The following is a 71,834-nucleotide window of genomic DNA, read 5'->3' on the forward strand; positions in this document are numbered from 1 at the left end:
TTGATCACATCATCTTGCCCTGAAAAGCAAGGTTGATCTCGAGCTTAGTCATATCGGTGGTTCATGATTTTCCGAATATCTTCTCGGAAGTATTACCCGGTTGTCACCTGACCGCTATGTTGAGTTCGTGATCAAGTTGATTTTCTTATAAATCACTCCTTCTCCAGGAATCTGTGTTAGATATCCCTGAGCTAGTTGGTTGAGCTAGACAACAACTTGGAGAGTTGGAAGATAAAAGCTTGTCTGACTTAGTTCATGTCAAGGGATATCTTTTTGTGTGTGTGTGTGTGTTGAAGAAAGATGATATCTCCATCGATTGGTCCTCGTGATCAGTTGTTGGATCTATTGCCTTGTCAAAACTTTGACTTGAGTATGGGCTATCGTCAAGTCAAATCAGAGCCAACGATGTTCGTAATGGTGTCTTACCCATGGTTGATCCCTCGGGCATACACCATTATATCCTTTGGTCTGACCAATGCTATCACCGTGTTCACATGATGGTGGAAGTCCAGTGATATGGAAATTCCGATGAATTGTTGTTGAGCCCATCGACAACATCCTTATCTCCTCCTTGATTCATGTTGAACATCAAGCTAGTGTTGGAAACTTTTGTAAGCATTATCTTCATGTCCCGTTTATGAAATACCTGTTTGGTGTAAGAAGTGACTTTCTCCAAGTTCACGTGCATTAGGTGTAAGTTGTCGCCATGAATTTGAGAAAGGTTTGTTTTTTTCCTCTGGAATCATCCCAAGTTAGTCATGCACGTGCGAAGTGCTCTATGGTTTGATAGGTTGGCCGCCTCCACTCCATATGTGTTCCTAGCACACCAAGCCACTGATTAATTTGTTTGAGAAAAAGGAGTTGATGTGCGAATACTAGTTCATGTACAAGATTCCAATATCCTCGATGATGGTTCCCAACTAGAACCCGGTAGTGTTTTGTTGTAAGACTACCATGTGGTCATGCTTGTCTGGGACAGCGTGTTCACATGTTTGTAGCAGAACCGGCTCATGTTTTGGAGCTTGCTATCGTAGTTCATTTCCCGAGAATCTCGCAACGTCATCTCGACAGTTTGTTTTGCAAACTTTCTTCTCCAGACATGCTGTCTGAAATATCCCGTTACCAACCAGATCTGAATCTCAGGCAGATATGATGGTCGGGTCATTCCCAGTATTTGCATTTTGTCCCCAGCTTGCTCCCGTCATTGTGACAGTCTGCCATGGGTCCCTTCCATTTCCGGTGATAAGCAAAGTCATCCATTGCGTTGTCTTCAACAAGATAGTACACATCATCCATTCTAGTCCGAGTATGTCATTCTTTTGAACTCTTTCAAATGATCGATTGTGATTGCCTTAGGCTGGTATAAAGAGTCTCAATGATCTCAATGTCAAAAGTAATTCTTTCTGCCACCTAGGGGAATGATCCTACGAGTCACCTCCTCTAGGAGGCCCCGTTATGGAATGGTGGTAATTATCTCCTCGCTGCTTTGAACCCATCCGCCATCTTCTTAAGCGTGGAATAGTTCCCTACCAAATCGAACTTCACCATCCGTTACTATCCATCTGTCTTGATGTATGTTTTGTGTCCCAACTCAAGGGATGTTTCAACGTCTCACTCCATGAGTTGATCTTGAGTGCTCGTTCTTCGAGGAAATCGTTTTATGTAGAGTTTCCTTCTATCTTCATTGTGTTGGATGAAGATCTCAAAAGCAAAGACGCCAAGGTCAATATGAAGCAATGAATCAACATCCTCGAGAAGGACATATGGATCATGAAGATTGTGTTAGCTTGTGTCGCTCTGTCTTCCAACCTCACGACTTGAATCTCGAGACGAGATTCTTGTTTAGTGGGGGTCAGTTGTCACAGCCCTAGAATTGTTTGCAATAGTTGCATAAGAGAGCATCCATGCATCATGTCTAAATTCTGAAAGTTGAATTGAGGTTACTTGAAACCCCCAGAAATCACTTCAGAAATAATAAACATTAAAAATCTTTTCAAATGAGTCCAAGGAAATGTTCCTGTTATTCTGTAAAAATATTGGCAAGAGGTAAAATTCAAACCAATATTTTTGGAGTTTCAAAAATATTTATTTTTGGCATTTGAAATTAATTCAATAAATATTTGAATTGGATCTATATTTATTATATAATAAATATATGTTCAATAATTCTGAAAATTGTTGTGTAGCTTTGGAGAAGTCCATTTAGTTCACACAATTATTTTCATGAATTTTGGAAATGGTTTGGTCTTTGAACTAAATCAAAACATAATAGCAAAAATAGAAAAGAGAACAAATTAAATAAAAGGAGAGAGAGAGGTTACCTGTGGCTTACCTGGCGCCCACTTGGCCCAGCGCTGTGCGGCCCAGCCCACTGGCCTGTGCCAGTCGTCATCGTCCTCCCGCCAGTCGGACAGGGCGCGTGCCCGACGCGCGCGCGTGCTCCGCGTGCCACGCGAGCTGCCTGCCTGCTCTCCCCTGCCAGCGCGACGCCTCGAACGATCCCGCCACCGCCGTATTAATCGAGCCGGCCTCTCCAGTCCTCCCCCTCGCCTCTCCCTCACTCCCCTCCACCATGGCCGAAGCCGCCATGGACGTGCCGCCATAGTTCTTGCGGCCACAGCCGTCCCCGCGCCTCCACGTGCTATCCCCACTGTCCGCCTCGATGCCGTGAAGCTGCCCCCTCAACAAGCGCAAGCTAGGACGCTCTGCCGTGCTGTCCCCAACCTCATCTTCAACCTCGGGCGCCGCCGATCGCCCTCGTCGATTCGTCGTCCACAGCACGCCCCCGAGCTCGCCAGAGGCACCAACAGAACCGCTGTGAGCTCCACCGTCTTCTCCCCTGCTTCCCGTGCTCGTCTGCATCCTCTAACTCCCCGAGCCACCAGAGCCGAGAGCTCCTCGCCACCGTTCATGAAGCGGTCGTGGCTAGTGCAAGCTCAGCTCGCCCCTGAGCATGTCATCGTGCTCGGGCTGCTCCCAGGAGACGAACGCACCTGCTAGCTCGCATTCCCGTGCGTCGTAGTGAGTAGCCGGACCTGCCCGAGCTCCATCCGCTGCTGATTTGGTCATCGTCGTCGTCTCCGGCGACCATTTGGTCCCGTTCTGCCGCCAATCGACGCGGACGAGGTGCAGAGCTCCAACGGTGCCACCGGAGAAACGAACCATGGCCTATGGTGCGATTCCGCGCATCGCCACCGTCTCGGCACCTCGCCAGCGACTAAACGCCGGGCTAACCCCGATCAGGTTAGTGCTAACAGCCCACCCGTGCCACTGACATGCAGGACCAGCCCGCCTAATTAACCTAGGTTAGCTTAGGTTAAATACTAATTAACCAAGTTAGTTAGTTTAGTCACTGAAGCGCGGGACCCACTGGTCAGTTTGACCCTGGCCGCCCTGTTGACCCGCTGACATCACTGTCACATAATGCTGATGCAATAAAACATTTTCTGGATTTATTCTTTTACAGGAAATTCCAGAAAATTGCCTAAACTTCTAAAAATCATAGAAAATCAACCGTAACTCCAAATGAAATAATTTATATATGAAAAATTATCAGAAAAATATGAAGAATCTGTTTATGGCATTCTCATGCATGTTTGAACAACTTACAGCCACTGTATATGACAATTTGAATCGATGGTATTTGAAATGCCTCGTGTGGAGTTCAAATTTGAATCTAGTGTTCAAACCAACTCCATTTAACTTGTTGCTAGTTGCATTAGGCCAATCAACAGCATATTGCCATGCCACATTCATGCATCATATTGTTGCATTGCATTGATTGTGTCCTTCTCTGTTTGCCGGTAACCGTCCCCTCTCAGTCGACGATGGTTTCGACGATGTGATCGATGACGCCGATGAAGAGCTAAAACATCTTCAGAAGTGCCAGGCAAGCAAAACCCCCTTGGTCATTCTGATACAATCCCACTCTCTCGCTCCTGCTCTCTTTTACTGCATTAGGACAACAACGTTTCAACTGTTACCTGCTGCGGTAGCTGAACCCCTTTCCCTGCATGACCTGTCATTGCCACAGTAAATAGATGAAACCCACTAGCATGGGTAGGAGTTGTTTGAGCCCTGGTGTGCCTACTCATTCATGCTTGTTTGTCATGCCTGCTATTGCTTAGAGTTGAGTCAGGTCTGATTCATCGGGAATGAATTGGAATGGTGATGAACATGTCCTACTGTGTGTGAGCTAAGTGTGTGAACCCGATTTGGTAAAGGTAGCGGTGAGAGGCCATGTAGGAGTACATGGTGGGTTGTCTCATTGCAGCCCTCCTTAGGAACTGAGTTCTGTGTTTGTGATCCATGAACAGTTACTACCACACATTGGGTTCCGGTAACTCGGCCCCTCTCGGCTTATTAATCAACTTGATCTCTGTCTAGGAGTTGCAATTAGTTTCTGGTGTTTGTAGGTAGTGTTAGTAGTCTACCAAGTGGCACCCGGTACAGGTGGGCTTAGGACAGACTAGGCACGGTGGCATGGTGTACCAAGTGGCACCCGGATGGTGGGCTTGGGAACCCTGCTCACATCGTTTGGGGCCATGAGCGACACCCCGGCCGGATGTCCTTGCAGATGGAACCCGAATAGGCGATAAACCTGGACTACAGACTTGTCGGTTAGTCAGGTCGTGGCCGACACCCTCGCCCGGCTTCCGCTTGAAGGTTGCCGAGGTACATGACGTGTACAGGGCGATAAGTGGCGAGAGCGTATGTGAAGAAGTACACCCCTGCAGGGTTATCATTATCTATTCGAATAGCCGGATTCCTCGGATATGGAAACTTGGACCCCTTGCATAGTTCATAGACAAGTGAAAGTGGATGCTCTAAAACTCGCAAGATAAGCGTGAGTGCTATGGATGGCGTTCTCGCAGGGAGACGGGAGCGGGTCCATAGTGGTGTATTGGTATGGTGAATTTGTGGACTCGTGTGCGCCACCTCAAAAGAGTTATTTGCAGTCGTAGTTCAGGATAGCCACCGAGTCAAAGCTGGCTTGCTGCAGTTAAACTCCACCACCCCCTTTGTTGATACCGATGCATATGTAGATAGTTCTGATGTAAGTCTTGCTGGGTACATTTGTACTCACGTTTGCTTAATTTATGTTTTTGCAGAGAGACTTCAGTCTCGCTAGTAGTTCCGTGTGGACTTCGATGTTTAGCTTGATACCTCAGCTACGATCTTGTGCCCTCGGCAGGGTCTGGTAGTTAGTCAGGCTTCTCAGCCTTCTTCATTTGTAGTTGTCTGTACTCAGACAAGTTAAGCTTCCGCATGTGCTTGTTGCTTGTATGCTCTGTATGTTGGGTCATGAGACCCATGTTTGTAATATCTCGCTCCTCGGAGCCTAATGAATAAATACTTGAGTCGTAGAGTTATGTTGTGATGCCATGTTGTATTTACACATGTCGAGCATATTGTGTGTATGATTGAAATGCTTGGTATGTGTGGGATCCGACAATCTAGTTGTTTATCCTTGGCAGCCTCTCTTATGGGGAAATGTAGTCTAGTGCTTCCATGAGCCATAATAGTCCGCTACAGCCCGGTTCACCGGAGTCCTGCTAGCCCAGCACTACTGCTCAGGACACTTGACTGGCCGGCATGTGTTTCACTTCGTTCCTGTGTCTGTCCCTTCGGGGAAATGTCACACGGTGACATCCGGAGTCCTGCCTAGCCTGCTACAGCCCGGGTTACCGGAGTCCTGTTAGCCCAGTGCTACAGCCCGGATTCACACGCTGTTGACTGACATGCTCGAAGTTGATTCATGTATGCCTGTCCCCATGGGTTAGTGCCGCTTTGGGTTCACGACTAGCCATGTCGGCCCGGGTTCTCTGTCATATGGATGCTAGCGACACTATCATATACGTGAGCCAAAAGGCGCAAATGGTCCCGGGCCAGGTAAGGTGGCACCCGTGGGAATACCGTGCGTGAGGCCGCAAAGTGATATGATGTGTTACATGCTAGATCGGTGTGACTTAGGATCGGGGTCCTGACACTGCCGTTCTCAGGAACGAAGAAGACACCATTGATCTATCAAGTGACGAAGATCTTGGTGATGACGCCCTTGAGAAACTCATCAAGAGCAAACAAGAGGCTGAGATCTTCAACGATCTGCCCCTCTTTGACGTGGATATTCTGAACAACTTCATTGATGAGTGGTTCAACGACCAGAGCATAAGCATCGATGATCTTCAGCTTCATGTGGACATCATCATCACCTTCCATGGAGCCATTGCTAGTGAGCTGGCCGTGGCTCAGAAGATAGTTGAGCTGAAGAACAAAATTGACTATGAAAAGGCTTACTTCAAGAAGAACATGGCCAAGCTCAGTGTGGCAGACGTTCATATCTTCAAGAAGACGGTGCATGAGCTCAAAGAACAGTTTCACAAGAAGCGTGAAGAAGCTAAAGGTTCAAGAGAGCGCATGAAGTACTTTGCGCAGAAATGTGTTCAAGCTCACAATGAGGCTGAGAAGCGCAAAGCTATTGGCCGTCCTGGCATCGACCCAAGAATGGCTACCAAGCCTACAAAGAAGTCAGTTGCGGTCCAAACTGAAGCACCAAGGCAGGAAGAACCTCATATTGTCTTCCCTACCAGCATGACAGGATCGAAGCCTAAGGTTCCCTCAGCAGCTTCAGAACTGAAGAAGACCAGGGCAGCAGAAGCTGATGCTAGGAAGCGCAAGCACAAGAACACCTCTGGGGAAGCCCCATCCAAGAAGAAGCTGAAGCCAAAGTCTTCAAAGAAAGAGCGTGCTGCGGCCTTTGAGCACCTTGTGGTTGAGCCCATTTCTGTTGCTCGACCAGCCTCCACCAACCAAGAGCATCGCCTAGTGATTCACAAGCCTTCTTTCACATAGGATCCTGAAGATGAAGAAGTTCCAGCTGTTGACCCCACCACAGCTGAAGACATTGATCATGAAGACAATGTTGAAGATTGTGAAGTCCTTCCTCAACTCGAGCATCAAGTGGTATCATCGCTTGTTCTTACGAACAGCGAACTCATCAGCATTGGTCGTCCATTGACGCCAATTGCTTAGGATGATCCATGAGCCGATCGCCCTCAACAAGACACCCCCATTCATGAAGACACACCCCGAACTCCAATACCTCAAGTCACCACTCCGGTGGTTGACGATTATACTTACATGGTACAAACCTCTCCATCACCACAGGCGTCGCCTGCTTTCCGCAGGCTTCGCAAAGGCCCCAGGCCCCAGGTCATCATGTCGAGCATTCCAGAAGGGGAAGTGCAACACAGCTCAGTAGCATGTCAAGTGTTTCCTGAAGCCACCCCAACTGTGACTGTCTCCGAGTCTGAAGCCAAAGCTGCTAAAGACACTCCGGCTGCATCAGTCGATGAAGAAAAAGAAGAACCAAGAGAAGAAGAAAGAGTTGCTACACCCCCTCCAACTGACCAAGTCATTCTCGAGGAGAATGAGTCTGTGCCCGACCCTCCTCTTGCTGAACAGACGGAGGTTGAAACTACTAAGGCTGCCACAAACAATAATGTTGAAGCCAATGACACTGTCATGGCTGAAGACAATATGGCGCTTGAAGCCAATGTGGAATCTGAAGCTAATGTGATGCCTGAAGCTCAAGTACAACTTGAAGCCACTGTGTATGCCGAAGCCACTGTTCCAACTCCAAGGCCTCACACAATTGAACAAGCCTTTGATCATGGACAATTGGTCACTGTGAAATGGCCCGTCATGGTGCCTCCCACTGCTCTCGGACCTCAATATGACTATCATGTGGAGCAGAGGCCACAAGTTCAGAAGCCAAAGCCCAGACTGCCAAGGCTTCCAGGTGCTACCACATCCCCAGGATCGTTCAACGTGAACAGCTTCAGGGCACACAATACCTTCTTTGATAGCACCAAGAATCCATACTTGAAGCCAAAGATCTCATCTGATCGATTCTAGAGCTATCAGCAACGCAGCTACTACTCCTGCATTCTATATAATCAGGGGCGAATCTTTCAACACCTGCGCCTTGATTGTGAAGCCATTGCAGGGCTGCCCTATCTTGAAGAAGCCCTTGACTGGTTCAGGGAAGTTAGTCTTCTGCCATTCGTTACGGACAAGGAGCACTGGAATGAAGAACTGCTGCTACAATTCTATGCCATTCTTCACATCCGTGGCTACAACAGGGATCCGAAGACATGGGCCCTTGAGTGGATGTCAGGAGATGTGCATCATGAAGCCAAATCTCAAGACATCATCGAGCTTATATCCCTGCCCACTCCAGGCGAATTCTATGAGCCTGGTTGTTAGCGTCATCACGATGAACTGCAGAGTGTCTTCCAGAGGCCTCAACCCAATACGAGTCAGATGCTCAGTATGATGAAGCCATTGCCTCAAGATGCTGAATATCCCAAGGAATTCTTTGTCAAGGACCTCGAGTACTTGCCCCGCACAATTTATCATATTTTGAGGCCTACCTATGGCCAATCAAAGGATATACTGCTCAAGCTAAACTTGAAGGAGCCATGAAGACCTTGATGTTTTACATCATCAATGGCATCAGATTCAACAACCAGGATTTCTTCATCACACAACTTGCTGCATCCAGGATTGATTTGTTTGGCCTGAAGTTTTATGCTCCATGGGTGATGCGCCTGATCAAGCTCCACTCTTCTGTTGACAATCAGCCCTCAGCGTGCAACCATCTTGTCTTTCTGCCTGGTTGATCTGTCTGTCAAAGTGATAACCCACAAGTATAGGGGATCGAAACAGTTTTCGAGGATAGAGTATTCAACCCAAATTTATTGATTCGACATAAGGGGAGCCAAAGAATATTCTCAAGTATTAGCAGCTGAGTTGTCAATTCAACCACACCTGGAAACTTAATATCTGCAGCAAGGTATTTAGTAGCAAAGTAATATGATAGTAGTGGTAACGGTGGTAAAAGGTAACGGTAGCAAAAGTAATATTTTTGGGTTTTGTAGTGATTGTAACAGTAGCAACGGAAAAGTAAATAAGCGAAGAACAATATATGAAAAGCTCCTAGGCATTGGATCGGTGATGGAGAATTATGCCGGATGCGATCGATCATGTAACAGTCATAACCTAGGGTGACACAGAACTAGCTCCAGTTCATCAATGTAATGTAGGCATGTATTCCGAATATAGTCATAAGTGCTTATGGAAAAGAACTTGTATGACATCTTTTGTCCTACCCTCCCGTAGCAGCGGGGTCCTGTTGGAAACTAAGGGATATTAAGGCCTCCTTTTAATAGAGTACCGGACCAAAGCATTAACACATAGTGAATACATGAACTCCTCAAACTACGGTCATCACCGGTAAGTATCCCGATTATTGTCACTTCAGGGTTAACGGATCATACACATAATAGGTGACTATAGACTTGCAAGATAGGATCAAGAACTCTCATATATTGATGAAAACATAATAGGTTCAGATCTGAAATCATGGCACTCGGGCCCTAGTGACAAGCATTAAGCATAGCAAAGTCATAGCAACATCAATCTCAGAACATAGTGGATACTAGGGATCAAACCCTAACAAAACTAACTCGATTACATGATAAATCTCATCCAACCCAGCACCATCGAACAAGCCTACGATGGAATTACTCACGCACAGAGGTGAGCATCATGAAATTGGTGATGGAGGAAGGTTGATGATGATGGTGGCGATGGATTCCCCTCTCCGGAGCCCCAAACGGACTCCAGATCAGCCCTCCCGAGAGACTTTAGGGCTTGGCGGCGGCTCCGTATCGTAAACGCGATGAATCCTTCTCTCTAACTTTTTTCTTCCCGAAAGTGAATATATGGAGTCAAGGTTGAGGTCGGTGGAGCGTTAGGGGGCCCACGAGGCAGGGGGCGCGCCTAGGGGGGTAGGGCATGCCCCCCACCCACGTGGACAGGGTGTGGGCCCCCTGACGTGGATCTTCCTTCCAGTATTTTTTATATATATTCCAAAATAATTCTTCGTTGATTTTCAGGTCATTCCGAGAACTTTTATTTCTGCACAAAAATAACATCATGGCAATTCTACTGAAAACAGCGTCAGTCCGGGTTAGTTCCATTCAAATCATGCAAGTTAGAAGACAAAACAAGGGCAAAAGTGTTTGGAAAAGCATATACGACAGAGACATATCAACTCCCCCAAGCTTAAACCTTTGCTTGTCCTCAAGCAATTCAGTTGATAAACTGAAAGTGATAAAGAAAAACTTTTACAAACTCGGTTTGCTCTTGTTGTCGTAAATATGTAAAGCCAGCATTCAAGTTTTCAGCAAAGATTATGAACTAACCACAATCGCAATAACATTTAGGTCTCATGTTTACTCATATCAATGGCATAATCAACTAGCGAGCAATAATAATAAATCTCGGATGACAACACTTTCTCAAAACAATCATGATATGATATAACAAGATGGTATCGCGCTAGCCCTTTCTGAGACCGTAAAACATAAATGCAGAGCACCTTTGAAGATCAAGGACTGACTAGACATTGTAATTCATAGTAAAAGAGATCTAGTCAAGTCATACTCAATGTAAACTAACAGTAATGGATGCAAATGACAGCGGTGCTCTTCAACTGGTGCTTTTTAATAAGAGGATGATGACTCAACATAAAAGTAAATAGGTAGGCCCTTCGCAGAGGGAAGCAGGGATTTGTAGAGGTCCCAGAGCTCGGTTTTTAAATAGATATGAATAATATTTTGAGAGGTATACTTTCATTATCAACATAACAACCGAGAGATCTCAATATCTTCCATGCTACACACATTACAAGCGGTTCCCAAACAGAATGGTGAAGTTTATACTCCCCATCCACCAACAAGCATCAATCCATGGCTTGCTCGAAACAATGAGTGCCTCCAACTAACAAGAGTCCCGGGGGAGTTTTGTTTGCAGTTATTTTGATTTGATTTGCATAAAGCATGGGACTGGGCATCCCGGTGACCAGCCATTTTCTCGTGAGTGAGGAGCCGAGTCCACCTCCTCTTGAGAATAACCCGCCTAGCATGGAAGGTACAGGCAACCCTAGTTGATACATGAGCTATTCGAGCATACAAAACAGAATGTTTATTTGAAGGTTTAGAGTTTGGCACATACAAATTTACTTGGAACAACAGATAGATACCGTATATAGGTAGGTATGGTGGACTCATACGGAACAACTTTGGGGTTTATGGAATTGGATGCACAAGCAGTATTCCCGCTTAGTACAAGTGAAGGCTAGAAAAAGACTGGGAAGCGACCAGATAGAGAGCGACAACAGTCATGAACATGCATTAAAATTAATCGACACCGAATGCAAGCATGAGTAGGATATAATGCACCATGAACATAAATATCGTAGAGGCTATGTTGATTTTGTTTCAACTACATGCGTGAACATGTGCCAAGTCAAGCCACTCGAATTGTTCAAAAGAGGATACCACCCTATCATACGACATCACAACCATTTTAATAGCATGTTGGCACGCAAGGTAAACCATTATAAGCTCCTAGATAATTAAGCACGTCATAAGCAACTACAATCTCTAATTGTCATTGCAAATATGTTTCTTTCATAATAGGCTGACCAGGAACGGCGAACTAATCATATTTACAAAAACAAGAGAGGGAGAGTTCATACCAGCTTTTCTCATCTCAATAAGTTCATCATATAATCATCATTATTGCCTTTCACTTGCATGAACGAATAGTGTGGATAATAATAATAGTGCATGTGCATTGGACTAAGCTAGAATCTGCAAGCATTCAAGTCTAGAGAGAAGACAAGATAATATGGGCTCTTTGTTAGATCAACACTAATGCATATGAGAGCCACTCAACATTTTCATTATGGTCTTCTCCTCTCGACCCCCAAAGAACAAGAAAATAAATAAAACTATATACACGGGAAAGCTCCCAACAAGCAAAAGAAGAACGAGAAATCTTTTTGGGTTTTCTTTTTAACTACTACTACATCATGAAAAGTAAACTAGCTAAAAGCTACAACTAATTTTTTGTTTTTTCTTAAGGTTTATCAAACACACAAGAAGAAAGAAATAAAAAGGAAAATAAACTAGCATGGATATTACAATGAAAAAGTATGAGCACCGACAACTAGCATGAGTGTGTGAGCAGGAATGTAATGTCGGTGAGAAATACGTACTCCCCCAAGCTTAGGCTTTTGGCCTAAGTTGCTCTATGGCCACGACTGGCCTGGCGGATATCCAAAGTTATAGCTGGGGTCATACTGAGAAGGATCCCCCTGGTGCCACTGGTTGGCGATCTCTTCCGGATTCCACTGATAAACAGACTGCCGGTGAGGATCAAATTGTGGTTTCGGCTCTAGCTCTGTAGCTGGTGTGGGGTTTCGGTAGGCGTGAATGGCCTCCGGCGGAACAAGGTACTTGCCTGCAAATAAGTCAAACAAGGAAGGAGTAGGCAAAGTAATAGTCTCAGGGTGATTTTTTATCAAATATCAGCTTGTACTTAAGCATCTTTTCCTTGTTCTTAACGATAAAATCATGTGCTACCATACTCTTATAGTCTAGAAAAACAGGAGGCAGCAACTTCTCTTAGTTCTCATAATGCCTAATAGGTATATTAAAATGTGCAACGAGGCGCGAGGAAAAGATACCTCCCAAGATGGGGCCCTTAGTATGGTTAAGATTTAACCGCTTTGCAACAATAGCGCCCATACTAAATGTGTCATCACGGAACAAGGCATGGCACAAAATAACAATGTCAGGGGCACTAAGGTTGCCACAGTTTCCGCGACCAATTAAGCATCTACTAGCAAATATTGCAAAGTATCATAAAACAGGAAAATGTATGCTAGTAATTCTTGCATCGGAAACCTTCCTCGTTTCCCCTACAGCAATTGTATCAATAAACCCTTCCACATTGTCACGATGTGGTTCCTCTACACTGCCCTCAAAAGGGATCAAACAAATCCGACAGAAATCACGAAGTGACATTTCCTTATGCTCATCATATAAATAAAATTCCACCAAAGGTGGTGAGCTCCTAGCATGGAAATGAAAGTTTTGCACAAAGATATTGGTGATTAAGAGATAATTTTCGTGTTGGTCGTGGAGGAAGGCTGTGAGGCCTGCATTCTCAGCCAATTCATAGAAATCGTCATAAATCTCGGCTGCTCTCAAGAAATCATCACAAGGCCATTCACACGGCCGGACCTCCGCGGTGCGAGGGAGATTATACTTAGGCTTCTTGTTCTCTTCACTTTGTTTATCCTTCGAGCTTCGTCTCGATGAGCCCCTCAAAAATCTCTTCATCTTTTTCTGAAATTTTCTGAAATTTTTAGTAACTCAAAATAAAAGTGAACCAAACTCAACAAAATTGACAGCAACTACTCCTACAAGTGCCTAGAGGCAATATCATGCATTAAAACTACTTTTGGCCACATAAATTTGACATGCAAGCTCAAGAACAGGGTCACCTAAGAAGCAAAAAAATTGCAATAGATAAAGCACTAGAACAAAAACTAATTGGACCATTGGAGGAGTCACATACCAAAGAACAATCCCCCAAAGCAGTTTTGTGAATGGAGCTTTGAGCTAGGAGATCGAAAATGGCAGCAAGATGAGCTTAAACTCAGGTTTGAGCTGGCTAGTGATTTTTTTGGGAGGAAGGAGTGTGTGGTAGCTGGAATAAGCAGAGGGGAGCCACCATGGGCCCACGAGGCAGGGGGCGCACCCTGGACCCTTGTGGCCAGGTGCTTGCTCCCCCTGCTGTGTTCTCAGTGCCAGATATTCTCAAATATTCTAGGAAAATCATATTTAAATTTCAGGGCATTTGGAGAACTTTTATTTTTGGGGTATTTTTTATTGCATGGATAATTCAGAAAACAGATAGAAAAATAATATTTTTTTTCTTTATTTAATATAAATAACAGAAAGTAAAAAGAGGGTACAGAGAGTCGTGTTTTCTAAATACATCCATCTCATGCTCATCGAAAGGAATCCACTAACAAGGTTGATCAGGTCTTGTTAACAAACTCATCTCGAATAACATGAAACCAGAGAATTTTCGAATAACACTAGGTTACCTCAACGGGGATATGCACATCCCCAACTATAAGAATATCATATTTCTTCTTGACAGCAGGAAGAGGAAATTCAAAACCTCCAATAGTAATTGTTGAAATTTTTCCAATAAAATTGATACTGTGGACTTGAGGTTGTTTCCTTGGAAAGTGTACCGTATGCTCATTAGCATTAACATGAAAAGTGACATTGCCTTTGGTGCAATCAATAACAGCCCCTGCAGTATTCACGAAGGGTCTTCCAAGAATAATAGACATACTATCGTCCTCGGGAATATCAAGAGTAACAAAGTCCGTTAAAATAGTAACGTTTGCAACCACAATAGGCACACCCTCACAAATATCGACAGGTATAGCAGTTGATTTGTCAGCCATTTGCAAAGATATTTCAGTAGGTGTCAACTTATTCAAATCAAGTCTACGATATAAAGAGAGAGGAATAACATTAACACCGGCTCCAAGATCACATAAAGCAGTTTTAACATAGTTTCTTTTAATGGAGCACGGTATAGTTGGTACTCCTGGGTCTCCAAGTTTCTTTGGTATTCCACCCTTAAAAGTATAATTAGCAAGCATGTTGGAAATTTCAGCTTCCGGAATCTTTCTTTTATTAGTAACTATTTCCTTCATATATTTAGCATAAGGATTCATTTTAAGCATATCAGTCAAACGCATACGCAAAAAGATAGGTCTAATCATTTCAGCAAAGCGCTCAAAATCCTCATCATCCTTTTTCTTGGATGGTTTAGGAGGAAAAGGCATGGGTTTCTGAACCCATGGTTCTCTTTCTTTACCGTGCTTCCTAGCAACAAAGTCTCTCTTATCATAACGTTGATTCTTTGATTGTGGGTTATCAAGATCAATAGCAGGTTCAATCTCTACATCATTGTCGTTGCTAGGTTGAGCATCAACATGAACATCATTATTAACATTATCACTAGGTTCATGTTCATTACCAGATTGTGTTTCAGCATTAGAAATAGAAATATTATTGGGATTCTCAGGTGTGTCTACAACAGGTTCACTAGAAGCAGGCAAAGTCCTATCATTTTTCTTTTTCTTCCTTTTAGAAGGACTAGGTGCATCAACATTAGCTCTCTGAGAATCTTGCTCAATTCTCTTAGGGTGGCCCTCAGGATACAAAGGTTCCTGAGTCACTTTACCTCCTCTAGTTGCAACTCTAACAACAAAGTTATTATTTTTACTATTCAATTCATTGATCAAATCATTCTGAGCTTTAAGTACTTGTTCTACTTGAGTGGTAACCATAGAAGCATGTTTACCAATAAGTTTAAGTTCAACTTTAACACTAGCCATATATTCACTCAAGTGTTCAATCATATAAGCATTATGTTTCAATTGTCTACCAACATAAGCATTAAAATCTTCTTGCTTAACCATAAAGTTATCAAATTCATCCAAACATTGGCTAGCAAACTTAGCGGGAGGGATTTCAGCTTTATCATATCTATAGAGAGAATTTACCTTTACTACCTATGTCGGGTTATCGAGACCGTGTGTTTCTTCAATAGTTGATGAATTAAGACCATGTATTTCTTCAATAGGTGGTAAATTCTTAACATCTTCAGCTTTAATACCTTTTTCTTTCATAGATTTCTTTGTCTCTTGCATATCTTCAGGACTGAGAAATAGAATACCCCTTTTCTCCGGAGTTGGCTTTGGAGTTGGTTCAGGAAGTGTCCAATTATTTTCATTAGTCAACATATTATTCAATAGAATTTCAGCTTGATCAACTGTTCTTTCCCTGAAAACACAACCAACACAACTATCCAGGTAATCTCTGGAAGCATCGGTTAGTCTATTATAAAAGATATCAAGTATTTCATTTTTCTTGAGAGGATGATCAGGCAAAGCATTAAGTAATTGGAGAAGCCTCCCCCAAGCTTGTGGGAGACTCTCTTCTTCAATTTGCACAAAATTATATATTTCCCTTAAATCATCTTGTTTCTTATGAGCGGGGAAATATTTAGCAGAGAAGTAGTAAACCATATCCTGGGGACTACGCACACCACCAGGATCAAGAGAATTAAACCATATCTTAGCATCACCCTTTAATGAGAACGGAAATAATTTAAGGATATAACAGTAGCGAGTTTTCTCATCATTAGTGAACAGGGTAGCTTTATCATTTAATTTAGTAAGATGTGCCACAACAGTTTCAGATTCATAGCCATAGAAAGGATCAGATTCAATCAAAGTAATTAACTCGGGATCGACAGAGAAATCATAATACTTATCGATAGAGATTTTTCTTTCGGCTTAGCTAATAGTTTCTTAAGAACACTTCTATCATTGCAGGCAAGAAAGTCTCTAGCAGTTTCTTCATCCATAACATAACCCTCAGGAACAATAGGCAATTCATATCTAGGGGGAATCTTCATCATCACTTTCATCAATATTACCAGTTTCAATAATTTCATTCTCTCTAGCCCTAGCAAGTTGTTCATTAATAAATTCACCAAGTGGCACAGTAGTATCAAGCATAGAAGTAGTTTCATCATAAGTATCATGCATAGCATAAGTGGCATCATCGATAACATGCGACATATCAGAATTAATAGCATGTGTAGGTGTCACAAGTTTACTCAAAACAGAAGGTGAATCAAGTGTAGAGCTAGATGGCAGTTCCTTACCTCCCCTCGTAGTTGAGGGAAAAATCTTGGTTCTTTGATCTTTCAAGTTCTTCATAATGATAAGCAGATATAAATCCCAAGTGACTCAAAGAATAGAGCTATGCTCCCCGGCAACAGCGCCAGAAAATGTTCTTGATAACCCAGGGGATCGCAACAGTTTTCAAGGGTAGAGTATTCAACCCAAATTTATTGATTCGACACAAGAGGAGCCAAAGAATATTCTCAAGTATTAGCAGCTGATTTGTCAATTCAACCACACCTGGAAACTTAATCGCTGCAGCAAGGTATTTAGTAGCAAAGTAGTATGATAGTAGTGGTAACGGTGGTAAAAGGTAACGGTAGCAAAAGTAATATTTTGGGGTTTTGTAGTGATTGTAACAGTAGCAGCAGAAAAGTAAATAAGCGAAAAACAATATATGAAAAGCTCGTAGGCATTGGATCGATGATGGAGAATTATGCCGGATGCGATCGATCATGTAACAGTCATAACCTAGGGTGACACAGAACTAGCTCCAGTTCATCAATGTAATGTAGGCATGTATTCCGAATATAGTCATACGTGCTTATGGAAAATAACTTGTATGACATCTTTTGTCCTACCCTCCCGTGGCAGCGGGGTCCTGTTGGAAACTAAGGGATATTAAGGCCACCTTTTAATAGAGTACCGAACCAAAGCATTAACACATAGTGAATACATGAACTCCTCAAACTACGGTCATCACCGGTAAGTATCCCGATTATTGTCACTTCGGGGTTAACGGATCATAACACATAATAGGTGACTATAGACTTGCAAGATAGGATCAAGAACTCTCATATATTGATGAAAACATAATAGGTTCAGATCTGAAATCATGGCACTCGGGCCCTAGTGACAAGCATTAAGCATAGCAAAGTCATAGCAACATCAATCTCAGAACATAGTGGATACTAGGGATCAAACCCTAACAAAACTAACTCGATTACATGATAAATCTCATCCAACCCATCACGGTCCAGCAAGCCTACGCTGGAATTACTCACGCACGGCGGTGAGCATCATGAAATTGGTGATGGAGGAAGGTTGATGATGATGATGATGATGATGATGGCGATGGATTCCCCTCTCCGGAGCCCCGAACGGACTCCAAATCAGCCCTCCCGAGAGAGTTTGGGGCTTGGCGGTGGCTCCGTATCGTAAACGCAATGAATCCTTCTCTCTGATTTTTTTTCTCCCCGAAAGTGAATATATGGAGTCAAGGTTGAGGTCGGTAGAGCGTCAGGGGGCCCACGAGGCAGGGGCGCGCGCCCAGGGGGGTAGGGCGCGCCCCCACCCTCGTGGACAGGGTGTGGGCCTCCTGACGTGGATCTTCCTTCCAGTATTTTTTATATATTCCAAAATAATTCTCCGTTGATTTTCAGGTCATTCTGAGAACTTTTATTTCTGCACAAAAATAACACCATGGCAATTCTGCTGAAAACAGCATCAGTCCGGGTTAGTTCCATTCAAATCATGCAAGTTAGAGTCCAAAACAAGGGCAAAAGTGTTTGGAAAAGTAGATACGACGGAGACGTATCACGAAGCCATCTACCCAGAGCCTTCCAAGGAACCTCTATATCTTCATAATGTTGATCATCAAAGCTTCACGCATCCGATAGAAGGCACTCATGTCCCCAATGCTGCAACTCCTGCTTATCCTCTAGCTGGCAATATACGTGTGCCTCACCGTGAAAACACCGAAGCCACTGGCGGTACAATTGCTGAAAGGCCTCGGAAGCGTACTCGTGTTCTCAATGACCGAGAGCTTCTTGTGGCCTTACATCAGAAGCAGGATAAGCATCATGACTGGCTAAAGTGGCAGATGCAGAGTATATTGGTGGACGTCAGTCACATCAGAAACTTGGCCACCAAGAACTCATTCGTAGCCCATGAAGCCTGTCGGCGGTCTTGGAAGAGTCTCACACTACTCTTTCCTGAAGAAGATCTTTGCGAAGATGGCTTCACTGAGGGCTTCAAATTTGATTCCAGACCTCCACGCAATGCAAGTTGGCGCCACACTCCATCAATAGAAGATTATGAGTACTCGTCTTCGGCTGCAACTGTTGTTGCGAGAGTCGTTGATGAATAAGACGACGCCACTTCACCAACCATGGCTTCACTGCATCTCGACACTGCACCAGGCCCTTCTGCACCACCGAACTCCAACATCGACCCTGCACCTACATCTACTAATGGGAACAAGTAGATACTCTATGTCTTCAAACATTTTTGGTCATTACTGACAAAAGAGGGAGAAGCATATGAGTTGATAGTCTTCAAGCAGGTCCTTATGGGTGGTTGCACTATTTTTGCCAAGTGTTTACAACTCTCATTTCTTTATACATTTGGTTCTTTGGGTTGTAACACTTAAACTCGATGGTCGTCTGCTACTTTTTCTGCTATTCTTTTCGTGATGCTATGATAAATTCTGCATAAAGTCATTCCGCAGACGTCCATTTTTCATTATGCATGTCATTATCTTTGTTATATCTTTATATGCATGATGAATTGTCTTCATAAGTTGAAGAGGATCTCCACAAAGTAAAACCTGCCATGTGCATTTGCATTCAAAAGCAAACTACTTATATGCACATCTTTAGGGGGAGCCTTTTTGCTACTTATGAAGACAATGATGTAATTACCAACTTTCACATACTTTTGTCCCCGTTGAAAACTTCAACCAGTTTGTCATCAATCACCAAAAAGGGGGAGATTGTAAGTGCATCTAGTGCCACCCCTAGTTGGTTTTGGAGTACTGACGACAAACTTGGTTGAGGGACTAATATGTTCGTGAGAATTGCCGGATAACACAGGTAGTAGTCCCTCATTGATTCGGTTTACCTACCAGAGATGACCCCTAAAAATGTGTGAAGACATTGAAGACAATGGTGGTCTGTGAAAAGATTCACATTGAAGACTATGACATGAGAAGACATCGTATGAAGACTATGGAGTATGAAGACATAGTAGTTTCGTAGTTTCCTTTTCTTCTTTGTTGAGTCATAGGAACCACCACACTGTTAAGTGGGGTCCAAGTGAACAAAGTCAGAGTGACTGAGGTGATGCTCAACCAAATCTTATGTCTTCGAGCGAAGACAATGAGAGCAAATCTTATCCAGAGCTGGATGAGTCAGCTTTACTTGTAGCCCAAGTCAAGCTTCCACGTGTGTTTGAAATCTGACCGTTGGACATGTGTCAGTTCCTTAGTGACCCAGGGTCATTTTGGACAAATCAGGCCGGGTTGCCTCCTGGCTATAAATAGCCCACACCCTACACCATAAATTGGTGGCTGCTCAGAGTTAGTGCACGGCTTTTGTCGTTTGAGAGCAACCCACCTCCGAAGCTTTTGAAAGAGAGAGATCCTTGCAAGGAGAAAGCCCAAAACACCCAGAGCCAAAGAGTGTTCGGCATCACTGAAGTCTTTCTGTCTACATGACCTGAAGACTTGTTACACTTGAGGACTGTGAATCCTCCAGTCGGTTAGGCGTCGCGTTCTGAGCGTCCAAGAGTCATTGTGGATCGCCGGTGAACGAAGTCTGTGAAGGTTTGGAAGTCTACCTTTAAGACTTACCAGAGTGATTGGGTGAGGATTGTGTGTCCTTAGCTCAAGGGGAATAAGGTGAAGACGCGGTCTTCTGAGTTGAATCTTAGCCTCCCTAACCAGACGTACAGTTGTCACAACAACTGGAACTGGTCTTCCAAATCCTTGTCTTCAACAAGCTACTGTTCTATCCTTCACTTCCCTTTACTTTATAGTTTGTCTTCGTGAAGTCATTGCATGCCTGTATGATCTGATTGACTTCACTAAGTGAAGACTCTTTACTGTTTGGCTTCATACTATCTTCCATCCTGATCCATACTACCTAGCTGCTGATAGTCTTCGTGTTTTCACTTCATTGCTTACTTGACTATGGCTTGTCTAGTGTAGTCTACCTTCCGCTGCATACCAATAGGTTCATTTCTATCGTTTGTCTTCAAAGCCCCCGTGTATTGAAGACTTCCATAAAAATCGCCTATTCACACCCCTATAGTCGATAACTAGCACTTTCACAGGTCCCTTGTCCCGTTTCTGATGATGCTTGCATCGATTCCTTTTCTGCTCTTGCTGGCGTCCCACTTGGCCACTTGGCCAAGGTCGCAGCCGATTCGGCTATAGTTTTCCGTGGCGAGAAGGGCCCAGTTTTGGAGCAGCTTGCGTCCCTCTAGGCTAAGGTGATTCTGGAGGGCCACCTCGCGGCGACTCGGGCTTGCGCAGTGGCAGCAACTACGGAGGTCCCACCCCCTATGCCCCGCCGGGCTGGGGGTCGGGGCCGCCTTGCGGATGACCCGGGTGAGATCCGTGGTCGGACGCGTTCACATATTGCCCAGTTACGCTGTGCCCTTAGTGCTATGACTACAGTAGGGTCCCAGGAGGACCCGTTATGGGAGTGATCATGCGTGCTTTATTCTGGAACCTGCGGGGCTTCGGTCACGATGGCCGCCGCAGGCAGCTCATTGAATACATGCGCGATGAGTCCATAGATGTGGTAGCAATCCAAGAAACTATGTGCATCGAGTTCTCTCTCGTAGAACTTGAGCGCCTTAGCAGACATCTTTTCGCATGGCACTCGTTGCCATCTAGTGGAGTGACGAGTCACTCTGGCGGCATCCTTCTAGGTGTGAAGGATGCCACCTTTGAGGTGGGCTCCATGGATCGTGGATCCCACTTTGTTAGCATCGAGGTTTGGGAGCGTGATATGAACTTCAAGTGGGAGATCATCGTGGTTTACGGCCCTGCCGACCATAGTCGCTCGGCTGCTTTCTTGGCCGAACTCCACGCCAAGATCACCTCTGCGACCCTTCCTGTAGTGGTAGGGGGAGACTTCAACCTCCTCCACTCTGTCGAGGAAAAGAGCAACTCGCGTGTTGATCTTGCGGAGATTCGTTGCTTCAACGACTGGGTAGCGGACCTAGGACCCCTAGAGCTGGACAGGGTCGGGGTAATATTTACCTGGACCAATAGACAGGTTTCCCCAACCCTTAGTGTGCTGGACTGTGTGTTTGTCTCCCCTGACTGGGAGCTTCAGTTCCCTTTAGCCTCTCTCCAGGCTATTACGTGCATCGGGTCCGATCACGTTCCCCTTCTCCTATCATCTAGGGATGAGAGACCACGCCCCCCCTCTGCCGTTCCGTTTCAAAGCTTTCTAGCTCCGGCAGCCAGGCTTTGTGGCAGCCATCCAGGCTCACTGGGTCTCGGCGTCAACCGAGCCCCATAGGCAGATGTCGATCCTGGACGAATGGCATCACCTATCCAAGCGATCTAGGCAGTTCATGAAGGGATGGGGTGCTGACATTGGGAGGGATCTTCGGATCCAGAAGGCCTCCCTCCTCGAGGAGATCCGGGCCCTTGATCTCTGTGCAGATATTGCTAGGATCTCCGCAGAGGAATGGGCTCCTAGATACAATTTGGAAGACTCTCTCATGGAGATCTACTCCAAGGAGGAGGAATTTTGGTGCCAGCGTGGCTCTATGAATTGGGTGCTGTTTGGGGACACCAACACTGCTTACTTCCAAGCCATCGCTAATGGTCGTAGGCGACACTGCTCCATTCCCCTTTTATGGGAAGGAGGTCAGCTGTTTCAGGAACCTCAGGCTATCCGCTTGCTGGTCGACGACTTTTACAAGTCGCTATTTCAGGGGCGCCCTCGGAGTGGTATCGCCCTTGCCGACCACATTTGGTCTCCCGACCAACAGATCTCCCCGGAGGAAAATGCGGCCCTGCTCGCTCCTTTTGATGCCGCGAAAGTGGAGGCCTTTGTCAAAGCCATGAACCCGGCCTCGGCCCCAGGCCCTGATGGACTGTCGGTCTACATTTTTCAGGCTTTCTGACCGATGGTCAAGGAGATCATCCTTGATCTATTCCGTGAGTTCTCTAGGGGAACATTAGACATGTCCCGGCTTAACTACGGGATCATCTCTCTGATTCCCAAGGTGCCGGGTGCGGCAGACATTAGGCAATTCCGCTCTATCACAGTCCTCAATGTGATATTTCGGATTTTGGCGAAGGGGTACGCCACTAGGGCGGCCCTAATCGCCCCCCAGATCCACCACCCGAACCAATCGGCCTTCATGAAAGGCAGGTTTATTCTGGATGGGATCCTCGTTCTTCACGAGGTGATCCATGAGGTCAAGAGCAAACATCTCCGCGTTGTGTTCTTCAAGATTGACTTCCACAAAGCTTATGACACCGTTCATTGGTCCTTCCTTTGGGAGGTGTTGCTCAAGTGTGGATTCGACCCTCAGTGGGTTACCCGGGTGATGCAGTTAGTGATGAGCAGTCGGACGACTGTGAACATAAATGGGGAGGTCGGACCATACTTCATGACTAGCCAAGGGGTACAACAAGGAGACCCGATATCCCCATTTCTCTTCAACCTTGTGGTTGATGCCCTCGCCTCGATCCTTGACTTGGCCAAGCGCGCCGGCCACATTAGGGGGATTTGCCCCCATCTTGTGGCCAATGGAGGTCTGACCCACCTCCAATATGCAGACGACACCATTATGATGGTGGAAGGATCGGATGAGGATATTCAGAACCTCAAGTTCCTCCTCTTCTTTCAGGAAATGTCGGGACTCACAATTAACTTCGCCAAAAGTGAGGTGATGATCCCGGGATGTTCTCAGACAGAATCACAGTGAATTGCCAATCGCTTGAACTGCCGCCTGGGGGCATTCCCGACCACTTACCTTGGCGTGCCACTTAGTGACACACGTCTACTGGAGAAGGACTTCCGTCCAATAATCGCCAAGATCCAAACTAGGATGGAACCTTGGCAGGGAGATGGCTTTCCAAAGCCGCTCGAGTGATTCTGATGAACTCCTCCCTTATTAGCCTATTGATGTATATCATGGGATTCTATAGTCTACATGAATCCCTTCATCATGAGGTCACCAAACTTCTCTCCAGATTCTTCTAGGCTGGAGAGAACAATAAACAGAAGTATCACATGGTGAAATGGTCTGAGATCTGTAAGCCTAAAGACCAAGGAGGCCTTGGGGTCATTTCTTCCAAACGGATGAATACTGCCCTCCTCTCCAAATGGCTTTGGCAGATTCAAACCGAGGAGGGCGGCCTGTGGCTCGAGATTATCCGTGCGAAGTACCTTGGCGGGCAACCGCTGGCACTCGCCCCTAGATCTGGAGGGTCCCAATTCTGGCAATCGGTGATCTGTCTGATGCCGATCTTGCACATTGGGACCTCCATTAAAGTGGGCACCAGATCCAGCACCCTATTCTGGCTGGATAGATGGGCCGGGACCTGTCCTTTTGCGGAACGCTTTTACGCGTTATTCTCGATCTGTGTCCGCCCACAACTCTCTGTGGCTGTGGCCTTAGCTGACTTGGGCGCTATTGCCTTCCGCCGTACCTTCGGGGCGATGGAGCTCGAGCAATGGGATGAATTGCTCGAGTGTAGTGCCCCCCCCACTCCCCTCCCTTGAGCCCAATTCGCTGTCTTGGCATCTCGAGCCAAGCGGTAGATTCTTGACCAGGTGGAACTATCTGTGTTTTGGGAGATCAAACTCCCCTTAAAAATCCACATATTCCTCTGGCAATGGGTCCGAGGCCACCTCCCTTCGGGCACGGAGGTCCGAAAAGATAATGGCCCTGGGGACGGCCTCTGCCCCATTTGTTTGGTACCGGAATACTGCAACCACATCTTCTTTCGGTGCCCTGTGGTGCAGTTCCTATGGAGCTGCTTTCGGGAGGTGGTTGGCGGCAATTGGTGCCACGACAACCTCCCGGATTTGTTTCGGGAGGTCCTTAGGCTCCCCGGCGCTAGTCGCGCCCCCACTTGGGTAGTTTTGGGTACCCTAGCTTGGACCCTTTGGTGTACCCGCAATAAACTAGTCATCGAACACGTGATTCTGTGCCGTGTGACTGATGCGATCTATAAAATGTGTGGCTTCTTACAGCTCTGGAGACCGCTTAGCAAGCGGCGCGACCGAGATGTCATCGACAACATCATTGCGGGTCTTTGTTCCTCGGCGTCGGCTTTCGCTCCACCACCGCCACCACCTCCCGAGCCGGATTAGCTCTTTGTAGCTTTGTTTGGGGCTTGTCCTACTGTGCCCCCAGTGTGACTTTATGACTTGATTGTACTTTGTACTGATGTGTTGGATGCTTAGTTCGTTACTTTATAAGAGCAACTCCAACGGGCGACCCAAACGAACGGCGATTTTGTCCGCCTTTTGTCTGTTTGGGCCGGCTAGATGGACACGGATGTCCGCTTCTGCATTTGGGTCGGCGCGTGCGCCCAACGCTGGCCTGAACCCATTTTGACGGCGCTAGAAAAAAAATGAACGCATGCATATTAAAAAAGAGAAACATCATTAATTAAACATTAAAGCCGGCCACGAAGGCCGGCGAGAGTCCACGCGTCCACATTTGCATTTGAAAAAATAAAAACAGCCTAAACTACGAGGCGGCGTGCTGCCCTAGGTGCCTTCGTCGTCGTCCTCGGGGTCCGTGAGATCGATGAGCGTCGGCGCCATCCCGGCCCAGGCGAACGCCGTGTTCCAGAGCATCGTCATGTCGGGTTGTGCCGGCGCGGGGGGGGGGGGGGGGGGGGGTGCGGCCGCCTGTGCAGCCGCGGCCTGGCGCGCCTCCTCCTCGGCCTCGCGCTGCTCCTCCTCGAGGTCACGCTCGAGCATCTCGAGGTACTCGCCGTCGCAGCGCTCCTCGGCCACCCTGATCTGGCGCCAGTGCTCGAGGTACGCCGCCTCCTGCGCCGGCGTCGCTCCCATCCAGACCGGTGGCGCGCGTACCCACTCGCGCACTACTCCCATCCAGGAGTAGCGCTCGATGGGGGACGGCTCCGGCTCCGGCTTGATAGGGGACGGCAGGGCCACCGGCGACACCACGCTGTCGCCCGCCGCGGAGAGGGCAAGTGCATGCGCCATTGCCGCCTCGTACCGAGCCTCCTCTTCTGCCTCCGCCGCCTCCGCCATGCACCGCTCGTCCTCCTCGCTCTTCCGGTAGACGGCCGCAAGGGCCGCCTGGTAGGCGTCCTCCGCCGTCTGGTCCTCCTCGCTGACGACGAGCGCCGGTGGCGGCGAGCTCCGGTCGACCTCGTGCACGCCCCGTCGCGTCGCCTCCTCGTGCTTGAAGGCGAACCACCTCACCCAGTTGGGCGAGTCGGATGCGTAGGCGGCCTCGCGGCGCTGCTCCGGCGTCAGCAGTGCCCGCCGGCGCCGCACCTCCTCAGCGTGAGCCCGAGCCGTCCGCGGCGCCGCCGGCACTGGGATCCTATCTGGATCCAGATGCCAGTCGTACGGCAGCATCACGTCGAGATACGGCAGAGGCTGGCGGTGCTGCCAGTGCCACTCCGCCTGGTGCACTGGCACGTTCACGCGCTGCCTCTGCCGGCGAGGCGCCGGTGCCGATGGAGGCGGGAGGAACTCTGAGGGGAAAGGGGTGGCGTGGGCCTTGCCCTTGGCCTTGCTGCCGCTGGCGCCGGAGAAGAGGCCCATCTCGTTGTGGTTGTGGTGACTAGGGTTTGCCGGCGACGAGGGAGCAAAGTTTGGCAGATGTGGATGGCGAGTTTGGATGAGGACGGCCCCGCCGCACGGTCGGCTTAAAAAAGGACGAGCGCCGTCGCTGATGCGTGGGCCCGTGGTCATAAATTAAGCTGACCGCGTGGGCAGTGGGTAGTTGGACAGCCGCCATGTGGGGACGCGGCGGACAGCGAGAAGGCGCGTGAAGCGTCCGTTCGGCATCCGCGCCGACGCATTTAGGACGCAAATTTGGGCCATAAATGCGTCGGCGTGGACGCGACGCGGACATGATTTGGGTTTGGGTCGGCGCGTTGGACCGCCACTTTTGTCCGCGCCGACCCAAACGGACGCGTGCAGATGAAATGGGTCGGCCCTTTGATGTTGCTCTAATATAAAGCGGGAGGAAACCCTTTTCCTCAAGCGAGAGATGTAAAAAGGAGGGTAAAAGTACTATATGCGTTTGTGATTGTGTGTTATTTTAATCAGTTGTCACCTCTCATCTTTATATGAGGTGGTTGGACTTATCATACAAGAAAGGACTCAAATCTCGTTCAAAAGATAAATTTCTAACCTAATTCGGCTAAGTAGGCCTGAAGGCCCCATACCGGGTACGTGAGGCTTCATGCTATAATATATAGGTAAATAATAGCCCTCTTTTATCTATCGTGGATGTTGCATATGACTTTGGATCGCGATGACACCAACAACAGACTTGTCCTTCTTGACGAGCTGATCGATTTCTATGCTCAACACTTTTCAATCTGATATTGTTTTGGGGATGAATTTGTGTGAAGAAAACACTAAACAATACCACAAATCCATTTTCTGGGCGCAACTGTACAAACTTTTTGTTGCATCCGGAGGTTCTGGAGCACTTTTTCCACAACCCATTGTTTTGAATACAAAAGGTGCATACGACCTTGGATTGATATGTGCGCTTTAGACATTTAGGGGTGATTTGATGATTCGTGTTGGAGTTGCCCTAGTGGTTGTGTATTTGTGCAATTCCTTCCAACCTTTTCTTTTTCTACAGGACTGCAGTCCTCCATTTTTCCAAAAGAAAAAACATTTTATCCAAGGAGGGCCCAACAAGTTACACCCACACAGTTAACCTTGCACGTGAGATGGGATGTGGTTCGATGATATATCGCCTCCGATTGCCTCTCTTTGGTGCAGAGAATCAATTCTCATGTTCGCGATCGTTCACTTGTTGGTGCTGTGGTCTCGGAGATCAAAGATGGCATGTCGAATATTCTTTTTTCTTGGGTCAAGTTTATTTGTCGGCAGTCTAATGTTTTAACTCATAATTTAGCTAAATCATGTTTGAGTTGTAATGGTCTTTGTGTTTTCACTTCTACTTTGGAATGTATCCGAAAGACTCTTTGTAATTATGTTGCTTGATTAATAAAGTGCCGACGTTTTCTAAAAAAACAAGTTACACCCACACGTGCTAATGGATGATAGGTACACTGCCAATTAAGTCAAAGCATCGCGTGGAAAAAGTGACGGTTATGTGGCTGCGGCGCACAAACAAACAAATCCGGCATGGCATGGAGCGAAATTTCAAACCAAATTGCACATCAAGCTATGACTGAACGACGATGAGAACTGAGCATCGCTCCAGTCAACAGTCAACACCAGTACAGTGCACAGTACAGAGCCCATCCGAGAAGGCAGCCTCGCCAAGTTAGTTGTCAATCATATATTGTGCCAGCGTTGAGTCAGATACCAAGCCCTACTCTAGCTTCGCGACGTACCATGGCCGTGGGTTTCGCTGGCGGCGGCGAGGACCAGAGGCAGTACGGCGGGAGGGTCACCGCGTTCGCGGCGCTCTCATGCATCACGGCGGCCATGGGCGGCGCCATCTTCGGCTACGACATCGGCACCGCGGGCGGGGTGTCGTCCATGGAACCGTTCCTGAGGGACTTCTTCCCGGACGTGCACCGGCGGATGCAGGCCGGCGCCGGCGTCGGCAACTACTGCAAGTTCGACAGCCAGCTCCTCACGCTCTTCACCTCCTCGCTCTACGTCTCGGGGCTCCTCACGGCCGTGCTCGTCGCGTCGTGGTTCACGGAGAGGCACGGGCGCCGGCCGTCCATGATCCTCGGCGGCGTCGCGTACCTAGGCGGCGCGGCGGTCAGCGGGGGCGCCGTCAACGTCTACATGGCCATCCTCGGCAGGGCGCTGCTCGGCGTCGGCCTCGGGTTCGCCAATCAGGTCACAAGAAGAAATTTCCTACATATTTGATCGTAAATCGTAATCTACGTGGAAAAATATACTGACGGTTTGATGGCAGGCAGTGCCACTGTACCTGTCGGAGATGGCGCCGGCGCGATACAGGGGAGCCTTCAGCAACGGCTTCCAGTTCAGCCTCTGTCTCGGGGCTCTCGCCGCCACCGTCGTCAACTATGGCGCCGAGAAGATCAAGGCTGGCTGGGGCTGGAGGCTCTCGCTGGGCCTAGCCGGCGTCCCCGCCGTGCTGCTCATCGTCGGCGCGAGCTTCCTGCCGGAGACGCCCAACAGCCTCGTCCAGCAAGGCAAAGGCCGTGGCGAGGTGAAGGCGCTGCTCCAGAAGATCAGAGGCATAGACGCCGTCGACGAAGAGCTGGACGACATCGTCGCCGCCAACGCAATGGGACAGGCCGGCGACAACGGCCTGCGCCTCATCCTGTCGCAGCGACGGTACCGCCCGCAGCTTGCCATGGCCGTCCTCATACCGTCCTTCACGCAGCTCACCGGGATCAACGCCATCGGCTTCTACGCGCCGGTGCTGCTGCGCACCATCGGCATGAGCGAGAGCGCGGCGCTGCTCTCCACCATCGTCATGGTCATCGTCTCCTCCGCGTCTACCTTCGCGTCCATGCTCCTCGTCGACCGCTTCGGGAGACGCACGCTCCTCGTCCTCGGCGGCGTCCAGATGTTCCTCTCCGAGGTGCTCATCGGCGCCATCATGGCCGCGAAGCTCCGCGACGAGGGCCAGGTCAGCAGGACCTACGCCGTCGTCCTCATCTTCCTCATCGGCGTCTACTCCACCGGCTTCGGCTGGTCCTGGGGCCCGCTCAGCTGGCTGATACCGAGCGAGATCTTCCCGCTGGAGGTCCGGTCCGCCGGGCAGAGCATCACCGTGGCGTCGGGCTTCGTGTTCACCATCCTCGTCGCGCAGTACTTCCTGGCCATGCTGTGCCGCTTGAAGGCGTGGCTGTTCTTCTTCTTCGCCGGGTGGATTCTGGTCATGACGGCGTTCGCGCACCTCTTCTTGCCGGAGACCAAGGGGATGCCCATTGAGCAGATCGGGAACCTGTGGGGGAAGCACTGGTACTGGAAGAGAGTTGTGGGGGTTGACCAAGTACACGACGGTCAGAAGCTCTGAAGTGCTTCCACTTTCTTTTCCAGTAATTCGTCTCTTTCAGGCCTTATTCGATTCAGAGGGTTTAATCGAATAAGGTCTCAATGGGTTTCATCAAGTGTAAAAAAGAATACGGATTTCGTAAGTGGAAATATAAACACACACAAATTCGTGTTGTAATATTGAGACACATAACCTTTTCCAATAAAGAGAGTATATATTAATACCAAGGAGATACCAAGGATATATTCGATTACGGATTAGAGTTTTCACCCCTGAAACTCAAGACCCGGTACTCAAACAAAACCACCTAGCCAATGTTGCCATGTGCTGCCACCACCTGCATCCGTCGTCATCGCACATCCTTGCAGATGCACAATCCTAACGTGGACCTAGCCACACAACTAGAACAATGCCCGCGCAAAGATATGTTGCCGAGCAATGCATAGGGGTCTGTTTGTTTAAAGAGTTAAATCTGAAGATTCAATTAGGTCAGTTCACAATTCAACTCCTTCAATTTTTAAAAAGTTAGGGTGCATAGAAGAAGTTAAACGGGATTGCTAAATCTCAGTCGACTCTGACATAACGAAGTCTTAGTCGATGATATATTCCTGCGATCTTACATGAAGACCCGTGCAAAGTTTTCTTTTAATTTATTTTTTGTATATATTGTCTCACTTAACTAAGACTTAGTTAAGTCTGAGTCGACCGAAGATCTAGCGACACATGAAGTTAATTTACAAGGAATCGGCTAGAGACGCTAGGTCAACACTATTGCCAAAATAATAAAGAGTTCATCCTACAGAGAAGGAGAAGGTGTACGTACTCCATACCATTACATCATTCTACGTTTAATTCTCACGCTGTAAGGAATGAAGGAATGAACAAATCGAATTGAAACGAGCGGTCAACAAACACACGGCCTGCCGAAACAAGACACAAACACACGAGTGCCATGCATGCACAAACGCGCGTGCACATCAGCCGCGGCAGCCATTTTTGGCGTGGCATCCGCGCGAGTAGGGGTTGGCCTCCTCCGGCATATACGCGCCCGTCACCTTGAGCACGCGCGCCGTGGTGGTCTCCGGCTGCGTCGCCTCCGTCGCCGCCGCGTGGGACTCCTGCAGGCCCGCCATCAGCAGGCCGCCGGCCAGCAGCAGGGCCGCCAGCCCCAGACGCACGCGCGTCGCCTTGCTCTCCATGAACGACCAGAGATCGATCGGTGTAGCTACTAGCTAGCGTTCTGATCAGTTGCCTCGCGTCTTCTTGGTTTCTGTTTCAGGTTCAGCGAGTTGGGGCAGGGAGGCTTTTCTAGGGGCTTTGCTTCATCGGCCTAAAGATAGATACGGATGGGAGGGAACGTCGGGACTGACTCTCATTTTCATTGTGTTTAAAAACACTCGTGTGTCTATTTATAAGCAGGGAGGCCAGCTATGTTTGGTGCGTACAGCCTTCTGCTTCGATTTACGGGTTTCATTTAGACCATGCTTTGTACGACTATCTTTAACAATAAATCTACATGTACGGGTGTTTTGTAGAACCAATCCCCACCCCTCTACTAAACCAATGCCACGCACAAAAAAAATTTCCATTATTAAAGAGGAGTTGGTCGTATATACATGAACACCGTTTTACCTCGACCAACGAAAGGGAGGTGCCTACTCTTACTAAGATCGTCCCTGCTGACTAGGATTCGTTATATCTGGATTGTCTGCTGCAAGCCTTGTCCACAGGTGTGTCGGACCATGCATGCGCCACTCCACTTAGCATTGAGCGTCGTTTTTTGCTAAGATGAGTTTTGGATTTGACCTCTTTTGGTCCAAGTTGGAAGGCTTTGAGGACGTGATCAAGGAGGCTTGGGTGTGTGGCGCGTGAATTGTGGATCCTTTCAAGCGCTTGGATGCCTTGCTTCGCAACACTGCTAAGTACTTACAAACATGGTGACAAAGGAAAATGGGGAATATTAAAATTCAATTGGCCATTGCCAAATTGGTGATCCTGAAGCTGGACGTGACGCAAGAATCTAGAATTCCCTCGGAGGACGAAACATGGTTGCAGAAAAACCCTGAAACTGGTTGTGTTAGGCTTGGCTTTGCTACAACGAACTATTGAGCAACAAAGATCCAAGATCAGGTGGCTTGGAGAAGGGGACGCTGATAGCAAGCTCTTTTCACGAGGTTGCTATTTAGAGGTGCGCTAAGAATTTTATTCGGCCATCAAGGTGGGTAATGAGGTGATTACTGACCAGGAAATAATAGTGGAGGTGTTCTTGAACGCTTACGAGGATCTCTTTGGTATGGTGGGTACTCATGACAGTACCTTGGACCTACATTACTTCCGAGTCGAGGAGGTGGACCTGAATGAGCTAGATATCATTTTCACGGAGGAAGAGCTTTGGAGTGTGACCAAGGAGATTTCGCCGGATCGCACTTTCGGTCAGGTGGTTTCATCGAGGTGTTTTGTCAGAGATCTTGAGGAATTATCAAGCATGACATCATGGTTGCCCTTCTCAAGTTGTATGTGGGAGATAGAAGGGGCTTCACCAAGCTCGGCAAGGTATTGATCGTGCTTGTCCTGAAGAACCCGGGCGCCTCGCATATAGGAGATTGTCGCTAGATCAACACTATTGCCAAAATAATAAAGAGTCCATCCTACAGAGAAGGAGAAAGTGTGCGTACTCCATACCATTATATCATTCTACGTTTAATTCTCACGCTGTAAGGAATGAACAAATCGAATTGAAACGAGCGGTCAACAAACACACGGCCTGCCGAAACAAGACACAAACACACGAGTGCCATGCATGCACAAACGCACGTGCACATCAGCCGCGGCAGCCATTTTTGGCGTGGCATCCGCGCGAGTAGGGGTTGGCCTCCTCCGGCATATACGCGCCCGTCACCTTGAGCACGCGCGCCGTGGTGGTCTCCGGCTGCGTCGCCTCCGTCGCCGCCGCGTGGGACTCCTGCAGGCCCGCCATCAGCAGGCAGCCGGCCAGCAGCAGGGCCGCCAGCCCCAGACGCACGCGCGTCGCCTTGCTCTCCATGAACGACCAGAGATCGATCGGTGTAGCTACTAGCTAGCGTTCTGATCAGTTGCCTCGCGTCTTCTTGGTTTCTGTTTCAGGTTCAGCGAGTTGGGGCAGGGAGGCTTTTCTAGGGGCTTTGCTTCATCGGCCTAAAGATAGATACGGATGGGAGGGAACGTCGGGACTGGCTCTCATTTTCATTGTGTTCAAAAACACTCGTGTGTCTATTTATAAGCAGGGAGGCCAGCTATGTTTGGTGCGTACAACCTTCTGCTTCGATTTACGGGTTTCATTTAGGCCATGCTTTGTACGACTATCTTTAACAATAAATCTACATGTACGGGTGTTTTGTAGAACCAATCCCCACCCCCCTATTAAACCAATGCCACACACAAAAAAAATGTCCATTATTAAAGAGGAGTTGGTCGTATATGCATGAACACCGTTTTACCTCGAGCAACGAAAGGGAGATGCCTACTCTTACTAAGATCGTCCCTGCTGACTAGGATTCGTTATATCTGGATTGTCTGCTGCAAGCCTTGTCCACAGGTGTGTCGGACCATGCATGCGCCACTCCACTTAGCATTGAGCGTCGTTTTTTTGCTAAGAGGAGTTTTGGATTTGACCTCTTTTGGTCCAAGTTGGAAGGCTTTGAGGACGTGATCAAGGAGGCTTGGGTGTGTGGCGCGTGAATTGTGGATCCTTTCAAGCGCTTGGATGCCTTGCTTCGCAACACTGCTAAGTACTTACAAACATGATGACAAAGGAAAATGGGGAATATTAAAATTCAATTGGCCATTGCCAAATTGGTGATCCTGAAGCTGGATGTGACGCAAGAATCTAGAATTCTCTCGGAGGACGAAACATGGTTGCAGAAAAACCCTGAAACTGGTTGTGTTAGGCTTGGCTTTGCTACAACGAACTATTGAGCGACAAAGATCCAAGATCAGGTGGCTTGGAGAAGGGGACGCTGATAGCAAGCTCTTTTCACGAGGTTGCTAATTAGAGGTGCGCTAAGAATTTTATTTGGCCATCAAGGTGGGTAATGAGGTGATTACTGACCAGGAAATAATAGTGGAGGTGTTCTTGAACGCTTACGAGGATCTCTTTGGTATGGTGGGTACTCATGACAGTACCTTGGACCTACATTACTTCCGAGTCGAGGAGGTGGACCTGAATGAGCTAGATGTCATTTTCACGGAGGAAGAGCTTTGGAGTGTGACCAAGGAGATTTCGCCGGATCGCACTTTCGGTCAGGTGGTTTCATCGAGGTGTTTTGTCAGAGAGCTTGGGGGAATTATCAAGCATGACATCATGGTTGCCCTTCTCAAGTTGTATGTGGGAGATAGAAGGGGCTTCACCAAGCTCGGCAAGGTATTGATCGTGCTTGTCCTGAAGAACCCGGGCGCCTCGCATATAGGAGATTGTCGCTAGGTCAACACTATTGCCAAAATAATAAAGAGTCCATCCTACAGAGAAGAAGAAAGTGTGCGTACTCCATACCATTACATCATTCTACGTTTAATTCTCACGCTGTAAGGAATGAACAAATCGAATTGAAACGAGCGGTCAACAAACACACGGCCTGCCGAAACAAGACACAAACACACGAGTGCCATGCATGCACAAACGCGCGTGCACATCAGCCGCGGCAGCCATTTTTGGCGTGGCATCCGCGCGAGTAGGGGTTGGCCTCCTCCGGCATATACGCGCCCGTCACCTTGAGCACGCGCGCCGTGGTGGTCTCCGGCTGCGTCGCCTCCGTCGCCGCCGCGTGGGACTCCTGCAGGCCCGCCATCAGCAGGCAGCCGGCCAGCAGCAGGGCCGCCAGCCCCAGATGCACGCGTGTCGCCTTGCTCTCCATGAACGACCAAAGATCGATCGGTGTAGCTACTAGCTAGCGTTCTGATCAGTTGCCTCGCGTCTTCTTGGTTTCTGTTTCAGGTTCAGCGAGTTGGGGCAGGGAGGCTTTTCTAGGGGTTTTGCTTCATCGGCCTAAAGATAGATACAGATGGGAGGGAACGTCGGGACTGGCTCTCATTTTCATTGTGTTCAAAAACACTCGTGTGTCTATTTATAAGCAGGGAGGCCAGCTATGTTTGGTGCGTACAACCTTCTGCTTCGATTTACGGGTTTCATTTAGGCCATGCTTTGTACGACTATCTTTAACAATAAATCTACATGTACGGGTGTTTTGTAGAACCAATCCCCACCCCCCTATTAAACCAATGCCACACACAAAAAAAATGTCCATTATTAAAGAGGAGTTGGTCGTATATGCATGAACACCGTTTTACCTCGAGCAACGAAAGGGAGGTGCCTACTCTTACTAAGATCGTCCCTGCTGACTAGGATTCGTTATATCTGGATTGTCTGCTGCAAGCCTTGTCCACAGGTGTGTCGGACCATGCATGCGCCACTCCACTTAGCATTGAGCGTCGTTTTTTGCTAAGAGGAGTTTTGGATTTGACCTCTTTTGGTCCAAGTTGGAAGGCTTTGAGGACGTGATCAAGGAGGCTTGGGTGTGTGGCGCGTGAATTGTGGATCCTTTCAAGCGCTTGGATGCCTTGCTTCGCAACACTGCTAAGTACTTACAAACATGGTGACAAAGGAAAATGGGGAATATTAAAATTCAATTGGCCATTGCCAAATTGGTGATCCTGAAGCTGGGCGTGACGCAAGAATCTAGAATTCTCTCGGAGGACGAAACATGGTTGCAGAAAAACCCTGAAACTGGTTGTGTTAGGCTTGGCTTTGCTACAACGAACTATTGAGCAACAAAGATCCAAGATCAGGTGGCTTGGAGAAGGGGACGCTGATAGCAAGCTCTTTTCATGAGGTTGCTATTTAGAGGTGCGCTAAGAATTTTATTCGGCCATCAAGGTGGGTAATGAGGTGATTACTGACCAGGAAATAATAGTGGAGGTGTTCTTGAACGCTTACGAGGATCTCTTTGGTATGGTGGGTACTCATGACAGTACCTTGGACCTACATTACTTCCGAGTCGAGGAGGTGGACCTGAATGAGCTAGATGTCATTTTCACGGAGGAAGAGCTTTGGAGTGTGACCAAGGAGATTTCGCCGGATCGCACTTTCGGTCAGGTGGTTTCATCGTGGTGTTTTGTCAGAGAGCTTGGGGAATTATCAAGCATGACATCATGGTTGCCCTTCTCAAGTTGTATGTGGGAGATAGAAGGGGCTTCACCAAGCTCGGCAAGGTATTGATCGTGCTTGTCCTGAAGAACCCGGGCGCCTCGCATATAGGAGATTGTCGCCCCATTAGCCTAACTCATAGTGCCTCCCAGTTGTTTGCCAAGTTGCTCGTAAATAGGGCGAGACTAAGGGTGGGAGATATTGCCAGTGCCAATTTAATGTACATGGACGTCGCTTAGAGGGGGGGGGATAGGCACTTTAAAACAAATAGAGTTTTGGCTTGAATAAGCTTAAAGAAGGTGACAAGAAGAGAAACTTATTAGTTCGTCATAGCCAACTTATCATTCCAATGAGAGATCGGCGGAATAAAAGTTGCGTTTAATTTACCAAGCACAAAACCTAAATAGATTAGGCTCAACTATGTGCACCAACAACTTATGCTAAACAAGATAAACAATTATGTGATAACAAAATTATAACTTGAAGCACAAAGGCTATCAAAAAGTAAGTGCATAAGTGAAGGGTTCGGGTAAGAGATTCGGGTAAGAGATAACAAAGAAATGCGGAGACGATGATGTATCCTGATGTTCATACCCTTGCGGATGCTAATCTTCATTGGAGCGGTGTGGACGCACGATGCTCCTCAAGCGCCGCAATGGCTCACTATATTCTCCTAAAGCCCTCGCACAATGCAAGGTTCCATGACTCCACTAAGGAACCCCCGAGGGCGGTCACCAGACCTTGTCACGACAGATGCCCCAGTGAAAGGACTTAGGTGTGGAGCCATCGCAGCGTGGGTTAGCTTGAAGGGGTTGGATAAGACAAAGGACACAAAGAATTTCCCTAGGTTCGACCCCTCACAATGAGGTGATAGCCTACGTCCTACTTCTAGTTGTATTGCTTAAGTTTCGATTACAAGGGAGCAAATACGCTTGACCTAGATATCGATCAATTGATTCTTGAGTTAACCCGTTGCCGGTTCTCGCCTTTATATACACAGGTCGAGGTCCGGCGGTTTACAAGAGTCCAGGTCGGGTCACACAACGTAACCGACTCCGGCTCTAATTCCCTTGCCTTAGAGAGCAAGTCCTCATCGGATGGCTCACACCTTTGGGTCTTGAGTCGGCTCCGGGTCTTTGGCCTCCAATAAGCCTGTTTATGAACCGCCGTCTTCACGTCTTGTCTTCTTGGACCTTCTTGGACCCCTTGCTATAAGTCGCCAACGGTGTAACCCGGCCCTTCCTGGGCGGGTCACACTGAGGGGTTATATCCCCAACATTAGGCTCCAGATTGATTTAAACCTGTTCATGTCAATCTTCATCCTTTGGCTGACAAATCTCTTAAATCTTTCAATGTTGAACTTAACAAACTTTCTTAACCCGCCATAACGAAAGGTGACGTCATGTCATTAATCTCAGAAAAAATGCTATGACATCAGAACAGATCTTTGCTTTAATCGGTCATCCCGAGAATCGAGGTGTCTCTGTCGTTGAGATAATGATCACGCCTCCTCGATTTCCACGCCTGCCATTTTAGGGCCTCTTTGATTCGTAGGATTTTAAAACGTAGGAATAGAAGAAGTATAGGATTGAAGTGCCATGCCCACTTGAATCCTATAGGATTAGCAATGAGTGTTTGATGGCACAGGAAAAACAAAGGAATTATAAAAAGAGGTTGGAGTGGATGTTAGATTTCCTATGAAATGTAGTACAAAAGATTTCATAGAAAAAAAATCTTATGGGATTCAATCCTATGAATCAAAGGACCAACATAGAAAAAAATCCTAAGGATTTCAATCCTCTAGAAATCATATAAAATTCCTTTGAATCAAAGGAGCCCTTACTATTCACTTTTTCCCCTTATAAAAATAGGTAGGGGGTCCTTTTTCACTTTTACCCCCGTCCCTCTCTCTTCTTCGTCTTCCTCGCGCCGACCACTGCCGCACGAGCTCTGCTGCCGCCGTCGACCTTCTCCAACAGCTCCAACCTAGCTGCTGCATCAACCTGACCTTGACCAGAGATCGCGGCGTCACTCCGCTGTCCGTTAAGCACCACCAGGTACTCGCTTCTCCTCATTTCCAATCTGCATTAGGCTGCCCTAGTTCGTCGGGGGACGCTGTGTTCGTCCAAGTTCATCATATCTTTTCCATCTATGCTTAGTTCAATCCAAAAGCAGTACTGAAGTTGTGCGGTAGCGGTTCTAGCATCTTCTTCCAATCGTAGATGTATCCCCTTTTCCTGAGATTCATTCCCAGCTCACATGTTTTTCCACTGCCATATTTAGGTTTAGTAATTATTCATCCTTTTCTAAACTACCAAACGCATACGCCTGCATTCGCTACATTTCATATTGGGCCGACCCACGGAGGCTTGTACGGTAGAGTCTCTGTTCCGGTATTAGGAAGGTTCTAAAACCTTCCCTGAACCATTTTTTCTTTTTAACTCTTCTATTTTTTCTATCGTCTATATTTTTTGTTTTTCCTTTTTATTTTTTGCTTTTTTCTTATTTTATTTTTCATTTTATTTTTTTATACTTGTTTATTTTTTTCCTTTTCATTTTGCGAACATCTTTCAAATTCTTGAACATTTTTTAAGTTGTGGATTTTTTAAAATCATGAACATTTTTTGTATTTGCGAACATTTTTTGAAATCATGAACATTTATTAAATTCTCAAACATTTTATAATAATTCATGAACATTTTTTTGAGATCATGAACATTTTTTTGCAAGTTCTCAAACATTTTTCTGAAACACATGAACATTTTTTAGTCGACAAACAATTTTTGAAATTTGGGCATGATTTTTAAAATTCACGAACAGTTTTTAATTGATGAATTTTTGTGAAATTTGGGAACAAGTTTGTGAACATTTTGAACAATTTTAAAAATTTATGAACATTTTTGGACTATTCAAACATATTTTCGAAATCATGAATTTTTTTATTTCCCAAACTTTTCTTTGAAATCATGAACTTTTTTTAATATCTATTTTTTTCAAAATCACAAACATTTTTGAATCCACAAACTATTTTGGAATTCACAAACATTTTATGATATCTCAAACATTTTTTTTTTCAAAATTGCATTTAAAAAATGGAAGCTTTTTGAAATCTCAGATTGTTTTAAAGAGTAAAAAAATGAAAGAAAAGGGGGCGTCCCACCCCGCACATTGGTTGGCCAAAAAACACGTGCGGGGGAAGCGGGAGGTGCGCTTTCCTTCCTATTCAACGCATAAGTCGCTGAATAGGAGCTCCCATATGTAGCTAGGGAGGAGGCTGCAACCGGCACCAGGCTCTTCTCTCCCACCTCCGTCTCTCTTCTTCGATCCCTTTCATGCTGCCCCTGCATATCGAATTAGCTACATCAAACCCTGTAATCTTGTTCTGTTGATTGGTTAGCAAGTGAGACGCTAACACGAATGGTAATTGAAATTCATATATTATATGACCAGACACCACTCCCTAAACAAGACCCATACCTAATTTTAATTGCAGTTGATCAATTATCAATGTTGCATGAGCAGTAAACCAGTTATACACCAACATAAAGTGGAAACAAACGGTTGTCCAAAAGAAGAGCTACAAAAGGGTTTGGCAAAGTGATAATAAAAGTGCAATCTCTCTGATCACTTTGGCAATTTGTTATCTTGACGGCCTTTGTTCTAATAAAAAAATTTAAAGTGCAATCGCGATTGAGGTGGCTGGTTCCCATGATCGTTTCATCAAGTTTTCATTCAAAAAGAAAAAGGCGACTCTAGCCTATCCAGAAGGCGCGCAGGACATGAAAAGATATATCAGATCCTCTCTTTGAAACAATGGAGGTCAGGCGTACAAGTTGGAGTAGATGCACATGAAGATCTCATGTGAGTTCTGACAAGGTTATTATCGTCGTGTTAAGCAAACAGAGTAAAGGTTATTATCATCGTGTTAAGCAAACAGAGTGGTGTTGCCTCTAGCGACTTATTAGCAGTGGTCTCCAGTGAGTCCAGTCCCTGAAACAGAACACTCTCGGTCAGCTGTGCGCCTGGGCACTCCAAGTTCACAACCAAAATCTATTGTCGAGTGATTATGGCAAGGAGAGCCCGTTCTGGTGCCTACCCTGTTCGTCTGTTCACAAGTCAAAGGGAAAACTGTCTCATTTCTTGACTTTCACATCACACGTTCTGACGATCACAGGCAGTCGAGAAATGGCGTCGATCGGAAAATTGTCAGGTTTGAGCTTGAACAGTGTGAATGAAGTTGCTGGTCAGATGCGGAAGGAGAGGGAACCCGACACTGCTCCTCATAATGACTTCCCTTAACCAACAACAGTAGGCGTCGTGATTATATTCTAGTCAACGAATCTTGTGAGCAGACAGTGGTCACTCGTGCCGGTTTCAGATTTTGGTTCCAGAAATATTTGCAGCCCCACTTTTTTCGATTTATTGTAAAATTTATCTATGTGTGCCTACTGAAAGTGCTGAAACATTTAGGCACCTACTGAAATAACTGAAACTTGCCAATTTTTCGCTGAAATTTCATGGAAAACCAGAACCATCACGTCATGTCTTATAGGCTGCTGTGCGTATATACTACACTACAGTATAATCAATAGTACATTCATACTAATGGTTTGGCATGGCATGATTCTTTCCACATACATATACCCGACTCATGGCACACTCATACACGCCACCTCACCCATTGGCCGAGTCCATGCCAATCCGACACCGAGATTTCCCCTATATTATCCCCATAGTGGGGTACGGTAACCACATGTGAGAAAAGAGATGCGTATGTATGTAGGGCGGTCAAGTCATCTCTCACAGACAACGCTCCTCATCATCTGCCTCCAACCTAGTATCCAGTATCCATCCTACAATATATATGACGAGAATGAGGTGACAAGACGCCGCCGCACTAATTATTGTGAGCCTCCTCCTATCCACTCTACTCGTCTCACCCCCGCTCCCACTTGTTCTCCTCCTCCTGCTACATCACCAGAAATTCACATTCTTCCTTGTTCTTGCAGTGTTCAAGAGCTGGATGGCAGCTCCAGGCCAATCTCCGCACGATGCATGTGATCATACGGTGAGCAGAGGCCCGGCTCTGCTGCCCCGGCAGGCCAGCTCGGCGCCACCGGCTGGGCCGCCGGAGCTGTCGACGACGGGGTCGGGGAGGACCGCGCCGGAGGCAAGGGCCCTGAAGGTCCACAGCGAGGCCGAGCGCCGGCGTCGGGTGAGGATCAACGCTCATCTCACGGCCCTCAGGAGGATGATCCCTGATACCAAGCAGGTTTGCACCAAACCTTCAGCGTTGTGACTGTGAAGCATTTGGCAACAATATCTTGGCCATTTCACCATTCCAGTGCTGTGAAGCATCAACCAAACAAAGCTCAGCTGCACATAATTATTGTCGTTAGCTCATCAGCTTTTCTGGTAGAAACTAACTTTGCATTAAGATCTCTCTTCAAACAATTCTGATTCACCTTTATGTCTGAATCATACATGAGCTTTATGAAGAAGAACATTGAAAACTCGCGCAAGTGTTCACATTTCATCAGACTTTTAGCCCTGCAATTCCATCTATGATAAGACAAAGTAGGGCACTGCGGTACACTGCTATTATGCGACTTGTCAGGAAAATGTCTCTTGTCTTCCCTTGTGCAGATGGACAAGGCCGCCTTGCTGGCCAGGGTGGTGGACCAAGTGAGGCAGCTGAAGAGGAGAGCCAGCGAGGCCGCACAGCAGACGCCGGCCGTCCCGCCGGAGACCGACGAGGTCTCCGTCGAATTCTGCTGCACAGGGGACACCGACGACGACGACAGCCGCCTGTACATTAAGGCGTCTGTCAGCTGCGATGACCGCCCGGACCTCGTCGCCGGTTTCATCCAGGCGCTCCATGGCCTGAGACTTAGGACACTAAGAGCGGAGGTGTCCTCCCTGGGAGGAAGGGTGCAGCACGTCTTCACACTCTGCAAGGAGGAGGAAGGCAGTGCAGGGTGTGCTGGACTGAATTCCCTGAAGGAGGCTGTGAGGTTTGCTCTGGCCAAGGTTGCTTCATCAGAGCTGGTGTGTGGCGGCAGTCCGTTCCAGTTCCAGAGCAAGAGGCAGAGGATTCTTGAGTCGCATTACTCAATCATGTCCATATAGATGAGTACTTCTGGAGTAAGTATATTTTTTTTTCCAGATTTGATGTTAGTGCTGTAAGATAAGATAGATGCAGTCACTCCACTTCCAGGATAGATATCATGCCAACAGGGTTTACACTGTGTGCCTGATGCAGCATGGCTGCCGACATTCAGATTGCAGCAGAAATCCTCGATGGATAACGACTCAGCAGAGTCACATGATTAGTTTGACGATTCAGCAGTGGCGCGGATAGGCTGGTACTCTATGCAGCACCTCCTCATTGGTGGTTCTCATATTAGGAGATGAGACACGTAGAACTACTTTGTCTTTTTTACTTTTGTTATGTTAGGTATATCAGCAAGTTTTCCTGCTCGCCGGGTGTTACTAGCATCGGAGTAAAATAATACTTTCAAATGAAAAAAATTCTGAGTTTTCAAGTTTTTTACACCATGCAAGTTTTCAAGCAAAACGGACCATTTTAGCACCTTCAGAAAAGGTTTTGTGCTCTAAAGAGCACTGAAGCTTTATGGGGCAAACAAAACATTTTCCCATGAAAATTTACAAGCACAAAACAGACTATCAAAATCCTCTTACGTGTGTTCTCTTTATAATATTTTGGCATTCAAAATTTTTAGGCACCGTTCAATTACCGCGTTATACTTGGTAACTTTATTTGCCAACAAAAAAGAACTTGGTAACTTGGACCCCACTGAACTACTCCCATATGCTTACCCTACTTTACCACATAATTCAATCGTCTTCAGATTCTAGAAGCACAACTTTCTTCTTCTTACTAATAATGCCTAACTCTTGCTTTTGAAAAGCACAGCAACCCTGAAACTTCTGCCTAAGAGCAGCTAGATGCCTAGATGTATAAAGGTACACAGTTGCCGGTTGGATTAACTGTGCCAAAATCAAGAGTGCCTTTAGCTGGCTAATTACAGAACTTTTTTTTTAAAGATCCAGCAATTGCTGGCCTTTTGATGAATTCCAGATTTGTTGAAGTAATATACAGGTACCCGTTCCTGAACTAAGAACATCTATGTACAGTAAGCATGAGAACTAGCAACGGCAGTGTATTTACATGAACTGGACACAATTGTATATTTGAATGACAAAACAGTTGCAGTGAAGGAGGTTTGATTTAGTGCCTAGTTGATCATGTATCAAAAGAAAAACTTAAGTTTTTGTTGGCAAGTACTACCCCAAATCCAAATCAAATGTGGGATGTGAACATGATAGGCAAAATTAGTTAGCATTTAAGGAGACATCTTGTCCTTGAGGAAGACACAAATCAAATATGGTACAAAGGAATCTCAAATTGCATTCTGAAATTTGTAGCCTTTGATATTTGTATGTCGTTTCAAGGTACAAGCTTACTCCATTGAAGTGATTTTCTTTTTTCGAAAAGAGGGTATACGCCGGTCTCTGCAACAACCGATGCACACATCCATATTTTACTAAAAAGAACAAAAGTAGTTCACCAGCGTCAACTAAATTGAAAGTAAAAAGACCACAGCGGGTTGGTAAAAAAGATTTACATGACTCATCCTTCAATTCTTGAGTGCTTACTTGGTAAAAAAATAAAACTACTGCTCCTATAAATCAGGGCATATAAAATTGATTGGGCCCCATGCTTTGTGTTTTCATGCATGCGATTTGCTTCCATTCCATGCAATTCGTTTCGAAAATTTATCTGGGAAATGTCGGATTTTTCACGTTCCCAGCGAACGTTGTATCAGCCGTTAGATTGGATTCGTGAATCTTGAAGCAGATGAACCAGCCATGCCAGATTTTCTTTCTCGTTTGCTGCAGAGTGAGCCCCCGCGAACGAGAGTTGACGAAGTCGCGACCTTATTCCTTTCCCGTGTTTCCGTCTTCTGCCATTTCCACTCGAGAGCGGCGAGTCGTGTGTGTGTGAGAGAGAGGCGACCGGCCGAGGTTCTCTTCACGGGGGTAGCCGTCTTCCTTCGTGCGCCGTTGGAGCTGAGCGCTCAGCGGCAAGTTCGTGTAGGGGGGACAATGGTGTGCAGCGAGCGAAAGATTTCGAGCAGCCACGCCCACTCCTTCGCTGGCGGACTGCACTCGAGGTGGTGCAGGGAGTCGCACGAGCTCGCGGCGATGTGTCGTGCCCGCTCCCCCCTCGCCGCCGTCCATTCTTGAGGCGGGTGGTCATCGGAACAGCACGCGCTGCTCCGATGCGAAAACACCAACGTGCGTGGAGGCGCTGCTGGCCAACGCGTGTGTCTGTACGGCTATCAGATTTCAGGTTCCGACAAAACTCTTGAGGTTCGAATACTGGGGTGCACATTAAGATCTCTCCCCCTTTCTAGCTCACACATTTTATGATCTCACGGCCTAGCTTGTTGAATCCAAAGAACACGAGACACAAGATTTATACTGGTTTGGGCCACCGTTGTGGTGTAATACCCTACTTCAGTTTGGTGTGGTGAATTACCTCTTAGGCTGAGGAAGAACAGTTATACGAGAAGAACCGCCTTCTGAGAAGAGGTGTTCTTGTGTCTGATGAACTTGTGTGATTCGGGGTGATCCGGGTCCGAATCAGATGCCTCACTATGGTGGTGGCTAGTCTTATTTATAGAGGCCCTGGTCCTCTTCCCAAATATTGAGCGGGAAAGGGATCCCACAACGGCCAAATTCGAAGGGAGACAACTACTACAAGCTATTCTAGCAAAAATAGTCTTCGCCTGCCAAAGGCTCTGGTGGTGACACCGTCTTGTGCTCCACGGTGACCTCCGTCCTGCCGTCCTGCTGGTCTTGGCCTTGTTACACCGATATGGAAACATTTGTCTGATGCCTCGGGACTCCTCGCCTGTGCTTGCCCCTTTAGTACCAAAGAGGAAACGAGGACACTGCGAGCGCTGACGCCCGCCTGGCTCCAGTCGTCATGGCTTGCGTCATAGGAACCTTGCGAGGTGTCCCTTGCCTTGATCTCTCCGCCCCTCGCGAGCCAGTCTGGTGAGGCCGATGTGGGGGCTGAAAGTACAGGTGGCTCCATCCCGGTAGAGGTGGGCCTGGGTTCCCAACGGCCCCCGACAGTTACTTTGTGGCGGAGCGACATGGCAGGTTGAGACCACCTAGGTGAGAGGTGGGCCTGGCCCTGGTCGACGTCCGCGGTTACATCTATTAACACGCTTAACGAGATCTTGGTATTTGATCTGAGTCTGGCCACTGGCCTATACACACTAACCAACTACGCGGGAACAGTTATGGGCACTCGACGCCGTGGTATCAGTCGAAGCCTTCTTGACGTCAGCGACTGAACGGCGCGTGCCGGATTGGACTGGAACGCCTGCTCTTGTATTAGAGAGGCTAGGTCTGCTTACCGGCCGCGTTCGCAACGTGCAGGTGTGCAACGGGCGATGGGCCCAGACCCCTGCGCCATAGGATTTAGACCGACGTGCTGACCTCTCTATTGTGCCTAAGTGGGACCGCGACGTGTTGATCTTCCGAGGCCGGATATGACACAGAAAAGTGTGTCCGACCAAAGGGGATCGAGCGTGTTGGGAAATATGTTGCACCCCTGCATGGAAGTTTATCTATTCAAATAGCCGTGTCCCTCGGTTAAAGGCACTACAAAAAAAAGACACATCCGTGACATTCTGGGCCGAACGAAATTTTTTCTGTCATACATATGACACTTCTATGACGATAATTGTGACAAAATCCGGTATCATCATAGATGTGGTGGGCTCCTACTTCTATGACAAAAAATCATGACAGAAAATGGGCTTTTCGTCCTGGGCGGGCCGGAGACGCAGCTGCATGACATTCTTTGGGCCGTCCATGACGGAAAAAACCGTGGTAGAAGCGAGGGGGAGAAAAATTTTGGGGAGTTCCCGGTTACGGTGGGAGGTCGGGGGCCAAGCGATGCGCGTTTCTCTCGTACACGTACGCGCGTGTGTGCGAGGCGTTGGCTCTAACTGAACCCGAGCGAGGCGTTGGGCTCTATCTGAATCCGAGCGATTGCACTGCAGGCTACGCGTTACTGAACCCGAGCGATCGATCGATGGCTGTTAACTGAACCCGATCAAGCAATTCCTTGGCTACTGCTGCTAACTGAAGCCGATCGATGGGATGAACAGTGAGCGTTGCGGGGGGGGGGGGGGTTGGATGAACAGTGAGCGGTGGCGTTGCCTCTGGATGAACAGGACCCCGTGGTGTGGTGGAGGGCTGGATGAACAGTAGACGGTGGAGGGGTGCCCGTGGAGGGGTGGACGAACATGACCCCGTGGTGTGGAGGGCAAGATGAACAGTAGACGGTGGAGGGGTGCCCATGGAGGGGTGGACGAACAGGACCCCATGGTGTGGAGGGCAGGATGAACAGTAGACGGTGGAGGGGTACCCGTGGAGGGGTGGTTGAACAGGACCCCGTGGTGTGGAGGACTGGATAAACAGTGGACGGTGGAGGGGTGGTTGAACAGTAGCCGGTGGAGTAGCGCGGTGGAGGCTGGATGAACAGGAGCCCGTGGAGGCTGGAGGAGGTCGACGGTGGATGAACAGTAGCTCGTGGAGGCTGGAGGGGATCGACGGTGGAGATGAACAATATCCTGTGGACTCCCGTTTTGCGGTACGCCACACCCCTCCCGATGAATAGGATCCCGTTTCGACCGTAGCGCTCCAACACAAGTTCGTTTCCTTCGTTTTGCGGTACGCCACACCCCTCCTGATCAACAGGACCCCCGTTTCGACCGTAGGAGGTCCATTTCCTCCGTTTTGCGATACGTCACACCCCTCCCGATTAACAGGACCCCCGTTTCAACCGTAGGAGGTCCGTTTCTTCCGTTTTGCGGTACGTCACACCCCTCCCGATCAACAGGACCCCCATTTCGACCGTAGGAGTCCGTTTCCTCCGTTGTGCGGTACGCCAGGCCTCGTTTCCATCACCTCTTCCATCCAAGCCCTCCCGATGAACACGACCACGCATTCTGTTCCGACCCATGAACACGACGACGACGCTGTTTCTCCATTCCGATCCAGCCATGTACATGAGCCCTCGTCGTACGTATGCGCGATTAGGCGTTCGAGACCCCGCCCGTATGTACACATACGTGGCCGTATTTTCTTTCTTGCACCCTGGCCGCTGTACGTACGTGTACATGCTACGTGCGCGCATCTACTACGACACGTGTGTGCCTCTACTACGACACATGCGCGCCTCTACATCCACCAGTATATATGTACGTACACGTTCGCGACCAGAATGACAATGCCACGTACGCTTCGACCAGGTGGGTCCCGACTGTCAGGCACTTCCTTGCCTGCGAAGATGTAGCTGGTGGGTCCCAGCAGCCAGGGGGCGAATCGTTTTTTTTGCCCGGACGCACTTCCTTGCGTGCGAAGATGTAGCTGGTGGGTCCCAGCAGTCGGGGGGTTGGTGGGTCCCAGCAGTCAGGGGGGCGAATCGTTTTGGTTTTTTTTTGCCCGGACGCACTTCCTTGCGTGCGAAGATGTAGCTGGTAGGTCCCAGCAGGTAGGGGGGCGAATCGTTTTTTTTGCCCGGACGCACTTCTTTGCGTGTGAAGGTGTAGCTGGTGGGTCCCAGCAGTCAGGGGGGAAACATTTTTTTCGCGAAGTACGGTGGCCCGTCCGGTGGGTCCCTGCTGTCAGGTGGAGGAAACATTATTTTCCGTGTAATAAGGAGGCACTTCCTTACTGCGGCCGTGGACCCAGCTGTCAGCCTCTCCACGTACAGTCCACGTCCGATGGAACTCGTTCCTTGACCACGTTGACCACGCTGCGACGAGAGCACCAGGGCAGTGGACGATGGCGAGGCCTAGGAAGGGGACGACGCGGAGCCAGGGAAGACGCAGCAGTGGAAGCCCGCGCGGAGAACAGTACGAGGGTTCACTGGTTCAGCTGCGGTGTGAGGCTGCCGTCGCCGCAGAATAACAGGGGGTGTGGGTGAGTAGAGGGATGGCCTGGCCAGCGGTGGGAGTAGTACGGGGCGGTGAGGCCTCCGCGGCATCACAGCCGGCCACGGGAGGCAGGAGCACGCGACACGACCGGCGCTGCTTTGGGCGGCTGGAGTAAGAAGACTAGAGGTTGAAGAAGCACTACGACCGTTGGATGGACATCGTATGATCACTGCAGCTAGAATCGTTGATATTGACTAAGTTGACAAAGCCCTTGGTACGCGTCAACTTAGTAGGTCCACAGCTTGGATTTGGCAGAGAACATATAGCCCATTTTCGATTTGTAAAAATGTACAACCCATTTTTTAATTCTAATGGAATTTACTATAGCCTATTTACAGTTTGTTAAAAGTACAGCTGAACTTCTATCTAGGACAATGATTAATAATTTCAAACAATCGCTCAAAACAGAATTTTTAAAAAAAATTCCCACATTTTGATGGGATCCGAAATATTTTTATCCGAAATTTCTAGTCAGGTTAAATATAATTTCAAAATAAAGTTGTATTACGTTAAAATCCAATGAAATATTGCACGCACAACAAGTAATGAAATTAAAAATTTCAAATTCTAAAAGTAATATATTTTTCAAACTAATTACGTGTTTGGTGCATAGTAATTGTCCAGTTATTATAACTACATCCCATTTATTATTTCTTAAAGTCCATTTTTTGTTAAGCTTAATGCATACCTCTTAGGAAAGTTTGCAGCCCAGCGGGGCGGAGAATAACAAGTTGACCCGGATATTGTGTACAACTGTCGGCCTAGTTGCATTGCTGATGTTGAGAAAAAGCTATTTTTTATACACATGTAACACCCCGAATGTAACTTTCCCAATTTGTACTCCAATTCTTGCCATTTCCGGCGTTAAGTTATATTTATTTCCTCGGGTTCGGGTTTTGTCTCCGTGTGTTGTTGTCGTTGTCATGCATCTCATATCATGTCATCATGTGCATTGCATTTGCATACGTGTTCGTCTCTTGCATTCGAGCATTTTCCCCGTTGTCCGTTTTGCATTCCGGCGCTTCGTTCTCCTCCGGTGGCCATTTCTAGCTTTCTTTCGTGTGTGGGGATTAAACATTTCCGGATTGGACCGAGACTTGCCAAGCGGCCTTGGTTTACTACCGGTAGACCGCCTGTCAAGTTTCGTATCATTTAGACTTCGTTTGATACTCCAACGGTTAACCGAGGGACCGAAAAGGCCTCGTGTGTGTTGCAGCCCAACACCCCTCCAATTTGGCCCAAAACCCACCAAACTCTGCTCCATCATCTAGAGCGTTCGATCACGATCGCGTGGCCGAAAACCTCATCTCATTTGGACTCTCCTAGCTCCCTCTATGCTATTTAAACACCCCCCGATTTTCGGATCTCCTCCTACCTCCGAAACCCTAATTTTTCCACCGCGCGCCGCCGGACATTGTCCGCCCGGGGCGGACACACCACCGCCAGCCAACCGCCTCCTGCCACGTGGCACCCACCACCTCGCCGCCGCCGCGGCCCGGGGAGCCCGGAGCCGGCCCCCACGGCCCGAGCCGCCGCGCCGCCACCTCCCTCTCCTCCGAGCCGCAGCCGCCGGCGCGCCGCCGCGCTCCAGCCGCCGCCCCGTCCATCTCCAACTCCGGCCACCTCGACCTCTCCGGCGGTCCCGAGCACTGTTCCGGCGAAGATCCGGCCGTCCTCGTAATCCGTGCAAACCCTAGATCTCGGAGGCGTTTTTTTTCTCCAAGTCCCAGAAATTCCGATCCAAGTGCTCATGTTCGTAGCTCCGTGACTTCGCATCCATAGCTCCGATTCATGCATATAGCATATCAAAATGTTTATCTCAGAGAGTACATCATTTCATTCCATTGCATCATTTTCATTTGAGTTCATCTTGATGCCCGAAATGCTATTAGAAGAGGGCTACTTGAGATAATTGCCAGATCTGCTACTCCATTTAGGATTTTGTCATTTTTGCCATGATTAATGTGTGCATGATATGCCCTGATGCTCTACATGTGTTTTGTTAAGGGTTTTGTCATCTTTTCATAGGTGCAACCCATGTATTTTTGTGATGTGTGTGGTGACTAGTGCAAGCTTGCAAAGTGGTGCACTTGCTAATTCTGTTTTCCGGGACTTAGTAATTTCACTAAGTCCTGGACCTGTTTATCTCATGATGCCATATGTTCATGTTGTTTCCTAGTGATCCGTGCCTCTTTTGAGGATGATCAGTAAGGATGTTTTGTTAACATTGTAGTGCTCTATCCATCCATATCTTTGTTTGCAATTATGGAGCACCCTAGCTTGAGTCAATCGAGCTCTACTTTTGCTACTTTGTGAATCTGGACAGATTGTCAACTTGTTTGCAATTTTGCCGGTGATGTTGTAGTTGATCCGTGCATGCTATGCTTTTGTTCTTGCCATTTCTAGCTTGAATTTTGTGCCTTATTGATGGGTGTATGCTTGTCTTGCCATGACTTGCACCTTAGTGAGTGCATCAAGCTCGTAAACATGCCTACTTGAGTTATATTTCAGCTTGCTCCAGTTTTCACTAAGTCTGAAAACTGATTATGTTTTTGCTATGTTCACATGCTTGCAATGGTATTTTCTGATCCCTTTTGGCTCAAGGTCACTAAGGGACTTTTGTTAAGCTCTTTGAGTAGCTCCATGCCATGCTTTACTTTGACATGTTCAGGTCCTGTAGCATGTGGTTTTGTTGTCCGAAGAGGGCTACCTGATCTGAAATTTCAGACAAGTGTTAATTTCACCAAGTCTGAGATCTGTTTGCCATATGCATTTTTGCCATGCTTGTTTGAATCTGTTAATGGATGAATTGGCCGTAGATCAGTGCTAGACTTTTGTTAAGCATCTTGTATGCATCCCTTCCATGTATTTTGTTGTCATGTTTGGGTACTGTAGTATGTTCATCTCATTGCATTTAGATGCCTACTTGCTGTAAATCGCGGACCGATGCCATATTTAAATCGCTTGCCATTTCCAAACCGTAACTCCGATTCCGGCGTTCTTTATATCGTTTTCAAGCGATTTCATCTCATCTTTCCAGTGACACACTTGGTTTTCCAAGTTGAGGCCAGGTTCATGCATTTCCTGTCATATCTTGCATTTTGCATCCCGCATCGCATCCTGCATAGCATATCATCATTGCATCATATTGCTTGGTCTTGCACGTGGTTGATTGTATCCTTGTTGCTTGTTTGTCTTGTTTGGGTAGATCCGGGATACGAGTTCGCTAATGAGAAGCCCGTTGAGTTTACTTTCGAGGATCCAGTCAACTCTGACAACTGTGCAGGCAAGATGATCATACCCTCGAAATCACTACTATCTTTGCTATGCTAGTTTGCTCGCTCTTTTGCTATGCCATTGCTACGATGCCTACCACTTGCTTGCAAGCCTCCCAAATTGCCATGTCAAACCTCTAACCCACCATGTCCTAGCAAACCGTTGATTGGCTATGTTACCGCTTTGCTCAGCCCCTCTTATAGCGTTGCTAGTTGCAGGTGAAGTTTGGAGGCCGTTCCTTATTGGAACATCTTTTATTTACTTGTTGGGATATCATTATATTTCTATGTTATCTTAATGCATCTATATACTTGGTAAAGGGTGGAAGGCTCGGCCTCTCGCCTAGTGTTTTGTTCCACTCTTGCCGCCCTAGTTTCCGTCATATCGGTGTTATGTTCCCGGATTTTGCGTTCCTTACGCGGTTGGGTTATAATGGGAACCCCTTGATAGTTCGCCTTGATTAAAGCTTTTCCAGCAATGCCCAACCTTGGTCTTACCATTTGCCACCTAGCCTCTTTTTCCCTCGGGTTTCCGGAGCCCGCGGGTCATCTTATTTTAAACCCCCCCGGGCCAGTGCTCCTCTGAGTGTTGGTCCAAACTAGAGTCCTGTGCAGCGCCCCCTCGGGGAAACTCGAGGTTTGGTTTTAGTTGTATGGAGCGCTCATCTGAGTGTGCCCTGAGAAAGAGATATGTGCAGCTCATATCGGGATTTGTCGGCACATTCGGGCGGTGTTGCTGGTCTTGTTTTAACCTGTCAAAGTGTCTTGAGTTACCGAGATACCGAGTCTGATCGGAACGTCTTGGGAGGAGGTCTATTCGTTCGTTGACCGTGAGAGCTTGTCATGGGCTAAGTTGGGACTCCCCTGCAGGGATTTAAACTTTCGAAAGCCGTGCCCGCGGTTATGGGCAGATGGAAATTTGTTAATGTCCGGTTGTAGATAACTTGAACCTTAATTTAATTAAAATGAATCAACTGAGTGTGTTACCGTGATGGCCTCTTCTCGGCGGAGTCCGGGAAGTGGACACGGTGTTGGAGTAATGTTTGCGCAGGTTGTTCTCTAGTTTCTCGCTCGCGCTTTGCCTTCTCTTCTCGCTCTCTTTTGCGAATAAGTTAGCCACCATACTTGCTAGTCGCTTGCTGCAGCTCCACATATAATTACCTTGCCTTACCTATAAGCTTAAATAGTCTTGATCGCGAGGGTGCGAGATTGCTGAGTCCCTGTGGCTCACAGATTACTATTACACCAGATGCAGGGCCCGATGATTCCGCTCCAGAAGACGCATATGAGCTCAAGTGGGAGTTCGACGAAGACTCTCAACGATACTATGTTTCCTTTCCCGATGATCAGTAGTGGTGCCCAGTTGGGGGTGATTGGGACCGTGTCGCATGTTGGGTTATCTTTTATTTTGGCACCGTAGTCGGGCCATGAGTGTTTGGATGATGTAATGTTATTTATGTACTTGATTGACGTGGCGAGTGTAAGCCAACTATTGTTATCTCCCCTTTATTATTTATATTACATGGAATGTTGTGAAGATTGCCTAACTTGCGACATATGCCTTCAATGCGATTATGCCTCTAAGTCGTGCCTCAACACGTGGGAGATATAGTCGCATCGAGGGTGTTACAACACACATTTAAATTTTTTGTATAGATAAGGAACATTTTTTATACACACATTTAACATTTTTTAAATACATGATTAACACGTTTTAAAACATATTTTTTAGTCAACATTGGGCTCACAGCGAGCGGAGGAGGTCACAATACACATATTTTTTAAATACATAATTAACACTTTTTAAAACATATTTTTTGTCAACAGTGGGCCCACAGCGAGCGGAGGAGGTCACAATACACATATTTTTTAAATACATGATTAACACTTTTGCAAAAACAATTAGCCTACATCGAGCCAATTAGCTCTAGTCGGCCCATAGTGGGCCGACAGGACCCAATCAGCCCACAATGGGCCGACAGGGGCCAGTCGGCCAGCTGTAGGCCGACTGGAATCCAATCGGCCGGCTGTGGGCCGACTAGGCCTAGTCGGCCTGCAGCGGGCCGACAGTGTATTATTTTTGAAAAAAATTACCCAGCGTAATATTTATGAAAATTAATAAAAAATGTATTATTTAAAAAAATAGCGAAAAAGGCCTGTGTAGTACAGTACAACCTAACATGATTACTCAGCCCACATTCAGCGACACCGGAAAGGCCCAAACAAGGCTTCTGTACAACTTTTTGAAGTCACTGAGCTCAATTAATAACTTAAGAAAAAAGTTAGATTACAGAGGAACCTAATTAAAAGCTGTCACGAGCAAATAAATAATTCAACGGGTCCCTCTTGTGCGTGTGCATGTGTGTGTGTGTGAGAGAGAGAGAGATAGAGAGAGAGACCCATCGGCCGACGCTTGTAAATACATCTTTCAGCCATATGCGTTGCTGATGCTCAGTAAAAACTTATATAGTTGACACAATCATATAGAACATCATAGCACACTGAACTTGCATACAAAAATTTCACGCAGGCGGCACAATCAAGATGGAAGCAGTGGATCACTACGGGAAGGGCTATGTTGAAACCAATGAAGTCATACATAACGGTTCATCGTCTTTATCAATGACGGAGAAATATCTTGAATGTTGTGCAAAGAAAACAGACAGACAACACAATAAGTTCTGCTAGCACATTAAGTTGACGTACAACCCTTTCTAAAAAAAGTTCAGGTACAAAATTAGAACAGGTCACAATCAAATGTACTGGCATATCAGTGCTTCACACCCATAGCTCGGATTTAACTAGTATCTGACAAGATTCAGTTGTTACCTCAAATTAGAGCACATCCAGGCAGCCAGCCCTGCCTCTTCTCCCAAAGAAGCAGTGGCCTCCGCCGCGCGATGGAGTAGGCCCTGTGCCATCCATCGTTCCAAGCAACACGGGGAAAGTCTGACGTTGACTCCTGTAATGGATGTCGTCGATGGACCCTGGCACCAGCGACGGCGGCAGGACTTCGATTGATGGATTGACCATTTCTTCGACATGCACAAACACTCGATACAGGTACATCCCTAACGTGGTCCGCAGCGGCCTTGGTGGCGACGAATAGTACAACCCCGGTTCCTGCACCGGTATCTCAACACCAATCACCTTCGGTATGGTGGACGGCTTCTTCATCCATGCCATAACCGTCAGAGCCCAGCTGTCTGGAGGAACAAACATACTTACGAGCTCACCTCCAAGGCCGTTGATAAGCTCGTTCATGGACTTGCTGTTCCAAGCACGTCGAGGCATGCCGTGGAAGGTAAGCTTTGTTAAAAACTCAAGCTCAGAGGGCACCGAGCCCCATCCTGGGTGCCACCGATCAAAGCTCACCAGCGCGCCATCGCAGAACAAACGCCGGGAAGATTCGAACACACGACTGCAGTCGAAAGTTGTCCGGAACCTGACGAAGAAATCAGCCGGTGGCGGACAGACTTCGACGAGCAAGTCACTTATTTGGATGCCGTGCGCAATGCCAAGAGCTTTGCAAGGTCATCCGGCGAGACGGGAGGCCGGTCGCCGTTGATGGTTACCATCAGCACTTTGCCGGCAAACTAGTTGTCAAGCGCCGCCATGCCACTGTTGAGCGACAGCACGCAGCGACCGAAGGCAGGATGGACCTCAAGATCTCTGGCTCGGAGATCCGCGTTGACCGGCGACATGATAGTGCGCTTGAGTACAGGGAGTACAGGAGGGGGATTTGGGGGAACTGGAGTAGGAATCGAGATTCCAGAGGTGGGGGAGGGGCAGGAGACTGGGGATGAAAAGGTAGCATGAATTTCGAGCACGCGCCAATATGCTCTCGGCGCGCAAGCGCATGAAAACACCGGTGGTGCCCACATGTCGGCCTAAGAGTCCTTATTCTTTCTTTTTTGGAGAGCCCGGCCTTTTTTTTCAGGATCTTTTGAGAGCTCGGCCCGAGAGTCATAATTGACCTGTTTGGCATTGCGTTACTACTCGGCCCATATTCAACGACACCTCACTGGCCCAAACAAGTGTACATCATCGAAAAGACACTGAGCTCAAATTATATAACTTGAAAAAGGAGATATACTCTGAACACTGGAGAATGGTGATGCCCTCATTTAGCCCACCAGTAGTTCAAGATAATAAACAGTTTGAAACAACGATATATACAGCATTCAAACACTGACTAGTGACTACTACTGACATAAACAGCAAGACATGATAGTTCATAAGAAGTCTTGCTACACCACCAAAACGCACCCATCTGCAGCGCTCAGACTCTCGTGATCCAGATGAGAATGACATTCTAAACAGAAGCAACTATTACATAGTAAGAGTGACATAGACGAGGATGACCAAATGACAAGGAATATGCATAACAAAAGAAAGAACTACCCATCCAGAACCAGCAGCAAAGACAACAAAGTCATTCGAAGAGATGATCCAACACCATCATAATTTGCAGCGCCGCTTCAGCGACCAGTGATCCGGAGACACCAGTACTCCACCCTTTCGATGCAACAGCCCAATTACCTATCAACCTGAAGGCTCGAACCACATCACTGCCTGTCGTAATTGAGACATCCAAGGATCAAAGTTAATCCAGATGCCTTTGTCATTCTCACCTTCTTTTGGCCGCAGGCTGTATCGTTGACAATCAGGGGAGTTTGCTCCCGAACTCCTAGGGCTCGCCGTGTAGACACAGTTTTCCATAGGAACCAGAGCCTCTCTGCCATCAAGGTCCTTGCCAACGGTGATCTCCTGGTTAATCGGATAATTGAGTCCGAGAAATAGAGAGTGTGAACCAAGGATGTTTACCCGCCTCCAACTAAAAAATCCTAAAGGCCCCAACAAGTTGGTATCCTGCTCATAGACGTAACAGCCATTGTCTGGATACTCACGTATTACACGGTGCTTGTATACAGTGGGGTTTTTGCAATATAACTTTTCCGGCTCATGTGTCCGAATGATCATCAGTCTTTTGCCACCGTCTGATCGAGCGAGGAACCAGTTGTGCTTCCCTATTTTTGGCAAAGGTGGTGTGATTACAAAGGGTAGTAACTGTAGGGACACTGCATCATATCAAAAAGGACATGCATTGTTAATGTAAGATCAGCATTGTTCAGAGTATGAGTAGGATAATGCAAGAAACAACATTGATATGTCCCTGTTGGAACTGGGAGGAAAATACAGGGAAATGTATACTGGGTTCGAAAATATAGAAGTGCCATGCATGGTTATACTCATGTTATCTCGCAATCGATTCTTCACAGGAAACTACCATGTCATGCATGTTATGTAATCATGTTCTGTCCTCAGAAACAAATTCTTCAAGGTAACTAACATACCATGCATTGTTATATACTCGTGTTCTGTGGGCAAAAATTTTGTGAGGATATTATTCTAGCCATTGATTGCTGAAGGGCGAATATAGGTATGTACACATGGTAAGCATTGCAGGATTTCACTACTTCCAAATATAGAGTTCTCCATATGCACAATTACTTCCCTAATGTATGGTTAGATGAAACTAACAATGTGGTGCATGTTTCTACATCATGAAAATGAGGAAACTAACATGAGAGGAAACAACTTACACGTGCTGTCCCAGCAATACGTGGTGCCATCTGCTTTGTCAATCGCGTAGATGATGCCATTGTGTTCAATAGCATCATAGAAGTGTGTATCAGCTTTGATAATGATCCACTGCAAGCCGAGTTGTGTCCAGCTAAAGAAGGCACCGGCATAATGATAGGCGTGTCCGCGGTCGAACAAGGCAATTAGCTTGAAGTCTGCGTAATTCGCATGTCATGTGGGCACTTGGCAGATTACAATCTTCTGCAAAACAAGGTCCGTCCAACTAACGTAGTAATCTAGATGACTTGGACCATGATGGTAATACTCTATATAATCCAACGGAGGAAGGATAATCTCATGGGAGGTCTGGAAGTTCACGAGCACCAACTTTTTACCGTCTTCTCTGAAGGCAGCCATCCAGTGGGAGTTCATGCCGACCCAGTACATACCTGCCAAGAAGTTTCGGGCGATGGTGATCGGATCGATGTCGAGGGAAATGATGTACGCCACCCACTACATACCTGCAAAGAAGTTTCGGCTAATGGAGATCGGATTGAAGTCGAGGGGCATCATGCACGCCTCCGTATCATGGTGAGTGAATCTCGCAAGACCAGATAGCAGCAAGCAGGGTGTCTTGAAAAGCTTAGGCCTCGCTTCCACGATGGCCGTGTGCATGTCCCTCGAGCATGCAACCAGCCGCAGGGCGCTCAACATATCCATACACGAACAACAGAGGTCGAGGATGTCACTGGGAACTTGCTCCAATCGCGGCTCATATGGATGCTGCGTGGTTCGCGTTCGGCCATGGTGGAGTTTGGAAGGGGGCTTGATTTACAGGGGAGAAGGATGTCGGTGCTGGAGTGGCTAGCGAGGGAATAGTGGTACTGGGGAGGCGAGTGAGGCAACGGTACACGGGGGCACAGTGAGATGGAGATGGAGAAGGAGATGGAGATGGAGTGGTGCTATGGGAGCGGAGAGGGCGACGAGGCGAGGCGCCAATGTGCTGTACAGCGGCGGTGACAGACTGCACTGTGCACAGGGTGAGGCTGACTTTGGTAACCCGAACACGCCACCTGGACTAGTGTTAGGCGCATGGTGTTGTCACTTCACTGTGAGGACCGGATGAATAGTATTTTGACCATCAAGTGTACCATAGTTGTACTACTACTAGTAGTAGGTACATGAGTACTCCAGTATTGTATAGCGTAAATAGGTCTCCCGTGCTAGCATGCCTGTTCACTTCATCATTCAGGTATCATCCATATTGCGAGCAGAACCAAATTCTCGTGCATGCCCAATCAACGCTCTGCCGCGATGCATGTAGTGGTCGTTCTGGTGTATCAAGGACGGCATGCAGATCGTTCCACACTTGAGAAGAGGAAAATGGAAAGGTAGAACGCGGCAGTAGAGGAAGAGAACGCTGGCTAACGAGGCTGGGAGGGGATCGAGCAGGAAGTTAATGCTCCATGCCTAAAGGTTTTGGGAAAACCTAATTTTCATGAGGTGACTTATACTCACCTAAACGGAGGGAGTATTCCTTAACCAGAGAATGTTGTGTCTCCCACTCATGCGCTCAAAAAAAACTACGACACATTTTTTTATCTGTTTGCATAGGTCCCACCTATCAGGAAGGATGGGCACGTACACAAACAGGTACGGCTCATCAGTCTACCCGCATAGCCTTTTTGTTTAGTCTACCTAGCCGTCTAATCAACTGCCTGCACGCCACTTCTCCCATTTACTCCTTCTCCATCGGGAACCGATTCTCCTCGGCTTCTTCACCTCCCCTTCATCTTCATTTGCATCCAAACCCCACTGCGTTCACATTGTTTTAACCTCTTTAAATAATCATCTACTACTTCAATTAGACTAGCCATCTAATCCTAATTCTCCAAACCATAGCCCTCCGTTCCAGCGGTTCCAAATGGCGAAAGAGATCGAGATGCAGGTTTTTAGCGTCCAACATGTCCTCGTCGAAGGCTCAATGCGCATAGTTGCCACCGTCACCGTCCACCCAAGGGTTGTTCGGCAGTGGATCAACAATGTATCCAACTCCCTCGAAAAGGTAGAGATGAGGGTCATCGGTCTCGACGCAGAGTACACGGAGCGTGCCCCTGGGAAGATCCAGCGCGCCGCCGTCCTTCAGCTGTGCCTCGAAGATGATGTTTTGGTGTACCACATCATACACTCGCCCTCCATACCAGGTGAGCTTCACGATTTCTTGTCTCGGGAGGACGCATACTTCTGTGGGGCAGCCATCGAAGGGGACAAACAGAAGCTGGAGCCGTACAACCTTGATTTGAAAAGCATCGCTGACCTACAAACCAGAATCAAAATTCCTGTAGAAGTTTGTGATAAATAGACACCATCCCTATTCGACGTAGCAAATTTTGTGCTCGGTACAAATCTTCAGAAGGGTGACGAGACAGTGGCATTAAGGTCGTCTGGATGGGAGAATTATCCCTTGACGTACGAGCGGATAAAATATGCTGCCCTCGATGCCCGTGTGAGTTTCGAGATAGCTGCAAGGTCCAAAGAGCTTGTTGCGAAGCCGTTTCCCATAGAGAACGAGAAGAAGAAGAAGAAGAAGAAGAAGAAGAAGAAGAAGAAGAAGAAAAGGCTGCACCACCAGGAGGGCATTATGGATGGATGAACTATTTCCTCTCTTGTAAAAAAATTATTCCCTCTTGGTGTATATTGATATAGATGGACTATTTTGATGGTGTGCATGTCTTTGGAACAGAGTAGTAGCGTGGGTCCGCTTGACTATAAGGAACTATTTATCCGCATATATAGCTTTATCTGCTACTCCTTCCAGTGATCGGTATGCAGTGCATGTGTCCGTAGACATGACAGCTTGTCCATGGAAGTTCAACTACGGCGACCATCACGTTTCATCTCGCGATTCCCACGACGCCTCTCCAACCCACAGCACCACGCCCCCCGACGTGCGCCTCACCCCTCTCGGCCGCACCGCCCCTCTGCCTTTGTGTGCATGACATGTGGGCCACCTAAAATGCGGCGAGCATCAAGTTTCTACCACAGCCACCCGCAATTCCCACGACGCCGCTCGAACCCATGAAACCACACGTCCCCCGACCTGTGGCTCACCCCTCTTGGCCCCACTGCCCCTCTGCCTACGGGAGCATTACATGTGGACCAGTCACCTATCGGGTCCACATGTTATTGACTCAAAGGTAGGTGTAGTAAGGCGCTGAAGCTCAGTCCCGACGGCCCTGAGAGGGAAATGTAACTCCTGCGCCAGGGCTTGTGGTGCTCCCACAGCACGAACTCGTGCCAAACTCGAGATTTGTTTCTTTACTATACATGCACACAACGATTTAATGGACATTGTAATCTCAACATGTGATGGGGAGCTCTAAATTTGAATTTGAAACTTACAAAACGAAAAGATTCAAAACAAATAAACTGGGAGAGAGGGAGTATATCATAGGATGTGTCCCATACAAAATAAGTCCCCTGGTTTGTCACTGCGAAGATGCGGTTAGAAAGGAGCACAACGTCTTCCTACTCGTATGACATCAAATCAGCCGCAGACAGCATGGTCCGCCTTTGACCGCCATGTGCAAGGTTCGTGCTTTCTTATTCAATCTCACCGTGATTCCATCGTACCAATTCATGTGGTGGACCGTTGCATGGCTGATCCCAATGTTGGACAAAGGTTCTATGGGAACGGTGTCACCATTGTAAATGTTGTGCAAATTGATGTTGGTACCCTCCCGTACATATGCAAGCCAATCTCCACTTGCACCGAGCCTAACCTGTGAAACAGTGGGAAGGGGGAGAATTAGGAAATGGACATGGAAGTAGTCTTTAGAATGCATTTACTACGTGATCAAACTCATCTTACCTGCTCATGGGAGGAAATCCGAGTGCCCCTCAACATCGACATCTCAAGGGGCGTCAACTTGCAACTACGGCCATGCCGCGCTGGAGAGACCCCCAAGGAAACATCCTCGTGTGTTCCACGGAACATCAAGATGCATTTGTATGAGTAGTTTATCTTGTGAGAGAAAAGGATGAACGAGGGAAGGCCTCTAGAGATAGAGATGGACACTACTACTACCAATGTGCTGGCCCGTGCGTTGCAATGGATCCAAAGTAGTAGAATAATACTTGTTCATGTGCTTGAAATATAAACACTCAAGTTTTGATATACATGTCTCAGCAGACATGACAGCTTGTCCATGGAAGTTGAACCACGGCGACCATCACGTTTCTTGTTTCCACCACTGCCACACCCACACGCGATTCCCACAACGCTGCTCCAACCCACGGCACGACATCCCCCGACGTGGACATGGATCCTCTGACATGGCTATCACTGCCTTGCCCTGCCTTTCCTTCGCTAATAGGTGGGACCCACGCTTATGGGTCCCACATGTCAGTGACAGAATGGTAGGATTGTTCGCGTCAGGGGATCCTCATCCCCCCGACGTGCCCCTCATCCCTCTCGGCCCCACCGCTCCTCTGCCTTTGTGTGCATGATATACTCCTAATATATTACTCCCTCCGTACCTAAATATTTGTCTTTTTTGAGATTTCAAATGGACTATCACATACAGATTATATAGACATATTCTAGTGTTTCTAGCAAGATGCCCGTGCGTTGCACGAAGTTGATGGAAAAGGTAAGCACAACTTATAAATTGACGGATCGAGTACTAGTTACAGTGATGCATATAATTAAGCAAAGGGATCGCACATGTCGGTATTGACTGGAACGAGAATGCAACAGCACAATAAGAATTAAGGTCATGATGATGCGATCGCAGTGGTGGTTACAGAAGGCAAGAAGAAAGATGGATCCACGAACGTACGACCTCCTCCTCCTCAACTTAGTGCACCGGGCCACCGACCGGCGGCTAAGGAGCGGCGGCTTTTGTGGCGAGGTCGAGGTGCTTCTCAGTAAAGGCATCCAAGGCTTCCAGCCGGTTGAGGAAGGCCAACCTCGTAGCATCCTCACTGGCATTGTAGATACCCATGTACACGATTTGCTCATACACGTGGATGTGTAGGTCGACGAATTCTTGCAGGGCGAGGCGCCTCGCGGCGAGCGCGACCTCCAGGTGGACATTCTTCGTGGCATCGGCGGGCAGTCGCAGGGCCACCAGTGCTTGAAAGAGGTTCCGGCCATGGAGGCCGATTAGGGTGACAGGCAATGAGGAGCCCGGGCGCGCGGGCTGGAGGAGTACGGCGATGTCGTCCACGAGCTTCTTGATGATGGTGAACTTGTTGCTGGTGTCAATGATCATCTAGTCCAACTAAGAATCGTAGTTGGCGTCGACGGCGGCCATCCACCAGCCGGTCTCCAACACCGTCTGGAGACGATCCTCGGCACCATGCCGCAGGCCGGCGTCGTGGACCATCTGGCGGAGCCGCTGGCCGCTCACGCGTATCGCCGCCATGGGTCTGGAGTGAGCTCTTTTGCGCTTAGTGTAGGTGCTTAGGCAAATGCTTAGGTGCGTACGATGTGGTAGATGCATTGGAATGGAGGGGCGCCTTTATATGAGGGCAAACTGCGTTGCATTCACATCGTGCAACCTCTTTTCCCGGACCTCCTCCCATTACTTCCCTCATGCATTAATTGAGGAGGATGCATTGGCCATTCAACATATCGGGAACCGCTACTCCCTCCCTCGTCTGCATTAAAGCCGTATCGGGAACTGCGCCGCCCGCTTTCAAATCGAATACTCCCTCCATCTAGGTGAGTATTAAGTCATCTTACAAAAACCAAATAGTAAACACATAGGCGTGGTGCATTAACTCTCACGTTGTTTCTTAGGCTAGCCATAGTGGGAGTAACTTAGGTAGTAACTTAACACATCCCAAGACAATTTTGCTTATGTGGCAACTATTTAATGAGGAAAGAGGTGCTTGTGGTAACATAATATGTTACTGTAACATAGCGCTTTAGTCGCTTCGACAGAGACGCGAGAAGACGAGGGAGTAGGCTGCTGCAAACATAGGGCTGTGTGATTTGACAGCGAGTTACTGCTGGACAGGTGGGGCCCCGTGATTTGACTTGCCATTATCATTTTAACTGCGGCGCTACGACCGGCATGAGTCTCCCAGATTCCTGAGCACCTCCATACAGGTGCCTCTCCCAATGCTCCACCATGTAGTAGAGGCTGGCTCTTGCATGAGAGCCCACTTCTCCACTTTTTCCTTGCCTCTATTTCCTCCACATATGCAAAAATGCCATGTAAAGCGCACTATTATACTTACTTTTACTTGCTCCTACAGGTGCTTAAGCTTGCCACATAGGTATAAAGTCTGATGTGGCAAGTTATTCAAGAAGAGAGAGACTAGTTTGGTGACCCAAGGAAGAAACGGTGCTGAGCGCGTGTACCTAGGTGAAAAGACAATTTTGAGTCTATAGCTAATTAAATGAAGCAAACTTAGCAACACCATTTCATTGGAAGAGGTCACTCCTTGGCAAATGCAATAAATACTAGTACTCCATGTGTCCCATAATATAAGAACGTTTTTGGCACTACACTAGTGTCAAAAACGTTCTTATATTATGGGACGGAGGGAGTACGAAGAAAGAGATAGAGAGGAGTAAAAAATACACTTATAGCCAACCTTGTTGTAGTATGAGTGACTAAGTGATGACTATGTATAACATGCCAAACATCAGATAGCCTAACGCACCGTGTTAAATCTCCAAGGGCGTGACCGCACGAGCGACGCGACGGTCGTGGTAGGCGCGACCACGATACGGGCTGCTGGCAGCCCTTGGATCTGAGATCAAACGGTCGCTTGCTAAGTTGCTGAAAATTTGTAGAATAACCCTCCAGGATAGGATATTCACCCATAGGTCTAGAATCACTCCATGCAATCGTTCGATCTCAGATCCAAGGGCTCTCGGAAGCCCGTATCATGGGAGAATGGAAAGCCACTACCCTGCCATTCGCACGCTGGCAGTTCACTCCTACTCGTCCCCGCAGTCCTTCAATACTACGGCGGTTCGCTCCTAGTCGTCTCGTCCATTCACATTACGGCAGTTCCACTAATCCTAACCCTCCTCCCAAATCCATGGCGTCCCAAATCTCCAGGATCGGCGGTGAGTACAAGGTTAGAACCATCACCGGCGATGAGTTCGATGTCATCTACACCCGTTCTTCCGCGACGGTGAAAGGATGCCTTTCTCGCTTTAGACGCATGTTCGAAAACTCAGATGATGAGTGGGTCGCTGGGCTAGATGTTGAGTACACCAAAATCCTGGGACGAGAGAAGGATCTAAAGGACGAAGAGATGAAGAAGCCCGCCGTGATCCAGGTTTGCGTGCATGACTTATGCTTGGTCTACCACATATGCCATGCCGACGTTGAGTGCCAGGATTTTAAGGACTTCCTCGGGAGCAACGTAGTCAAATTCGTTACTGTAGACTTTGGTAATGACAAAGAAGTCCTGCGTCGGGTAGGCCTCGTTGTAGGCAACACCTTCGACCTCCAGAAGAATCGATTGGTGTCCTCTCTTCAGCCTTCAATGCTGACCCTGGCAGGAGCCATGGTTTATCCTTCGTATGGTAAATTGGAGAAACCTCCATACACGTTTCATCGTCATGCATGGCAGCGGAATGTACTAGATATAGACCACATCCAGTACGCTGCAATGGATGGCTACCTTTGCTTCAATATCTACAAGGGTTGGATGAAGAGCAATAGCCAAGTGTGCAGTTCAAGCAAAGAAGTATCGGCCAAGAGGAAGAGGGACAAGGACGAAGTCAAGGACGTGGACGAGGACTCCGAGTAAGGTGGCAGTGTAGTTGCTCATGGTGGTTCTAATGCAGTGTCTACCGGAGTAGTTGCAAAGTTTAATTTCAGGTGTGCTTAATTTAATTTGAGGGGTGTGTTGTGCTGAGCCCCCAGCAGAACTATGTTATGTTTCTTCTTGTTACTTTAACTCTTCAGTACGTACATACAAGTATTTCTTACATTTCATCTTTTAGTTGGTACAGTACTACCACTCCTTTCTTCACATTATATACGTACAATATATATTGCCAACATCATATAGCCAACAGTTTAGTTGTCAAAGAATTTCAGGGTGCTTAGTTTTGTCAAAGAATTCCAGGGTGCTTAGTTTTATTTGAGGGGTGGGTTGTGCACTTGTTCTGGACACCATTATTGTGACAAGCCTTTTTAATAGTATTATATGCATAATTTGGCGACGAGCGCTCTCTATATGTACCACCTTTTTTTTAATTTCAAGTTTTGCTCCATGGCGCAATCCATCGATATTACTACTGTACAAAAGTGGAGTATATACATTTTTAAAAGGCTAGAGGGCGGGGCAGTCTAGCTCGGTCGGTTTCACGAGAGGCGAGGGCCTTTGTGATTTGACGGCTCATTACTGCTATCAAATCGAATAGTACTGCGCCGCCCGCTGCACGCCCGGCGCCTCCATTAAACCCCTCCGTTAAACCCGCATGCAAACCGAGAATCCTACTCCGGCCGCACGTCCGTTCATGAGCGGGCCGGAATTAAACGCAACACCGGCCGAGCTCCTCCCGTCCGCCCTCAGTTTAAACGAGGCCAGACGCCGGCCAAGCTCCTACCGTCCGCCCTCTATTTACACGAGGCCAGACAGACAGCGGGCAAGAATCGCACCCCTCCGCCGCTCCCCCATCTCCTCCTTCACCATTTTCTCCACTCCTCCGATGGCTTCCGATGAGCCATTCTCCGGCATATTACCCGGCTGGTGGCCCACCGAGCCCTCCGGATACAGGCAAGGCCGCTCCGTGCTTCACCAACCTCACTTGGCCCGACGGAGCCATTTGCCGCCCCAAGCAGGCGCGTGGTTCAGCAACTCGCCGCTCTAGTTCAGCTCGATGAGGAGTGGCGAGTTGCTCCACGCTGGCACGGCGGCGAGCACGCCGGTACGGGTGCCGTCGCTGCCGCGTCGTACCGCGCCACCAGTGTCTGCAGTGGCCGCGCCTCCCGTGTCTGTGGGCACGCCTCCCGTGCCCACGGCAGCGCCATGCAGGCAGAGACAGAAGGCGGGTGCGTGGAGAGCGACGAGTCGGTGGCCACCTTCTCCGTGTCCGCCGCCATCATCGAGGAGAAGTAGAACACGGGAGGCCGCCGCCACTTGGGACCCATGAAGGCCACCACCGAGGCGACGATCGCGGATTCTTTTTTCAGGTGGTTTCTTTGTTGCTTCGTCTCTTCCGAGGACCTTCATCGACCCCGCAAGTGTCTGACGGACATGAGGAAGAAAAAGGGATCCGCGGGCGGCCATTTAGATTATGTACTCCCTCTCCAGCTGGCGGGGAATTTTTGTTCTAAGAATGGATAAATTGTATGTATCTACAACTAAAGTAAGTCTAGATACATCCATTTCTAGGACAAGTATTTCCGGACGGAGGGAGTATTAATTATACAAGAGAGCCGGATTGGCACCTCTTAGTTCATGTAAATGTAATGAAATCGATGATGTTTATATGAAGATCCGGCTTTTTTATACGAAATCCTTCATGCTTATATGAAATCAGCCCGTGTTTGCACGAATTTCATCTGGTTGGTTAGAGTTGTAAAAATGTATGCCGCTGGCGTTTGATGTCGTCCTCCGCTTAAGGAAGCGGGAGGAAATTTGCCGGCTGCCGTTGGAGATGTTCTTTATGCTGGAAATAATAGAGTGACATCCAATCCATTTGAGCTAATTGCCTGTATGATTGTCCCTCTATAAAAAGTTAATTGCATGCACAGTGTACACGTGACTTGCAGGGTGGCTACAGTTTCGTACAGAAAGTTAAAAAGAAACAAGTCCATCCTTAATCTTGTATTCTAAGTACTCTGTGGGTTCCACTGTCAGTACAGTGGCAAAATAAGTATATATCAAATAAGTAGAGTAATATATAATATAAAAAATATAAAGTTAAAAGACAAAATATGAACTCATGTCATCGCGTTGCGAGCATCCGGCGCTAACCAGCCCAGCACATTTTTGTTGTAGACCATGCTGGAGATATATCTCCATGTCTACTCTTATATATACTCCATTCGTTCCTAAATATTTGTCTTTTTCAGATTTCAAATGGACTACCACATACGGATGTGTATGTAGACATATTTTAGAGTGTAGATTCACTCATTTTGCTCCGCATGTCTTTTCAGGAAGGGGTCAGATTTGTCCTTGATTTATTTATGAGGTATCCAGATGGCACTGCACCGCCAAGAAAAGAGGGTAACATCAAAATTATGGACTACTTTTTTGAGTATGTTGGTAAGGTCCGGTCATAGTCACTTGTTGAAATCTCTAAAAAGACAAATACTCTCTCCGTTCGGAAATACTTGTCATCAAAATGGATAAAAAGAAATGTATCTAGACGTATTTTAGTTTTAGATACATACCTTTTTATTCATTTTGATGACTAGTATTTTCGGACAGAGGGAGTAGAAAAAGAGTTGGTGATGATGGTGTGCGTGCCATCCTGCAATATAGGCCGTCGGATTTATATCTAACGGATAGGAAAGAAACTATGGCAATTTTGCAAAAATATACCCACACGTCTCTCCACATTCGCAAATAAGGCCTTCCCTCATTCAACCTTTTCTCTCACAAGATAAACTACTCATACAAATGAATCTTGATGTCCCGTGCAACGCACGGGCAACTAGCTACTTTCTTTTAAAATAGTTGCTCCGATAATTGGGTTCAAGTGATATATTTTATGTCTGCGCCGAATGACTTCAGATTCACTAGTAGTAACAAAGAAAAGGTTGCCTTGTTAATTAACAGAAAACAGGGTGAAAACTATCACATGAGGCCGGTAAAAACAAGGCACACTGGGTTCAGCGTCATCGTCACTACAGCTACGCGCGCGCGAGAAATCTACATATCGGGGGGGCTATCGAGCGAGGCACCGAGACACAATGTTTGAGAGAGAAACCAATTGACAGATTATGATTAGATCGAGTTTTCACCCTTCCGCTGTCATTGTTGGGGGGAGGGAGGGAGAGAAAGACGTATTGAGAGTGTGTGCGGTAGACACAGAGGCACAACTAGCGAGTGTGTGTGTGTGTTTGAAACAGGAGTAGATAGATTATTATCAAGATCGATGTGCCACCCTACTCCTTCGGTGCCGGGTAGTGTGTGTGTGTATGTTTGAGAGAGAAGCCAGTCGATAGATTAGTATCAAGATTGAGGTGTCACCCTACTCCTTCGGTGTTGGGAAGCGTGGGTGTGTGGGGGGGCAGTGACACTCACATATCTCTACTCTTATAAAAAAACAGAGTTGGTGATGATGGTGTTCCTGCCATACTGCAATATAGGCCATCCGATTTATATCCGATGGACAGGAAGGAAACTATGGCAATTTTGCAAAAAGATACCCACACCCCTCTCCGCATTTGCAAATAAGGCATTCCCTCGTTCATCCTTTTCTCCCATAAGATAAACTTCTCATACAAATGCATCTTGATGTTCTGTGCAACGCATGGGCATCTTGCTAGTAGGGAGGAGTTTGTGTGACACATATCTAGCTATATTAAGGGATAGGTAGATAGCATATGTGTGAGAGACATTAGTGGCTGTGGGTGGGCAGAATTAAAGGGGTGGGCGTGTTAGACATAGAGAGCGTGTGTGTTTCTGTGTGAGAGACTTGTAGGATGGGGTAGAAAGACGAATTTAACCCTGACGGAGGGAGAGAAATACACGAAGTGCATGTGTGTGATTCCGATGCCCACAGGGAAATGAGATATGTATGCGTGTGAGAGAGATTGCACAATTCATTGACGTATCACTATTTAGCGATTGTGGACGTGCATCACTTGAACATAAGTCAATATCTACTTCGTATCGTGGCCAAAGGTACAATATCGATTCAACACTATAAAGATTGGACACTCACATATCACATTTTTTCTATTTAAATAAGCCTTTTTAGTTGTGCATGCCAAAGTTACAGTGATGTTTCTTCAAACAACCAATGTAGCTATCATGAACATGCACCATTGTTACTCTTGCATTCAAATTCATTAGTCTTGGATGATTTAAGTTTCTATTTTGAAGTAATATATGTAATATTCATATATGAATTCAATGGGTACACAATTTATGAAATGGAGGCTATGTAATCATATGAGGTAACACTTTTAAGTAGCTGACTACAATATCCATTTCTTTTTGTGCGCCTCTACACTAACACGTCAATGCATTATGTTTAAAGTAAATAACCAATGGCACTAAATTATCTATTTACACGAGAAATACATAGGCTGAGTGTTTGATCCCTTTTTTGTGAACGCGCCACTACACCCGTACGATTGGCCGCGCCCGTGTGAACGTCCAAGTTATCGACGCGTCATCCCGAGTTATTGTCTTTTTTCTGGGGTGGACTTCACACCAGTTATTAACTGCTGACGCGTGCCCCGTGTACACAGTCTAGCATGACCTTCCCGCTAGCACGGTCCAAAATTAGTTGAAACTGGATACGAACGATCCCGCGAGCGGCAAAATCTCCCGCCTCCTTCTAAAATTTCCGCCACCTTAGTCTTTAGCATGCGAAATCCCCGTTTTGTCCTTGGTGCACGGAGACCAACAGTTACAATACCGCCCTCATCTACATGATAGGTCGGGGCTGCTTTGGTAACTTCCGGTTCCCCCACTACACGGCACCCCCATTTCCTCTCCCCCTCCCGCAAAAATGACTAACTACACGGCACGCCGTCTGTACTTCATCCCCCTTTCTCCCCTCCCCTCTCAAAACCCTAGACTGCTCATCCACCGGCGTACCATAGCCCATTCACTGCCAGCGGCGTCCACCTCGCCGGATCTGCTTCTGCGGCCGCATCTACCCCTCCCACCTCCCCTAGAAACAAGTAGACTGCTCATCCACCACTGTACCACATCCCATTCGGTGCCGGCCTTGTCCACGGCGCCGGATCTGCTTCGCCGGTACTCTCGTCAACCGCCGCACATCTGCAGCGGCTCATTCGTACTCCCCACCGGAGACGCTTCGTCCACACCCCCCGGAGCCGCCCCACCGACGCCCCCGTCGACGGCCTCTGATCCTCTTCGCCGACACCTTCCTCAACCCTACCGGAGACGCTTCGCCGACACCTTCCTCAACCCTACCAGAGTAGCTTCGCCTATACCATTCTCAACCCTACCGGGGCCGCTTTGCCAACTCACAAGTCCACGACCTCAGATCCGCTTCCTCGCACCCTCATCCAACCTACCGGAGCAGCTTCTGACGCCCCATCCACGGCCACAGATCCGCATCGTCGACACCACCCTTAACCCAATCACCGGAGCAGCTTCTGACGCCCCGTCCATGGCTGCAGATCCGCATCGTCGACACCATCCTTAACCCAACCACCGGAGCAGCTTCACCTACGCCCTCATCCATGGCCATAGATCTGCTTCGCCCACACTGTAGTCCACCCTACCGGAGCCGCTCCACAAACACCCTACTCGACGGTTCTAGATCTCCTTACCGGACCCCGACAGCCAGCGCAGCGTCATCACCCTCGGCGTTTCTAACCCGATTCCCACAGTCTGGAGAGATGCCAAGCACCCGCCACGGCCTAGGTACTTGTCACCTTTAAACTCGTCCAGCATCACCTGCCCGATGTACTTCAAATATACTAACCGGTCGCTGTTACCTGTTATGTAGCTGGCAAAAACTACAAGGACGATGTTTCTTCTGGATCTAACAGCTTGGCCAACCAAGATCCTGGACTGAGGCATTGCTATGATCTTGTAAGCGCGTCTCTCTCTCTTGTATTGTTCTGTGCCTGCCAGCGTGCTTTGCTAGGATTTTCGACCAGTAATCCCTTTGTGCAGACAATGATTTCTACTACTGGCTGCTAAATTAGATATGTAGATGTCATACATGATACTACCTCGTACCTGTGTTCCTAAATATAAGTCTTTCTAGAGATTCCACTATAGGCTACATACGGAGCAAAATGAGTGAATCTACACTCGAAAATGCATCTATATACATATGTATGTGGTCCATACTGGAATCTCTACAAAGACATATATTTAGGAACAGGGGCAGTACATTACACAAAATCATAGGTGGCATGTAGGAATTCCAGTGCACTACATAAGGCTCCCTTAGAGTGCCTGCTAGTCCAGCATACAGAGTCATGACTAGTTTATGGTACGCACACAATCGTTAATTGGTGGTTTAAATATGCGCAAGGGATATGCAATGTAGTATCATGTAGAGATGTCTGAAATTAGCCGTGTCAACTTGCAGATAGGGTTACACAATGAAAAAGTACAAGATGTATGTGGCAATTTCATGGAACATCGCAAAAAAGGAGAGGCAGCGGTGAGCCTATACAGTGTGCTATGGTACGTCACTCCTCCATTGCAATCATCGTGACATGTTATTTGTATGCCAGTTCTATTAGCCAAGTTTCTTAGGGACAATTATTATGAGTTATCCTAAGAAAATAAGCACCTGTGAATATAAGTTCCATGTAATAAGCCAACCAGTTCTTTTCATTGCGTTTTCAGCTTATCTTTGGTATGATCAGTGGAAAGTCTAGATTGCATTATATTTTTTTCATTTTTCTGCCCATATGGAAATTAATTTGACTTGCAAACATCACAAATTGAACCCAGTGCAGTAATTAATATGATAGGAAAATAGACCATCACTATTTGCTCAAAATGCAAATACAAAGATACCATCTACTTGGCACAATCTACTTTGGTCAATGTTTTCCATAGAGATCCCATTGCCTAATTTAAACGAAGAACGCATGACCCACATTTAAATGCAGAACAATTATTTATTGAAATTCGATGGTTCAAGTGGCTGGTTATTATCGTATAGCAGCACCACTTGAAAGCATCATATAGCAGCAGCAGCTCATAGCAACTCATCATACAACATCAGCAGTCTACAATTCATCATATACCAGCAACAGCTCATAGCAATTCATCATATAGCAGCAGCAGGAGCAGCTCATAGCAATTCATTATATAGCAGCAGTAGGAGCAGCTCATAGCAATTCATCATATAGTAGCAGCAGGAGCAGCTTGTAGCAACTCATCATATAGCAGCAGCAGGAGCAGCTTGTAGCAACTCATCATATAGCAGCAGCAGCTCATAGCAATTCATCATATAGCAGCAGCAGCTCATAGCAACTCATCATACAGCAGCAGCAACT

The 71,834-nt window shown here is 47.4% G+C and overlaps 4 protein-coding genes across 4 annotated transcripts; 3 read left to right on the top strand and 1 right to left on the bottom strand.

Moving 5' to 3' along the window:
• Nucleotides 1–21,961: 21,961 nt before the first annotated feature.
• Nucleotides 21,962–22,570, top strand: LOC147978583 (uncharacterized). The gene has a single exon (XM_087514805.1). It carries the CDS (start codon nucleotides 21,962–21,964, stop codon nucleotides 22,568–22,570), a length of 609 nt encoding a protein of 202 aa, XP_087370931.1.
• A 2,606-nt stretch (nucleotides 22,571–25,176) lies between these two features.
• LOC147978584 (uncharacterized) lies at nucleotides 25,177–26,211 on the bottom strand. The gene has a single exon (XM_087514806.1). It carries the CDS (start codon nucleotides 26,209–26,211, stop codon nucleotides 25,177–25,179), a length of 1,035 nt encoding a protein of 344 aa, XP_087370932.1.
• A 1,715-nt stretch (nucleotides 26,212–27,926) lies between these two features.
• Nucleotides 27,927–29,837, top strand: LOC125547973 (hexose carrier protein HEX6). The gene is made up of 2 exons (XM_048711694.2): nucleotides 27,927–28,452; nucleotides 28,532–29,837. Exons 1-2 carry the CDS (start codon nucleotides 27,994–27,996, stop codon nucleotides 29,603–29,605), a joined length of 1,533 nt encoding a protein of 510 aa, XP_048567651.1. The 5' UTR covers nucleotides 27,927–27,993; the 3' UTR covers nucleotides 29,606–29,837.
• A 10,696-nt stretch (nucleotides 29,838–40,533) lies between these two features.
• Nucleotides 40,534–42,315, top strand: LOC125531049 (putative transcription factor bHLH107). The gene is made up of 3 exons (XM_048695460.2): nucleotides 40,534–40,668; nucleotides 40,772–41,034; nucleotides 41,409–42,315. Exons 1-3 carry the CDS (start codon nucleotides 40,536–40,538, stop codon nucleotides 41,889–41,891), a joined length of 879 nt encoding a protein of 292 aa, XP_048551417.2. The 5' UTR covers nucleotides 40,534–40,535; the 3' UTR covers nucleotides 41,892–42,315.
• The last annotated feature ends 29,519 nt before the right edge of the window (nucleotides 42,316–71,834 follow it).

This window comes from Triticum urartu, chromosome 3A (assembly GCF_056163025.1).
Source record: "Triticum urartu cultivar PI428250 chromosome 3A, HENAU_Tu73, whole genome shotgun sequence".
NCBI classification, from domain to species: domain Eukaryota; kingdom Viridiplantae; phylum Streptophyta; class Magnoliopsida; order Poales; family Poaceae; genus Triticum; species Triticum urartu.

Excerpts from the sequence above, each read along its gene's own strand:
- LOC125547973 (XM_048711694.2), top strand. The coding sequence starts at position 27,994 with ATGGCCGTGGGTTTCGCTGGCGGCGGCGAGGACCAGAGGCAGTACGGC. Across the intron at positions 28,453-28,531 it reads GCCTCGGGTTCGCCAATCAG|GCAGTGCCACTGTACCTGTC; the intron begins GTCACAAGAAGA and ends GTTTGATGGCAG.
- LOC147978584 (XM_087514806.1), bottom strand. The coding sequence starts at position 26,211 with ATGGGCCTCTTCTCCGGCGCCAGCGGCAGCAAGGCCAAGGGCAAGGCC.
- LOC125531049 (XM_048695460.2), top strand. The coding sequence starts at position 40,536 with ATGTATGTAGGGCGGTCAAGTCATCTCTCACAGACAACGCTCCTCATC. Across the intron at positions 40,669-40,771 it reads ACGCCGCCGCACTAATTATT|TGTTCAAGAGCTGGATGGCA; the intron begins GTGAGCCTCCTC and ends TTGTTCTTGCAG. Across the intron at positions 41,035-41,408 it reads TGATCCCTGATACCAAGCAG|ATGGACAAGGCCGCCTTGCT; the intron begins GTTTGCACCAAA and ends TCCCTTGTGCAG.
- LOC147978583 (XM_087514805.1), top strand. The coding sequence starts at position 21,962 with ATGTCGATCCTGGACGAATGGCATCACCTATCCAAGCGATCTAGGCAG.